This window comes from Hippopotamus amphibius, unplaced genomic scaffold (genome assembly GCF_030028045.1).
Source record: "Hippopotamus amphibius kiboko isolate mHipAmp2 unplaced genomic scaffold, mHipAmp2.hap2 H_1, whole genome shotgun sequence".
In the NCBI taxonomy this organism is placed as follows: domain Eukaryota; kingdom Metazoa; phylum Chordata; class Mammalia; order Artiodactyla; family Hippopotamidae; genus Hippopotamus; species Hippopotamus amphibius.
Window position 1 is genome coordinate 1,475,839 of NW_026648280.1, and position 61,565 is coordinate 1,537,403.

Sequence of the window (61,565 nt, forward strand, 5' to 3'; positions counted from 1 at the left end):
TCCAAAACACTGACAACATCAAATGCTGATGAGGACATGGAGCAACAGGAACTCTCACCTACTGTTGGTTGGAATGCAAATGATACAGCCACTTTGGAAGACAGTTTCTTACAAAACTAAAAATACTCTAACTATATGACCCAGCAAATCATCCTCCTTGTCTTGAACCTAAATGAACTGGAAATGTATACAAAGGCAAAACCTATACACAGTGCATAATGCAGGTTTATTCATAAGTGCCAAAACTTGGAAGCAATCAAGATATCCCTCAGTCTGTGAATGGATAAGCAAACTGTATTACATCCATACAATGGAATGTTATTCAGTGATAAGTTATACAGAAATCTTCAAGCACAACTCAAACATCCACTAACAGGTAAATGGATAAAAACAAATGTGGTATATGTCTATAATGGAATAATACTCAACAATATAAACAACTGATACATGCAACAATATACCTTAATCTCAAAATAGTTACGGTTAGTGAGAAATGCCAGAGTCCCCATTCCCCAGAAAGTATATACCAGATGATTCTGTTTATATGAAATTCTAGAAAATGCTTGCTATTACTTTTGAATTGTGGGAAAGGGTGGTAGAAAGGTCTGGGAGGAGAGGATTATAAAAGGACACAAGAAATCTTTTGGTTGTGTTGGTATCTCTCTCCATTATCTTGATTGTATGGTCTCATCAGTACATACACATGGTGAAACATGACACGTTTTACACTTTACATACATGCAGGTTATTTCACATCACAATACCTTAATAAAGATGTTAAGAACTAAATGTTTCCCATAAAAATTCATATTTACCATCCCTCTTGGAAAGTCACATCTGCCAACTGTTCTGGTTCTACCATATTCCTCTCTCCCCACAATTTAGAGGGATGAGCCCTGCCTCAATATCAGCAAAAACTGGACAGCAATGGAATCCATGGCCAGATCAGTCACTAGGAATGCTGGCCAAGTCAGAGAAGCCCGATCCCTGGATCTCTCTTTTGTCAATGCTGGGGTTCCTGCCTATGCAGTGATGGCCATAATATCAACAGCCCAGGGAGGTACAGGAATCCACAAATCTTTAGATTATTTACTGTGACAGTGCGTTGGCCACAGGAGACTCAGATGTCTGAAGATCCTGAGAATTTCTGTACACTTTCATGCCATACAGCCAAAATTGCACGGATATTTATAGATGCCTCTGTTAGAACAGACACATCCTCTCACAAGCCAGAGTCATCCCCACTCCATGATCTCAGTGATTCTGTACCAACTATGATTCCCACCTTGCCCTTTAGCCTTCCAGTCAATGATACTTGCCCATATGATTCTGGACATCAAGGACTGGCTCCTATACAGGTCCAGGAGACAGAAATCCCTCAAAAGTGCTGGGGAATATGGGACATTCCCTAGGAACAAAGGACCCAACTCATGTAGCTTCCAGAAGCACTGGAGTTTTTCCACACAAACGATGCCCACCTCAGAATGAACTATGGGCTCACAGGAAATCCTGACTTCTAGGTCACAGGATTAGGTACACAAAGCTCTTCAGTCTTTCCTAGCAAGCCTTGGGCAACCATGCAAACTAGGCCAAACTAGACTGAGAGCTGTTCTCTGCCACCCTGATGTCCTTTCTGAAGCACTTAAAGTTGGTGGCCAACAAAAGGTGTTCCTCCCTTCATGTTAGCAAAACCCAATTTTTTCTCAATCCATTAGACACAGTGAACTGACCTCCCAGAGTAAAGACTGCCACAGCAGGCCTTCATCACTGCATGAACCAGAGTAGCATGGGGCAGGGAGTTCCAAAGCTGTGTGACTTGGAAGCAGGATAAATAAGTCACAGCTATCATATTACAGTCAACATTGTCCAGGAAGAAGGCGAATCTTGTCTGGAAATCCCCAGTAGACTGCAGTTCAGATCCTTTCGACCAGAGCTAGGTCATGGTCACTCAGAACCCAGTCATGGGGAGGAAACAAGGACCTTCAATGCACTCAGAACATTCACAATCCTGAGGGAACAGGAGAGACGGCACAGGGGTCCACTTCCTGAGCATACTGGAGTAACTGACAGACACTGTGGGAACTTAACAGCAATGAGATGGCTTCCACCACAGGCACCAGCAGTGACAAAACTCCGTCAAGAGCCCTGGACAGCTGAGGAAGTGCAATGCACCTCATGAGAGCGTCTCACCTACCTGATACTTATCCAGACTCTCCACGGGATGGAGGGATGGATGTACGACTGTACAAGGTTGACCTCTGGCTCCCTCATAAAGGGCACTCACAGATATTTTCTCTGCTGTGAGTCCTATCATTGTGAACAAGAACACGGCACATTTTCTGCATTCGTAAGGCCTTTCTATAGTGTGAACCTTCTGGGTGCTAAACGAGTTCAACAGATGCAGCTAAAGGACCACCAAAGCTCTTGTATTCATGAGGCCCTTCTCCAGTGTGAACTTTCTGGTGCCGAACAAGATGGGAGCTTCTGCTGTAGGCTTTCCCACATTCACTGCACACGTAAGGCTTTTCTCCAGTGTGAACCGTCTGGTGTAGAATGAGGCTGGAGTTGTGGCTAAAGCATTTCCCACATTCGCTGCACTCATAAGGCTTCACTCCAGTGTGAATTCTCTGGTGCACAACGAGGTTAGAGCTTTGGCTAAAGAATTTTCCACATTCACCGCATTCATACGGCCTTTCTCCAGTGTGGATTTTCCAGTGCTGCACAAGTCTGTCTTTACGGCTAAAGGCCTTTCCACATTCGCTGCACTCATACGGCCGTTCTCCGGTGTGGATTTTCTGGTGCTGCACAAGCGTGTCTTTACGGCTGAAGGCCTTTCCACACTCGCTGCACTCATATGGCCTTGCTCCAGTGTGAATTACCTGGTGCTGAACAAGTGTGTCTTTGCAGCCAAAAGCCTTCCCACATTTGCCACAAACATGTGACCTTGCTTCTGTGTGGACTCTCCTATGTTTAATGAGGATGGAGTTATGGCTAAAGAACTTTCCACATTCAATGCACTCATAAGGCCTTGCCCCAGTGTGAATTCTCCAGTGCTCAATAAGGTGAGAGCTTTGGCTAAAGAATTTTCCACATTCACTACACTCATAAGGCCTTTCTCCGGTGTGAATTCTCTGGTGCTGCACAAGGTGGGCGCTTCTGCTGTAAGCTTTTCCACATTCACTGCACACATAAGACCTTTCTCCAGTGTGAATTATCTGGTGCTGAACAAGTGTGTTTTTGTGGCTAAAGGCTTTTCCACATTCACTGCACTCATAAGGCCTTTCTCCGGTGTGAATTCTCTGGTGTTGCACAAGGTGGGCGCTTCTGCTGTAGGCTTTTCCACATTCACTGCACACATAAGACCTTTCTCCAGTGTGAATTATCTGGTGCTGAACAAGTGTGTTTTTGTGGCTAAAGGCTTTTCCACACTCACGGCACTCATAAGGCCTTTCTCCAGTGTGAACCCTCTGGTGCTGAACAAGGTGGGAGCTTCTGCTGTAGGCTTTTCCACATTCACTGCAAGTATATTGTCTTTTTCCAGTGTGAAATTTCTGGTGGGTTTTTAAGTGAGACACGTGAATGAAGGCCTTTCCACACTCCTTACACACATGTGACGTTTCTCCACTAGGAATTTTTCTGTGATGAATAAGAGCTGACTTCTCCTTCGACAGATTTCCACATGGCAGGCACCTAAAAGCTCCCACTTCAGCCTGAGTTATCTGGTTGTCGAGGAGACTGAAGGTGTTCAGGAAGGGTTTCCCATCATCACTGCAATTGAGAAGCATCAGTTCATCACGTTCTCCCTGGTGTAGCCCGACACTGGAGCTGTGTGGAAAAGACTCCATGGACTCAGCCCTTCTGCATGGAGTCATTCCATTGTGAGTGCTTTGGTGCTGGAAGAGGCCAGAGCTGGCCGACAAGTCCATCCCTTCCTCCCTGCAAGTGAAAGGTCTCCCTGACATGTGGATGGCATGTTCACTCTTCACAAGTGAGGGCCCATAGTCATCCCCTCTGACAGGATTCTTCACGCTATATTGCTTCTGGTGCTGATAAAAGTTCTCACTGAGCAGGAATCCTCGCCCACAGGGGTCACCTGTGTACAGTTTCTGTGCAGGGCATGATCCCTGGTGTTCACCCAGGTGCAAAATATCTTTCAAGAGTGGGTCACATATCTCACAAGGGTGGGCTTTCTGGATAAATGGACATGACTCAGGAGTCCTGACCTCCGACACTCCTTCTACAAATACGCTCTGCTCAGAATGGTCCTCCTCACTGTCTGCTTCACACCAACAACCTGAAAGCAAAGAAATACTAGTGAAGGACACGTTGACTTTGGTGGGAAGCAGCAACTCCATCACATATGTACACATGACACACCAATGAATGAGTCCACTGGCTTTTGGCAGGACAAGGGAGCCAGGACCAGGGTGAGGAAGGGCCCACTGTCAGTGCTAAGGTCACAGTATGGAGGAACTCTAACCATGGATACAGACACAATGATGGTGGATGGTACCGGAAGCAGAGGTGAGGTCTCCAACTCACTCTTCTATGAAAGGGTTTCAGCAGGGCCTCCCTTGGATGCTGGTGTCAGGTGAGCTCTGTGCAGAAGGCTGGGTCCAGGCCCAGGAAATTCTGATTGCGACTAAGTAGCTGGTTCTTAAGGACTACATACGGATATATGCACATACAGCTCATGACACGTTAAAGTAGCCAATGTTGCAGAGCACTGCGGACGGAGCAGAGGAGGATGAGTGAGAGACATGGAGGCAAGGGGTAGGGAAACAGCCAAGGGATGGAAGACAGAAGAGAAATGTCAAGTGACAAGAATGGGGAAGGAAAGGGAGAAGTGAGATATTGCTACGGACCCTGGCAAGAAAGCACTGGTGAACACAAAGCAGGTGGATGGCTCTCTCTCAGCTCCCATGAGGCAGGGCCAGTCCCTGTTTGGCCTCTCTCACTGTGGCTGGAGTCAGGGCTCCCCATGAGGTACTCAGGGCTTTCTGCCCCTCTCCACCTGGGCAACTACATGGGATCAGGAAGATGGAAGTTGTAAAAACAAAAAACATAGGACAAACTAACACAACATTCTGGATCAACTACACTTCAAAAAGAAGAAACAAGAACAAAACAGAACATAGAGCAGATGAGTGGCCAAGATAGACCCAACCCACAGAGAATAGAAAATGTTAAAAAAGGACAACCCCCACCTGGAAAAAAAAAAACCCCAAAGGACAATTTAGCAGAACATCCCCATGGCCTCCACAAGCAGTGACCATGTTAGTACCTAGAATTCCTAGCATTATCAGGCCACAGGAAATGTTAGCCAGAGGACGGGGGCAGAACACGGACCCAGAGGCATCACTGATCTGGAAGTGCCCAAGCCAGGCAGAATCTGTGAAGCCAACTCAAAGGGCCCTGAACTCCTAACCCCATCCTGAAAGGCTTTGGGAGCAGGTGTCGGGACTCTCAGTGAGGGAGGGGACATCACACATGGCCCAGCCCTGGCACCTACAGCACCTACTCTGGGAACACAAGAAGGGAAGGAGGAGAGTCGCTGATCCGGCTGCACACAAAAAGCAAACCCCAAGGACACTGGAGCGGGCGTGAGGGCCTGTGGAAGGCAGCTTCTCCAGTGGCCCCCGGAATGCATACCTCCTGGTACTGTCCTTGTGTAAACTGCTTCCCTTGATCGTAGGCTGGACTAACTGACCCATTTCTTGAGAACAGAACAGGGCAAAAATGATGGGACCATTTCCTCCAGGTCAGGTTAGAAAAAGACCAGCTATCGTCCTGGACATTCTCTCTTCTCACTTGCTCAGAGAGAAGGCACTTTCCACATTATGAGGGGCACTACCGTAAGGCCACCGTGACAAGGAACCGAGAGGGAGGCCTCTGACCAAAAGCCAGTGAGGAAGTAATGCTCACAGTTCAACAAGCCGTAAGAAACCACATCTTGCAAACACAAAACATGAGTGAGTTTGTAAATGGATTCTTCCTGAGAATGGCCTTCAGATGAGAACACAGCTTTGGCTGACAGCCTGACTGAAACCTCATGAAAGACCCTAAGGCAAAAGAAACCAGGTAAGCTGTGATGAGGTTCCTAATGAACTGAAATGCATTTTTACTATTTTAAGTCACTAACTTTTGGAGTAATTTGCCAGGAACCAATAGATAACTGAAACAGGGACTTACCCAGGGAGGCCACATGTGCAAAGTTCTCCAGCATCACATCGCGGTACAGATGTCTCTGAGCTTCCTCAAGGAGCTCCCACTCCTCCCGGGAGAAGTACACGAACACATCCTCGAAGGTCACACAGCCCTGCCACGATGGGGACAGCTGAGCCCACAGACAACAGGACTCCCCAGTCTACCCACTCACCTACCCACCCCCTGGTCCCTCTCCTCCCCAGCCTCCCAACTCAGAGGCAATACTAGGCCTTGACACCACTATTGCCTGCTCTCCCCCATCCCTCTGACTACTGTGTGCAGCCCAGAGCAGAACCAGGCAGGTGGGCAGATACACATCATGTAAACTATGGGTCTTGCATGAAGGACACCAAACACTCTCCTGCTGGCATCCTCCAGACCATCCCTCCCAGACACAACTTTAAGGCCATCAGTCCACACTCTTCCCAACGTATACATCACTTTGAACCACACCTTCCTCATATCTAGGACCACCCTCCCATTAACGCTGATAACCTTCTGATCCACACCGTATGCACCTGCAAGGCGGTCCCCAATCCTGAAGCCACTCTGCACACAGTATCCAGGAAGTACTCATATGTCGTTATGACAGGTACCACTGCCACCCAGGTACCTAAGCAAGACACTGAGTCCTCTGTGCCCAGTTTCCACTCTCTGTGCCACTGTCAACAGGTAGGTGGACTACTGCAGTAGGCTTCTCCCTCATGCCCACACTCCACTCTCAGCCAGATGGCAGCCAGAGGGAGCCTGTTAAGATCTGATTCAGAGCATCTCTCTTCTGCTCCAAATCTTCAATGTCTTCCGCCACCCTTAGAATAGAAGCCCAGCTCCTCAGCCTGACACTCTTTTTCTTTTTTTTAAATATTTATTGGTTTATTTTATTTAGGGTGTGCCGGGTCTCCGTTGTGACTTGCCAACTCAGTTGAAGCATGCATGCAGGATCTAGCTCTCCAACCAGGAATCAAACCCGGGCCCCCTGCTTAGGGAGCGCAGAGTCCTCTAACAACTTGACCACCAGGGAAGTCCCTCAGCCAGCCATTCTTGCCTGACTCCTGGCCCTTTACCCAACAGACATAATTAAGACCTGCAGTCCCTTGAGGACTCCCAACTCAGTCTTAGCTGCAAGCATTTGCACAAGCTGTTCCTGGGTCTAATACACCCTTCCAGTCCTCATCCTATTGGCTGCCAGAGCAGGAACCTCTTCATATAACTCTTGGCTTAGATTCAGGATTCTGGGCTAGAAAGCAGCCCTCCTTTAAGGCCCTCAGACTCCAGTTCAGACGTTGGGGGTGGGGTGGGGAGGACAGGTGATGAGTCCCAGAAGCTTACTATGTCTCATCAGAAAATCTCCATCGATCCTACTTTACAAACATATACAAAATCCACACACCTCTCTAACCTCCACTGCCACCACGCTGGTCCACCCAGCATCAACACTCACCTGGACGACTGCGGTAGACTCCATCCTGGTCTCCCTGCCCACCCTCAGGCTTCCCCAATCTTTCCACTCTGCTACCAGAGGAAGCCTGTTAACACCTGTGTCAGATCACCTCCCTTCTCTGTTACAAACCTTCCACGGCTCCCGCCGCCATCACAACAGAGGCCCAGCTCCTCAGGCTGCCACTCCAGGCCGGACCCCTGACAGCCCGCTCTCTGCTCTCCCCAAACATAACAGAGACCTGCGGTTTCCAGAACACTCCTAATCCAGTCTCACCTGCACCTGTTTGTACCAGCTGGCTCCTGTGCCTTGGAAACCATTTCCCGCCTCATCCCCATCCTCGCCACACATCCTCCGTCAAGGACCGCCCTTCAGCGCCTCCATGCTCAAGACGGGGGAGCGATGAAGGCCACGTGCGGAAAGCCTACAGCACACCATCCCCTACACCGGAGGCGGTGAGGCCTCAGGGACCCTCCACTCACCTGAGACCGGTCCATAGGCGCCGCGGCCGCCATGGGATCCTGTGAGCTTCCAGAACCGGGTCGAGAAGCTGGCGACTGGAGCGGGCTCGCGGGAGCAGCCGAACCCCCACACCCCTACTGGGCGCGGTGGCCTCGGGACGACTGTCGCTCCCCGAGCCAGTCTCCCCGCCCCCCGCCCCGTAAAAAGGCGCACAGGCTCAGGGTGCCGCCTCCGGAAGCGGACGAAGACGGAGGGCGGGTGCCAAGGCCTCGGAAGGATCGCAGCCCCGGCCGACACCTCCGCGCAAGGCGGCCCGTCCCACGGCGAGGACCATGGGTCGTGTAAACGACGCGGCGAGAGGTCCGAGCCTTTTGACCGTCCTTCCCTGTTCGGTTCCGAAGAGCCGCACGGAGAGCACAGCCCAGCCACGACGCCCGGCCTCCACAGCCACTCCAGACAGTCGCGGCGCAAGCAAAACACGTCACGACCGCGACACCGGAAGTCCCGCCTGCGCCGGCAGCGGCGACAGGAATCGCCTATCTTCCGTGCTGTCATTGGCGCAGCGCGGATGCGTCGGGCATAGACTCCTGGGTAAAGGAGTTCGTGCCCTCCATCCAACCAGGGAAGGGACCCCTTTCTGGTTCTCCCAGAGAGCCACGCTGAGGCAGGCGGAGGGAGAAAGGTCGGGGAGAAATTGCGTCGGCGAGTGGCCAGTGCCCTCTTAAAGGCGAAGCGCCCGGATTTCGGTGGTCACCTGGGACAAGGCCGCGTCTTCCGCGGTCTCCAGCAGGTGGAGCATTGTTTCACGCTGGACGAGCCGCTTCACCTCTCAGCTTTTGGAGATGGAGATTGATTGATTGATTGATTGATTGATTGATTGATAAATTTATTTATTTATTTATTGCCTGAGTTGGGTCTTCTTTGCGCGCAGGTTTCTGTAGTTGTGACAAGCAGGGGCTGCTCTTAGTTGTCGTGCATGGGCTTCTCATTGCAATGGCTTCTCTTGTTCCAGAGCTCAGGCTCTAGGTGCCTGGGCTTCAATAGTTGTGGCAGGTGTGCTCAGTAGTTGTGGCTCAAAGGCTCTAAAGCGCAGGCTCAGTATTTGTGGCCTAGGGGCTTAGTTGCTCTGCGGCATGTGGTCCCAGATCAGGACTTGAACCTGTGTCCCCTGCATTGGCAGGTGGATTCTTGACCACTGTGTAACCAGGGAAGTTCCTGGAAACGGAGGTTTAAATTGAAAGATGAATATCCCTCTCTCATTCAGTCTTCGTGTAAAAACACTAAATGTTCCTCCTCTTTGTTGATACCCAAATTAGGTCAGCATCACTTGTGAACTTACTAAAAATGCAAATTATCGGATCCAACCTCCACCTTCTCACACAGAAGCTCCGGGGCGGGAGCTGTCATTAAAAGTCATGACCACCTACCCCCATAGTATGACAACTAAAATGGGAAAATAATACAACCTATCTCAGGGGAGAATGAGATGAAGGCCTGGTGTTAAATACACACAAGCTGTTATTATTCATCATCTCCACAAGGTTCTCACATATACAGCTACAGGATGATGTCAAAGGCTCCTCTTTGCAGAGGAGCCAAGATTGTTTAAAAAACTGATTTAAAAAACACTGATCATGTTTTTTAAATATAAAATACCATCACTCTCTGACTCAGCAAGTAGCATTATAGGCAATGGTTAAAATTTTGCATAAAGCATACCTGTATACCTTTAGTTCCATTCTTTTTTTTATATATAAATGTATTTCTTTCTTTCTTTCTTCCTTTCTTTCTTTCTTTCTTTCTTTCTTTCTTTCTTTCTTTCTTTCTTTCTTTTCTTTCTTTCACTGTGTTGTGTCCTTTTTTGCTGTGCACGGCCTTTCTTTAGTTGCGGTGAGTGGGGGCTACTCTTCATTGTGGTGTGCAGGCTCCTCATTGCTGTGGCTTCTCTTGTTGCGGAGCTCAGGCTCTAGGCACGTGGACTTCCTTAGTTGCAGCACATGGGCTCAATAGTTGTGACTCACAGACTTAGTTGCTCCGTGGCATGTGGGATCTTCCTGGAGCAGGGATCGTACCTGCATTCCCTGCATTGGCAGGTGGATTCTTAACCACTGCGCCACCTAGGAAGCCCCTGCATCCTTTTTGTAAACATTAGCTGCATGCAGTTTTCATAGATTACAGGTAGCTCTCTTGTCAAAGTGACAAATTTTGACAGGACATATGACTCAAAATGTAGAACTATGAAGACTAATTATCCTTAGGCTTAAGTGGACCATGGAGTTAATATAGTTTCCTCTCATGGTTCATTTCATAAGATGATGTCATAATTCATATCTAATTCACAGGAACAGAGACTCAAACTCCTGCCTTCCCGCTGAACTCTGAGGGCAGGGCAACCCAGGTACAAATGTGTGATCAGGACATGGTCCAGCCTGGTATCTAGTGGCTCAGGGTCACCATGGCTTGTGTCCTCCTCATGAAGACATCATCTTCCAATCACCTGGACCTGCAGCTCCCAAAGGAGCAATAATTCCTGGGGAGGTGTGCAAACTGGAACCAGTGAGGCCCAAAGAGGCAACCCCAGGAAGGAGCATAAATGACAAGATAAACTGAAGGAATACTTTTCACAATCACTCCTGACTATTTCCATTGGCCAAAATTCATTTGCATGGTCCCAAATTAAGTAAGGGAAGCTGGAACATGCCTGTCCTCTTGGGTGTCTAGAAGGAGAAAACAGTATTGGTGAACACTTAGCTAGTTTCTAGCACAATCCATTGATTTGATCAGCAGGTGCCCATTTTATTATTCATCCTCTACATTCCACACTTTATTTATTTTTATTTTGTGTGTGTGTTTGTTGTTTTTACATTCTACATTCTTACACCCTTATTGATGTGATAACCAAAACTATCCATTCACTGACTGCATTGCAAAGTTAGGATTTTAGGTGATGTCTTCTGCAACATATATCTTATATATATATAAAATCTCCACTCACACTTAAAATTATATGTCAGGGACACAATGGGAAAACATAATGAAATTGTTGAAGAAATAACCACCATAAGGTTTCTATGTGCAACAAATTCATCTTCAAAGAGAGTGAGTAAAATGAGACTATTTGAGACCAAATGTGAAGAATTTAATGAAAAATAACCAACACAAATATTTTAAAAATTATGTTTAAGGTTGGAAGAAAGTGATCTCAGGTAAGTAGTATGCAATGATAAAAGGAATGAGAATCTGAGAGGGGTGCATTTGTGGATTAATACAACCACTCATTATCTGTATAAAACATATTTCCTTTTTGGAGACAAAATGATGGAATTACCTTGCATATCAATAGCACATAAGCTGAGATGAGCAAATTAACGTTTAAATCTCTTATATTTTACAGAAAAAGATCAAAGATGTTAATAACATTACACTCTGTGTTAGATAATTACATTGTCATTTTCAGCTTAAACTCTAATAAGGAGAATCAGAATATATACTCTGCAAATCTGAAGGAGGGAAAATTGAAATGAAAAGAAATATTCAGGACTTTCCTGGTGGCACAGTGGTTAAGAATCTGCCTGCCAGTGCAGAGGAACATGGGTTCAATCTCTGGTCTGGGAAGATCCTACAAGCTGCTGAGCAACTAAGCCTGTGCACAACAACTATTGAGCCTGTGGTCTAGAGCCTGCAAACCACAATTACTGAGCCTGTGTGCCACAACTTCTAAAGCCCGTGGGCCTAGAGCCCATGCTCAGCAACAAGAGAAGACACTTTAGTGAGAAGCCCGCGCACCACAATGATGAGTAGCCACCTCTTGCTGCAACTAGACAAAGCCTGCATGCAGCAATGAGACCCAACACAGCCAATAAAGATAAAGAAATAAATGCATTTAAAAAAAAAAAAAGAAATATTCAATAGAAACGTTTTTAAAAAAGAAGTGAATAGATCAATTGAGGCAAAGAAAACATGTTTTTAAACACAATTATATCAGCTATCACATAAAATGAGTATGAAGTAAATGTGTACATTAGCAGTCAGTAATTTTTGGTATTAAAAATATCCAACAATAGAATGGATACAAAATACACTAAAATATAAAATTACAGAATATATATGAAACAGGTTTTGGAAAATATAGTTGTTATAATTATTTTAAAATTAACACATGAAAACATGTGAAATGTGTATTTATATCAGAAAAAAAGTTAATTTTAAGGGAAAAAGCATCACCAAGAAGATAAGATACTTAAACTGTATATTTAATTCAAAACACTATCTCGAATTACATGAAGCAACAATTTGAGTAATAAGGATAAAGATATAAATTCATGAATGTATGAAGCATTTTAATAGCAGCCATTCAATAATTAGTAGAAACATCCAATATAAAATTGTTAAAATTCTAGTGGATTCACATACCAAGACTGATAAATCTGGCCTGACAGAGACATGTGCATACAAATACAGCATGTTTATATTTAGTACAAGCTGAACATTTACAGAATTGTCAATAAACTGACCATAAAAAAATAACTTCACTTTGTATAGAATAAGACAAGAATGTAATTAAGACATCCACCAACAAAGGAGATGCATGGGAAATATAAAAAATGTGTTTGGAAATTAAGTTATAAAATAATGAAAAAAATAAAATACTGAATAACCCATGCATCATGAACATATAGAAATCAAAAATGTAAACTTATTTTTGTCAAGTAGTAACATACCCATATATTCTTTAGACATGTGTTTAATAAAATTCTATAGGGACATCAATAGCTTTGAATACAAATATCAGAAAATAAAGAAAGCATAATAATTAACAAGAGATAGGGAATTCCCCAGCCGTCCAGTGGTTAGGACTCCCCGCTTCTACTGCAGGGGACATGGGTTTAAGCCCTGGTTGGAGAACTGAGATTCCTGCAAGCCACCTGGCGTGGCAACAACAACAACAACAACAACTGCAGTAGGGAAAGAAAACAACAGTAATGATTCCATTCATATAAATTTCAAAATCAGACCAAAAAATCTATTATTAGTGATACACAAACACAAACATAAGGTGTCAAAGTTTGAGTTAAAAAAGAGTAAAGCAAAATTCTAGATAAAGTATTCCTCTGAAGTAGAAGATGTGATTTACAATCTGTGAGGTTCATAAATGAATTCTAATCTTGCTACGCTCTTTTTATCCTGTGGGGTGTGCATTGGTATTTATTTATTTTATTTATCTTTATTTTTCCTATATGTGTAATTTCAGTAAGATAAAGAGGACAAATCTTATGTTCAGGACTTAAATATGTGCATGTCAACACCCATAAAAACCCCACCCATACAAAGACACAGAACATTCCAACAGCCCTGCACAAAGTGACCATTATTCTGTCCTTTGTTACCATGTATTGGGTTCATCTGTGTTTTACCTTTTCTATGGAACTCTACAGAATGTGTACTGCTTTGTCTCTGACTTACATCACTGTCACTCTATGCCTTTTTCTGAGATTCACATGCATTTTTGCATGAAGCAGTTTTAACTACTGTGTTTTCTTCCATATCACAATTTAAGCATGTTCACATTGATGGGTGAATGGGTTGTTTCAAGCTCTTACTTCTTATCAATGAAGTTGTTAAAAACCTTCACGTATATATTGGAGAAAAAAATGCCCTCATTTCTAATCGATATATGCTTGGAACTGGATTTGTATGGTCCTGAGTATATACATACGTTGACATTTAATACAAATCTTGACACAAAAAAGTTGAAGCTGAAACTAATGAAAGCATTGTATGAGAATCAATTGGCTCTGTAGAATTTACAATCGAACCCGTTAGATATATTATTCTCATTTGTAAATTGTGTGCTGCACATCCATTACATCAGTAAAATTTGTAATCAACTTATGTAATCTATATGCAACTTTTTTCTCAAGACCAGATGTTAAACATTTATCATCACATTCCTATGTGTACAGATCTGATTATCTGCACTTGGGAATGCCCATGTGAATGTGTGTGTATGTGAGGAGTGAGCTCTTGTGGGTCTCTCTCTGGATGGCTATACCTCTACGTGTATGACCATTTGCACATTTGCATCTGTCAACGTGGCTGTGCAAAGGTGTGTACCTTTGGATCTGTACGTGTGCCCCTCTCTCCATGTACCTGTCTGTACTGTCCCTGTGTTCTCCTGTATAGTCTTTCTGTGTGTTCAGGAGTTTCTTTCTCTGGATGTCTCCATATTCTTTCTGCATGCTTGTGCCCCTGTGTCTGCATGTACATGTTTGTGCCAGTGGGTGCATCTGCCTATTGCCCACGCATGGCCCTATGAGCACTGTTCTTGGTATGTGTGGGACTTGTGTGCACACGTGTCTGTGTGTCTTTCTGTGTCTGTGTCTATCCGTTTTCCTGGGTGTAAGTGTGTGTCTTTAGTTAATATAAATACATCCTCTCTATTCTGTCTGTGTCCTGGTGGGTATCTGTGTGTGTATCTGCATAGGATTTTGTGTCCCACGTATGTATCTGAGTGTGCACATCTGCTGATTCATTTTTGTGGAGCCCTATGTGTGACAGTGCTGTGGAGTCCACTCCTGGCCTACTTATGTCCCCACGGCGTGTCTGGGTGTGCCCTGCATGTGCCTCCTTCTGGGTGCCTATGCTGCACCCACGTCCCTTGCTCTGCATTAGCCCAGTCACCCTAAGGGAATCTCTGAGTGCCACTCAGGCTCTGCAAGCAACTGGGTACTCCTGGACCAGGGTCCCAGCTGGTATATCTGGGCCCTCAGCTTGTCCCAAGTGAGGATTCACCTCCTCTGGGAGGCCTCTCTGACCAGCCCCTCATGTGGGCCTCCACCGTCCCCAGGCCCTGGCCTCAGAGCTCCCTACACTGAACTTTCAATTTCTCAAGTGCCCCAAGATCATTCCCACACTCCCTCCATCATGGCACAGGAGGTTCCCTCTGCCTAGAGGGAGCTACCTGTATTATAGGTTTAAATTGTATACAGGTTTAAATAATGTGGGAGGGGTTGTGACTGGAAGGGGGAAAGCAGAGCTCTGAGGGATCCTGGAGGCCAGGAAGCTGGTCTGACAGTCACCTCTGAACTCCGGGATTCTCCTGTTGAATACCGTTGACCTAAAACAGACTGCCAGAGATTTTTCCAGCAAAGATGGGTTTACTCAGGATAAACCAAGAATTGTAATTCAGAGTTTGCAACCACAGTGAACCACCGGGCCAGGCCTGCACAGCAAGGGAAGGAGAACATTTTTATAGAGGGAAAAGGAAACTGGGAGGGATATAGTAAACCAAGAGTCAAGGGCTTTTCCTTGGCTGAGTCCTTACCAGGAAAGAAGAGGAATCTTACTTCTTGTTGGGCTCTGCTGTAGATTGCAGGGCATGAGCACTGCACCTGCTGGCCGCTATTTCACGAAGGTTTCTATGTATTCATTTTTCACAATATAAACAAGTTCACAGAACACCAACCTCAGTCAGGGCCACGCCATGACCATGATGAAATGAGACAAAGTCAAAACCACCCTATCATCATATCTGAGCACAGACACCCCGAGTCCTGTGCAAACAACCAGACAGCCCCCTCTCCTGCGTAACGTGAGTGACAGTTTCATCTTCTACTAGCTGCTGCTTTAGTGCTGCTTCCTTCCCCTGCCTTGTGAATACCAGATTTCAAGATATCTGATCATAAATCCAACCCCACTTCCTGAGAGCATCCAGTTCAGACCAAAGCTCCATTTCCTTAAACCCTTCTCCAAATCACTGAACGCGAGCCCAGAGCCTAGAAAAGATCCTAATGGCTTTGTACGGAGGGCCCCACATTTCCCACGGTGTGGTACCCCACACTGCAGTGCACCAATAACCCTCATTGCTCCACCACAGGTGTCAGACGTGTTCCTAGTGCTGGACGCACTAGTACCACATATCTGCAGGCCCGAATGACCCCCTAAACTCCAGACTGCACATCCAACTAGATCCACTTTTCCTCTTAGATGTCTGATATGCACCTCGGAAACCCAGCTCCTCATCTCGCCCTGCCCTGCTCTCACTGCCCACCCCCTCTCCCCTCTACAGCCGCAGTGACCGTCGTCAACTGGTTCCTGCACCAGACGATGCTCTTGTCTGTCTGTCTTGACACCTGCTGTTACCTTTGCTGGAAATGTTCTTCTCCAACTCCGACCCTGCCTGGGGGTCCTGCATCCTTCAGGGGTCTCCACATCAACCTCTTCCTCCTTTCTACTTTGCTTCCTAAGCTTTAGTTCAATGTCCATCTTCCCATTTTACACACAAGACCACTGAATCCCAAGGGTAAGTGACATGACCAAGGCCATGTGGCTGGGGATGGGCACGGTGCAGACCGGCTGCAACCCCAATCAATGCCAACTCCAAGCTCTTAGACCCTAGGTCACCCTCTGCTCCTACATGTGCCCTCACCCCCCCCCAATACTTTGATTCTTCTTTCTCTTGTAGTTCTGCTGTCCCCAGACACATTTCTGTCAAAGCAACAATTCCTTTATTGCACCTGCTTCAGTTACTGTGTTCTCCACGTGAGAAGAGCTCCCAGGAAAAGGCTCACATCTCAGTCACCCATGTGTCTCAGCTCCTCATTGTGTGCCTTGTGAATGAAGGACAGTGTCTCATCACTCTTGCCCAAACAGCAGCAAGATCGCAGCTGGCCCTTCTACTGAACACAGAAGTGAAGACCAGATGTTGAGAAATGGGAGAGGCATCTTCATCCTCTGAATGGTATGTCACAACTGCTCTGCAAGAGACACAGGCCCGGGTCTCTGAGTGTGCTGCGTCACACTGAAAAGCTTCCAGGTGTGGAAAGAAACAATTTCTAGGAGAGGGTTTCTTTGACTCTCATGGACTCAGAAGTTCAACTTCAGGTATAGCTGTAGCCAACGCTGAGACAACTAACTCCTCCTGAGAGAGGACAGAGGAGGGAGGGGCCCTTCAGAGGCAACTCTCTTTCCCAAGTAATAGAAAACTAACCATGATGTCAATAAAAAATTGTATCAACTAGTGACTCAAGAAGAAGTGCATGCATGATAACAAAATGTGGTAAGTGCTACAGAATGGCTTTCAGCTTACAGTGGTGATGCAAAACTATCAAAATTATACTTGTGATTTTTTTTTTTTTTTTGGCCGCGCCACGTGGCTTGCACGACCTTAGATCCCCTACCAAGGATACAATCTGGGCCTTCGGCAGTGAAAGCACCAAACCCTAACCACTGGACTGCCAGGGAATTCCTGAAAACATAAGTGTTAATCCCTGGTGTTCTTCCATTTAATATATGTTTCAAAATTTATGTAAGCATCTTATAGATGACTGTCATTTGAATTAATTCCAGTACTTGGTTATTATCAAATTATTATAAACCTTTGTGTATATATATTTTGGTGTAAGAAAACACTCATTTCTAATTAATATCTGATTTGCTTGGTTATAAAATATAAATGTTTTAAAATAATAAGAAATCCTTACCTCAGACCTTATAGAAACATTAACTCAAAATAGGTTTCAGACCATAATGTAAGAACTAAAATCACAGAATGCTTTTTTTAAAAAATAAATTTATTTATTTATTTATTGGCTGTGTTGGGTCTTCATTGCTGCACGCAGGCTTTCTTTAGTTGTGGAGAGCATGGGCTCTAGGAGCATGGGCTTCAGTAGTTGTGGCACATGGCATTAATAGTTGTGGCTCGCAGTCTCTAGAGTGCAGGCTCAGTGGTTGTGGCACCTACAAGTGCTAGTGAAGATACAGAACAACTGGAACTCCCATATGCTGTTGTTGAGACTGCAAATTGGTACAGTCATCATGGAAAACAATTTGGTAGCTTCCTTTATAGGCAAATATACATATACCACAGCACACAGCAGTTCTCCTCCAGATGTTTACACAAGTTGAAATGTTTCCATCCAAATATCTGTTGCAAATATTCAGGGCAGTTTTATTCACAATAGCCAAAAACTTGGAAAAGTTGTCCATAAACTGGATAATGAATGAATGAATTGTAGCATATCCAGAAAACAAAATACTACTCAGCTATGAAAGGAAGAAACAAGGAACAGCATGAATGAATATCAAAATCATTATGCCAGGTGGAGAGAAAAAGACCATATATTGGATAATTCCATTCATCTGACATTGTAAAAAAAAAGGCAACAATGTAGGGAAAGAAAATACATACACGATTCCTAAAGCTGGGGTTTGGGAGTGGAGTAAGACTTCATGATGGAATATTTCGGGGTGATAGAAATATTTCACATCTTCATGGTGGTAGTGGTCACAAAATTTCATATGTATTTGTCAAAACATCAAAATATAAAGGCTTTCCCACATTCTTTGCACTCATAGGGTTTTTCTCCAGTGTGAGCCCTTTTATGTAAGATAAAAGTAGAGCAGTGGGTGAAGGCCTTTCCACATTCACTGCACACATAAGGCTTCTCGCTAGTGTGAATCTGCTGGTGCCTTGTGAGGTGTGACCTGAGGTTGAAGGCCTTCTCGCACTCCGTGCACTTGTAGGACCCAGGTGTGGATCATGTGGTGCTGGAGGAAGTGTGTGCTCTTGTTAAAAGTTTTCCCACACTCTGTGCGTTCACATGGCTTCTCTCCAGAGTGAATTTGCTCATGTCGAACAAGGAAGCAACTCTTGTTAAAAGCTTTCCCACATTCCTCACACTTATAGAGGTGTTTCCCTTCACGTATCAAGAGTCCTTTCACTGGTCCATGTGAGTCACATTCATAGAGACTATCTCCTGGAAAGACTTGCTGCTGTACAATTGTAACCGAAAGTGGGATCCAGCTGCTTGCCACTCAAAAGCCAATAAAGAGGCAAAGTTGGTGGAGAGGAAAGTTTGCTTTATTTTGGATGCTGGCAAATGGGGGGGAGGGGGCAGACACCTGTCCAAAGCCCAACTTCCATTTCCCCCACCCCTGACAATCAGGGGGCAAGGGCTTTTATAGACAGAGGAATGGTCTACATGCAGAAACAGTACAGTCAGCTCTGACAGTCATCTTGAAGTTGGTCATGGGTGGTCTGACCAGAGTTACCTTGGTTGTTTTAAGTACAGTTAATCTTCAGTTCTATAGTCAGTTTGTTCCCATTTCTTTGAGGCCAATTATCAGAATTGTGGCAGCTTATGTCATGGCTACAGTCTGGTCATCACGTAGTTAACTTCTTCTACCTAGTGGGGGTTTCAGTATCTATAAGACAGCTCACAGCATATGGCTTAGAATATTAGTTCCTTGAGAAAGAACTAAAAGTCCTTGACTCTGCTTAATGACTAAACTATTATTATTTGGTCTCCTTTGACTGTTTTCCTTTGTTTCTGCATTTTCTCATGTCTCTGATTAAACTTATTCTTTGGCCAAAGTCTTCCCACAGACAAACGGCAGGCAGAGGACATTGGGGGGATGAGGAAGGACTATAGCATCTTGCTCCATTTCATAATCCTTGACTGTAGACCATCATCTTTCCTAAACCATCATATTGTGTTCAGTGCTCATTTCTCCCTCTGGGGGGGGTCTATCCCTGGTCTCAAGTGTCCTTCCTGCAATTCCAATGGTCCATCTTGGTCCCTGGTTGGGCTCGCTGAGATAGCCATACCTGGGATGAGACTTCTCAGACGAGGCCAGGTGAGAAGGGGTAGGCACTGAATCTCAGGTTTTTTGTAGTCACCTGAAGGGAATACAATACTCAAAAGGCTTCTACAAACTATACTATAAGGCTACAGTGATCAAGACAGTATAGTACTGCCACAAAAATAGAAAGGAAGATCAATGGAACAGAATAGAGAACTCAGAGGTAAACCCAAGCACATATGGACAGCTTATCTTTGACAAAGGAGGCAAGAATACACAATGGAAAAAAGACAGCATCTTCAATAAGTGGTGCTGGGAAAATTGGACAGCAACATGTAAAAGAATGAAATTCTTCTAACACCATATACAAAAATAAACTCAAAATGGATTAAAGACCTAAATGTAAAGCCAGACACAATAAAACTCCTAGAGGAAAACATAGGCAGGACACTCTATGATGTACATCAAAGCAAGATCTTTTAGGACCCACCTCCTAGAATCATGGAAATAAAATCAAGAATAAACAAATGGGGCCTAATGAAACTTAAAAGCTTTTGCACAGTGAAAAAACCATAAACAAGACAAGAAGGCTCTCAGAATGGGAGAAAATACTTGCCAATGAAGCAACGGACAAAGGATTAATCTTCAAAATATACAAGCAGCTCATGCAGCTTAATACCAAAAAAGCATATAACCCAATCCACAAATGGGTGGAAGACCTAAATAGACATTTCTCCAAAGAAGACATGCAGATGGCCAACAAACACATGAAAAGATGCTCAACATCACTAATCATTACAGAAATGCAACTCAAAGCCACAATGAGGAATCACCTCACACTGATCAGAATGGCCATCATCAAAAAATCTAGAAACAACAAATGTTGGAGAGGGTGTGGAGAAAAGGGAACTCTCCTGCACTGTTGCTGGGAATGTAAGCTGGTACAGCCACTATGGGAAACAGTTTGGAGGTTCCTTAAAAAACTACAAATAGAACTACCATATGATCCAGTAATCCCACTACTGGGCATATATCCAGAGAAAACCGTAATCCAAAAAGAAACATGTACCATAATGTTCACTGTAGCACTATTTACAATAGTCAGGACATGGAAGCAACCTAAATGCCCATCAACAGATGAATGGATAAAGAAGATGTGGCATATATATACAATGGAATATTACTCAGCCATCAAAAGGAGTGAAATAGAACTATATGTAATGAGGTGGATAGACCTAGAGACTGTCATACTGAGGCAGGTTAATAACAAAAGCAGGAAGGGACAAGGCAAACATAAGAGAATGCAAGCCTCAGGGAATAAGTAACTTATGGCCTCTTTCACAAAAGATCCTGCCATGGGCAGCCCAGACATCTGAGTCAAGGAGATAAGGGAAAATCTAACGTCTGCACTCTGGCTTCTGTACCTTGCTCCTGCCTAGATAAGCATAGCTATAGGCTCCCCAAAAGCACAGGAACTGGTTTATGAAAGGAGAAACTTTCCTTTGGTTTGGGGGCTCAGTCTTTGGATGTGAATCCACTGGGCCTGTACCGGTACAATAAACATTGCTTCCTGTATTGCAAGCCTCAGTGTCCTGCCTACCTCTACCAATTCCTCCAATATTTCAGAGTGAAGTAAGCCACAAAGAGAAAAACAAATACCGTATGCTAACTCATATATATGGAATCTGAAGAAATGGTACTGATGAACCCAGTGACAGGGCAAGAGTGGAGATACAGATGTAGAGAATGGACTTGAGGACACGGGGCTGGGGTGGGGGGTGAAGGGGAAGCTGGGACGAAGTGAGAGAGTAGCATAGACATATTTACACTACCAACTGTAAAAGAGATAGCTAGTGGGAAGTTGCTGTATAACAAAAGGAGATCAACTTGATGATGGGTGATGCATTAGAGGACCAGGACAGGGAGGGTGGGAGGGAGTCGGGAGGAAGGGGATATGGGGATATATGTATAAATATAGCGGATTCACTTTGGTGTACCTCAAAAACTGGTATAAGAGTGTAAAGCAAATAAATTCTAATAAAGAGCTTAAAAAAAAGGCTTCTAAGTGATGGCAACATAGAAGAAAATAAGTCATACCAGAGAAAGGCCTTATGGGTGAAGCAAATGTCAGAGAGCCTCAATTAGAAGGTCCCACCTCATTCATCACCAGAAAATCCACATTGAAGACAACATGAGTGCTATGAATGTGGGGAATTCTTTAGGTGCAACTGATGAGGAAATTGAAACTTCCATACTTATAATTGCTTACTCTCTTCTATCTTGCAAAGGCCTGCTTGCCACTCTCAGTTAAACAGTAAAATGTATTACTAAGAGTGATCAGATAGGGGAAGAATGTCTCACTCTCAGGCACCCACCCCAAGCCTTTGTTTGAGACCCTTTGCACATAGACTTCTTAAGCGACCATTAACTTCAACCTGCAGTCAATATGAGAATGCAAATTGTGACCTTAGTACTGATAGGAATGGAATGTCCGGCTCCTACAAGTTCCTGTTAGGACCCCCTACCTTGTGTGTAACCCATGGCAACTCCCATGGTCTGTAACTGCCCGTGACCTATAGTAATTTGTAGCCAATCAGTTTGTACCAATTATAGCTGTATGTTTTAACCTATAAAAGGAGAAGACTCTTCTGAAACGAGCCCCCAGAATTTTGGAGCGTTAGCTCGTCTGGGTCCGCCGGTTCAATAAACCTGAGTTCTCCAACTCTCTGAGTGTTGTGCTTGGTTTCTCGTGGGATCGGTTTTTTCTTCAACACAACCACATTAAACAGAGAATTCACAGTGGAAAAGACCTTATGAATGGGTCTGTGCTACTATATAATACAGGGAACTATATTAAATATCTTGCAGTAACCTAAAATGGAAAAGAATCTGAAAAAGAATTTTGTATATATAAACTGAATCACTTTGCTATATAACTAAAACATTGTAAATCAACTATACTTCAATTTTTTAAAAAATGAAAGATCTCATGAGTGCAGAGGTTATGGTAAATTAGGTACTACTCCAAATTCCTAACACTGGAGAAGCAAGGCCTTGTAAGTGCAGTATATGTAAACCTTCACGTGAAACTCTAACCCGGTTACACATCCTCGATTTCACAACGGAGAGACGCCTAAGTGCAGCGATTATGGGCACATGTACATAGAAAACTTTCACCTCAATCAGCGCCAAAAAGTTGCAAATGGGGAAAGGTTTCAGCAAAGTGTCTGCTCTAACGTATCCCCAAGAACTACTCTATTATAGTATTTTTTTTTTACATTTTTGATTGTGATAAAATACACGTAAGAAAGTTTATCCTCTTCCCTTTAAATTTACGGTTTAATGTGTTTAAAAGTTCACATATTTGAACAACTAACTTCCAGAATTAGTTTCATCTTGCAAAAATGAAACTCTATACCCCCTACACAGCCTCACAAAACTTCAGTGTTAACGTAGTTGAAAAGTAACAAGATAGCTGATAACTATGAGTGCAGGTAGACTGTCATCATGATATGGTGTTACCATTGGGGTGTGTAGACCTGGGAACTTGTTCTGTTTCATAGAGTCTGAAAAAACAGGACCCTAACCGTTCTGGGCTTTTCTAAGACTGCTCCCCCAATCTGGGTGCGTCCACTTTAAGAGTAAGCAAAGCCCCGCCCCATCTTTAGAGCTTGGGAACTCCGTTTCCCAGAGCCCCAGTGGGAGCCTTGTAAGGCTTGAGTTGCTAGGCGTGGCGGCAGCGGAAACTACGTTACCCAGAAGCCTCTACGGTTAGAGGCGGCGGAGGCTGAGCCAATGAAAGCTTAGGAGAGGTACGCATTCGTGCTTACCCATAGCCTGGGGGCGGGACTTCCGGCGTATTGTAGGCTTTGAGGTGCTGTCCGGCTGTTCAGCCATTTAGGGCTTCAGCATCGCCTGGTGGCATCGATGTGACCAAGCGGAAAAGCGGGAGGAGAGGCGTTGGCCCGTTTCTCAGAGGCGTCTGTGAGGCCCCCTGAGCCCGTCCCGCCCCGCCCGCCGCCTCTCCCGGCTCCGTTCTTCTCACAGCCGGTGACCGAGGCCGCGCGGATGAGGCCGGCTCAGGTGGGTGCTGCGTCTCCCGGGCCCCCACCCGGCGCGACTCCCGCCTCCGAGTCCCCCATCCGGACGGAGGGGCGCCCGCTCAGTTCCCAGCCGGTCAGCCCCAGAGTCCAGAACAGAGGGCGGCCTTGTGAGGGGTCCCCTTGCAGCCAGTGGGCTGGGGTGTGGGAGAGGGTTTCCTCGGGGGCCCCGGTGCACGGCTGGCAGGTGCTACCGAGTCGGCAGCCTTGGGGAAACCTGGGGTCTCTTGTGTCGTGGACAGAGGGGAACGAGGTGTCTCACCTGAAACGGCAACCAGAGCGGGTGGAATCCGTGGAAGGTTGTGCAGGGAATGAGGAAGAGAGAATGTGCGATATTGTGATTTATAAGCAATATAGATTTGTTCATTCAGATGGCCAAAATGTATTTCTCTTGTGTATTTGTTTTCAGTACACAGTTCCAGTCTCACAATTCCCAAGACCCTTGGAATTTTCTAAGTTTTGAGAGTGATGGTGTCTTTTGTTATGTGAATGAGGTGTTCTGTGAAAGCAACTAAGAGTGGGAGCTGGATACCAGGAGAACCCACCTTAGGATTAAAGGGTTGGCTCTTTCAGCCCCACCTCGCCCCCTTTCAAGGAACGGTGAGGGGCTGGAGGTTGAATCTGGCTCCCTTAGCCAATTATTGAATCAATCATGCCTGTATAATAAAGCCAATATAAAAACCCAAAAAGTCAGGGTTCAGGTAATGTGCGGGTTGGGAAGTCACTGAGGCACTGGGAGGGTGATGCAGTCAGAGAGCGTGGAAGCTCCTGTGCATCTCTTCCATTTGGCTGTTCTTGAGTTGTGCCCTTTTATAATCAACCAGTAATCTAGTAAGTAAAGTGTTCTTTTCAGTTCTCTGACCTGTCTTAGCAGTTTATTTAATTGGGAAGATCTCATTTATAACCTGTGAATCAGAAGCACATGTCACATGTAAGGGCCTGGGCTTGTGACTGAGATGTAAATTCCTAGGGGCAGTTTTATAGGGCTGAACTCTTAACCTGTGGAATCTGATGCTGCTTCCAGGTAGATATTGTCAGAATTAAGTTTTTTGAGCGCCCTGCTGCTGTCTGAGGATTGCTTGGTGCTGTGTGGGAAGCCCCTTCCCCACGCCCCGCCCCACCTCCGTTGGAATTGGGTCCAGGAACCTAATTTAGAGGCATATCCAGATTTGAAGTTTAAAGTTGTTAAAAAAAAATGGATGGGATAGGGAGGCAAGGAGACTGGTGAGGAGGACATGGCCACAGAATTCAGGAGAATTGTGAAAAGAGTTTGGATAAATTATAAAAATAGAATTGGCAGATTTTCTTGTTGTATCAAATATGACTTTAAGCAAAAGTAGAGAATAAAAGATCTTCCCATTTTTTTTTCTCCCCTGAACATTTAAGGAATGGAGATGAGGAAGTCAGTGCAGTGAACGAGATTCAGGGAAAAGATCATAAGCTGTATGTGGACATGGTTATTGAGATGTCTCAGGATGGAGATGTCATAAGATGGAGACATCTCCTGGGTAGATGAATGTGAAGGTCTGGAGGACCAGGACAGTTGCTGGTCTGGAGCTTTCTAAGGGGTGGAGGGTGTGGGCTGGACCAAGTTGTAGCCTGCTGGTCAGATCGAAGAAAGGCTAAAGGTTGTTATTTCAGATGGTCTCTGTGGTGAGGTGTTGGGGGACTGAGACTGGAGTGCAGAACACAGATGGGTGTGCATCCCTGATGTTCCTTTAGAGAGGAGTAATCTGGCTGTAGGATCAATTCTGGTCTGTGTTTGTAGAAAGGTAGATCCAGATGAGGTGAGGAGCTGACCTGGAATGGAGGTTGAGTTGTGAGTTGGTGTTGATTCTCCCCACTGCAGGCTTAGCAGGCCCTCAAGAGCACTCCCTATAGAACAAGGCAAAGATTACCTGGGCTAGTGGAGCAGCTATTCCCAGACCAGGGTACTGCATCACCTCCTCAGAGCAAGAGGAACAATCCACTGTCTAGTTGAGGGCTTGCTGCATCTCCCTTCAGAGGACGATGTTACAGGCAGGTTCGAAAGGACTAGTAGCTGACCTGCCTGCTCAGTGCCTCCCTGCAACTCATTAACTTAAAAATACATGAAACAGTTAGTAATCGAAACACTAATGAGCCATCCTCCCTCTAAATATGTGCATGTAGGTAGGCAATTAGAAACAAACATGTTGAATTAGTTAAATTTGTCCAAACACTTAATAATTGGTCTGTGTGTTAATATACCTTTAAGTATTCCCTTATGACTTAAAATTTTATATACCCCATTCAGACTAGTCAATCCTAGGCTATTCCCCTATTCTCCACATTTTTACTGGGAAAACCCCAATAAAGGCTCTGGTCTAGGTCTCCCCTTGTGCCCTCTTCTGCTTCCTGATCAAATCTGATGCTTCTTAACGTGGCCCTGTGTGGCATAGTGTTTACTGTACACTTGGGAAATAGAAATCATAAAAATCTTTTTCAGCAATACTGGCCTCTCCGTATGCTCACTTACTCATTTACATCCATAAATTCAAATCTGCTGGGTCCAGTGGTTCACACACTTACCTTTTCAGGATCTTCAGTTCACCCACGTTAGAATGTGGAGAATAAGGGGACTAGTTTAGGATTGACTAGTCTGAATAATTCAGGTGGGTTTTCCAGCTTTGGAGCTCTCCCTTGCTGGCCGGTATCTGGCCCTGGGTTGATTTAGGGCAGGGGACATACTAACCTGGTGTATGAGAGTTAGATTAGGAGGTGGTTCAGACCATCGCCTCTGAATGATAGGGGAGATTTAAGCACATTTGGCTGTTAGTTTGGCCCTGGAATTGATGGATGGCGACTAGACGTACAGAATGGAAGGAAATATAGCACATGAAGTCACTCATGGAGTGAATTAACCCAATTTTTACAGAGCCTTGTGGTCTTTGAGGATGTGGCCATATATTTCTCCCAGGAGGAGTGGGGACTCCTTGATAAGGCTCAGAGACTCCTGTACCGTCATGTGATGCTGCAGAACATTGCACTTTTGTCCTCCTTAGGTAAGGCCCTCCCACCCACTCTGGCATCCTGGGCTGGGCTGTGTTCTTCCCCATTTTCCCAGGGGCACCTCTGGCCTTCCCACAGTGAGACCATGGGCACTGCTTCCTTTCCTGGTTTCCTGGCATGTTTGTCATTGGTGCCGGGGCTGGGCTCTGTGAACTGTATTCCTCTTCTAGCAGCCCATCCCCGCTGTTCTGAGGTCTTTTAAGACAGGGCTCAGGAGTCAGAAATCTTGATGTTTGTCTGAAAGATCCCACCAGTCTTGCACGTCCCTGGTTGGGTGACTCTCTCTAGAGGCATGGAACATGTGTCCCAGGCCTTCCCCTGCTTTTTGCTGACAGACTTTGGAGCCCACCTATGCCAGGAAGTTCAGGCATTGACCTGGTCACTACTTGTGGGGACCGCTGGGTTGTTTCTTTAAAGACCCTCCTTTGATATCCTTGTAATTTTGTTTTGTTTTATTTTGTTCTATTTTATTTTCCTACAAAGTTTTATTGTGGTTGAAGTACAGATAATTTACAATGTTGTGTTAATCACAGCAAAGTGATTCAGCTACACATATATATATACACACACATTCTTTATTCTTTACATTCTTTTCCATTATTTTTTTTAAGCTCTTTATTGGAATATAATTGTTTTTCACTCTTGTACCAGCTTATGAGGTTCACCAAAGTCAGTCAGCTGTATTTATACACATATCCTCATATCCCCTCCCTCCTGTGACTCCCCCCCACCCTCCCCGTCCCGGCCCTCTAAGGCATCACCCATCATCGAGTTGATCTCCCTTTGTTATACAGCAACTTCCCACTAGCTATCTATTTTACAGTTGGTAGTATATATATGTCTATGCTACTCTCTCACTTCGTCCCAACTTCCTCTTCGCCCCCCGCCCCCTCTACCCTGTGTCTTCCAGTCCATTCTCTGCATCTGCATCCTTATTCTTGCCCTGTCACTGGGTTCATCAGTACCATTTTTTTTTTTTTTAAGATTCCGTATATATGAGCTAGCATACAATATTTGTTTTTCTCTTTCTGGCTTACTTCACTCTGTATGACAGACTCCAGGTCTGTCCACCTCATTACATATAGCTCGATCTCATTCCTTTTTATAGCTGAGTAATATTTCATTGTATATATATGCCACATCTTCTTTATGCATTCATTTGTTGATGGGCATTTAGGTAGCTTCCATGTCCTGGCTGTTATAAATAGTGCTGCAATGAACATTATGGTACATGTTTCTTTTTGGATTATGGTTTTCTCTGGGTATATGCCCAGTAGGGGGATTACTGGATCATATGGTAGTTCTACTTTTAGTTTTGTAAGGAACCTCCAAACTGTTTTCCATAGTGGCTGTACCAACTTACATTCCCAGCAACAGTGCAGGAGAGTTCCCTTTTCTCCACATCCTCTCCAACATTTGTTGTTTCTAGATTTTTTGATGATGGCCATTCTGATCAGTGTGAGGTGATACCTCATTGTGGCTTTGAGTTGCATTTCTGTAATGATTAGTGATGTTGAGCATCTTTTCATGTGTTTGTTGGCCATCTGTTCCATTATTGTTTATCACAGCGTTTTTTTTTTTTTTTTTGGCTGCGTTTGGTTTTTGTGGCTGCACACTGGCTTTCTCTAGTTGCAGCAAGAGTGGGCTACTCTTTGTTGCAGTGCATGGGCTTCTCACTGCAGTAGCTTCTCTTGTGGCAGAGAATGGGCTCTAGGTGCCCGGGCTTCAGTAGTTGCAGCGTGCAAGCTCAGAGATTGTGGCATGCAGGCCCTAGGGTGCGTGGGCTTCAGTGGTTGGGCGTGTAGGCTTAGTAGTTGTGGTTCTCAGGCTCTAGAGTGCAGGCTCGGTAGTTGCAGAGCACAGGCTTAGTTGCTCTGCAGCATGTGGGATCTTCCTGGACCAGGGATAGAACCTGTATCTCCTGCATTGGCAGGCGGATTCTTTTTCTTTTTCTTTTTTAAATAAATTTATTTATTTATTTATTGGCTGCATTGGGTCTTCATTGCTGTGCATGAGCTTTCTCTAGTTGCGGCGAGTGGGGGGTACTCTTCCTTGTGGTGCATGGGCTTCTCATTGTGGTGGCTTCTCTTGTTGCAGAGCACAGGCTCTAGGTGCATGGGCTTCAGTAGTTGCAGCATGCAGGCTCAGTAATTGTGGCTCACGGACTCGAGCGCAGGCTCAGTAGTCGTGGAGCACAGGCTAATTGCTCTGCAGCATGTGGAATCTTCCTGGCCCAGGGATTGAACTCATGTCCCCTTCATTGGCAGACAGATTCTTAACCAGTGTGTTACCAGGGAAGTCCTGTCACAGGATATTGAATATAATTCTCTGTGCTACATAGTAGGACCTTGTTGTTTATGCATTCTATATATAAAAGCTTATGTCTGCTAACCCCAACCTCCCACTCCAACCCTCCCCCATCCCTCTGCCTGTTGGCAACCACCAGTCTGTTGTCTATGAATGAGAATCTGTTACTGTTTCATAGATGTGTTCATTTGTGTTGTATTTTGGATTCCACATATGAATGATATCATATGGTATTTGTCTTCCTCTTTCTGACTTACTTCACTTAGTATGATAACGTCTAGTTCCATCCATTTTGCTGTGAATGGTGTTATTTCATTCCTTTTTTATGGCTGTGTAATATTCCATTGTATGTAAGTACCATATCTTTATGCATTCATCTTTTGATGGACATTTAGGTTGTTTCTATGTCTTGGCTATTGTAAATAGTGCTGCTATTAACATAGGGGTACATGTATCTTTTTGAGTTATAGTTTTGTCTGGATATATGCCCAGGAGTGGGATTGCTGGATCCTATGGTAATTCTAGTTTTAGTTTTCTGAGGAGCCTCTACACTGTTTTCCACAGTGGCTGCACCAACTTACTTTCTCACCAACAGTGTAGAGGAGTTCCATTTTCTCCATACCCTCTCCAGCATTTGTTATCTGTAGACTTTTTGACTGTTGTGAGGTGGTATCTCATTGAGTTTTGATTTGCATTTCTCTACTAATTAGCATTGTTCAGCATCTTTTAATGTGCCTGTTGGCCATCTGTATTTTTCCTTTGGAGAAATATCTGTTTAGGTCTTCTGCCCGTTTTTGGATTGGGTTGTTTGTTTTTATTATTGAGTTGTATGAGCTGTTTGTATATTTTGGATATTAAGCTCTTATCATTCACATTGCTTGGAAATATTTTCTCCCATAGGTTGTCTTTTCATTTTATTTATGGTGTTCTTTGCTGTGCAAAAGCGTGCAAGTTTGATTAGGTCCCATTTATTTATTTTTGTTTTTATTTCTTTTGCCATGGGCGATTGACTTAAGAAAACACTGGTATGACTTATGTCAGAGAATGTTTTGCCTATGGTCTCCTCAAGGAGTTATATGTGTCATGTCTTATGTTTAAGTCTTTAAGCAATTTTGAGTTTATTTTTGTGCATGGTGAGAGGGTGTGTTCTAAATTCATCGACATGTGTATCGGCATCTCTCTTATTCCAGGTTGTCAGCACAGTGCCCATGATGAGGAGGCCCTTTCAGAGCAAGATGATGCAGTTAGAGAGTCACAGGTCAAGACTCCAAAGCCAGGTCCATCCATCCAGAAGTCTCATTCTTGTGAGATGTGTGGCCCACTCTTGAAAGACATTTTGCACCTGGCTGAGCACAATGGGACACACCCTGAGCCAGAAGTGTCTGTGTGTGTGGTGAGGCTTTCCCAGCACCAAAAGGAGCTGAGTCGAAAGAAACTCCCCGGATGGAATGAAGGGAGGACTTCATTTGTGAAGAACTACAGCATTCATGTGACAGAGAAGACCTTGACATGCAGGGAGGGAGGGAAGGACTTTCTGGCCAGTTCAGGCCTTCTCCAGCACAAGGCCCCTCATGTAGGAGGGAAGCCACACAGTGACACAGAGGGCAGGGCAACCTTTGTAAGTGGACAGAGTGATTACAAGTGCAGTGAAAATGGGAAAACCTTTAGCCACGAACGCATACTTGTTGAACAGCAGAAAAACCATTGCACTGAAAGCGGGAAGACCTTCAGAAGGTTCCACCTGGTTCAACACCAACCAATACATACTGAAACTAGGCTATATGGGCACCTTAGATGTGGAAGATTCTTTACACAAAGGTCTGGCTACATTGAACAGCAGAGAGTTCACACTAAGCCAACGCCTTATGAGTGTAGCCATTGTGGGAAGTGCGTTAAAGACAGCTCCAGACTCACTATTCATCAGAGAGTTCACACTGGAGAAAAGCCTTATAAATGCAGTGAATGTGGGAAATTCTTCAGGTACAGCTTCACATTCAAAAGACATCAGAGAGTTCACATTGGAGAAAGGCCATATGAGTGCAGCGTGTGCGGGAAATTTTTTGTAGACAGCGCCACGCTCATTATTCATCAGAGAGTTCACACTAGGGGAAGGCGTTTTGAATGCAGCAAATGTGGAAAATTCTTTAGGTACCACTTCACACTTGAGAGGCATCAGAAAGCTCACACTGGAGAAAGGCCTTATGAGTGCAGTGTATGTGGGAAACTCTTTAGGCACAACTCAAATCACATTAGGCATCGGAGAAATCACACAGGTGAAAGGCCTTATGAGTGCAATGTATGTGGTAGACTCTTCAGCCAAAATTCTCACCTCATTCGGCACCAAAATGTTCACACCAGAGAAAAAACTTATGAATGTAGCAAATGTGGGAAATTCTTTATGGACAGCTCCACCCTCATTATTCATCAGAGAGTCCACACTGGGGAAAAACCTTATGAGTGCAGTAAATGTGGGAAGGTCTTCAGATATAACTCCAGCCTCATTAAACATCGCAGAGTTCACACTGGGGAAAGGCCTTATGAATGCATCAACTGTGGGAGAGGCTTTAGCCAAAACTCCCACCTCATTAGGCACCAAGAAGTACACACTAAAGAGTATTGCAAACAGGGAAAGACTTCAGAGAAGAGTGTGGTCTGATTTAGTACTGGAAAGCACTGCTATGGAAGTGTTTAAAAGTTTTTTAATTGTGGTTAAATACACATAACATAGAATTTACTATCTTAGCCATATTTAAATGTAAGTTCATCAGTAATAATACATTCACATTTTGTGCAAACAAACATTCAGAAGTCTTTTTATCACATAAAACTGAAACTAAACCCATTAGACTCCTTATCCCCCCTCTCTTATCGCCTAACAACAACTATTCTAATTTCTGTCTATGAATTTGTCCGCTCTGGGTACCTTATGTAAGAGCCATAAAGTTTTTCTCCTTTTGTGTCTGGCTTATTTCACTGAAGATAATGTCCTCAGGGTTCATCTACATCCTAGCATGTGTCAGAATTTCCTTCCTTTTTGAGTAATACTCCAACTTATGTATAATACTGATGATGTATCCCATCATCAGTGGGCTCTTGGGTTACTTTCATTGTTTGGCTACTGCACATAATGCTGTCATAAGCATGATTGCACAAATATTTATTTGAGGCCCTACTTTTAGTACTTATTAGGTATATTCCCAGACGAGAATTGTTGGATAATGTGGTAATTCAATATTTAAATTTTTTGAGGAACTGAGGGGCTGTTTTCCATAGTAGTTGTACCATTTTACACCAGTACAGCTTAAAGTTTCCAATTTCTCTGTGCTTTCAGCAACACTTTTTATTTTTTCTTGTTTTCTTTTTTCAGAATACTATCCTAAGGGATATAAGGTGATTATTTCATTGTGGTTTTGATTTGCATTTAATGTTGTTGAACATTTTTTCATCTGCTTGTTGGCTGTTTATATTTGTCCTTTGGGAAAATGTCTCTTCCAATCCTTAACCCATTTTTTAATGGGGTTATTATTGTTGTTATTTAGATGTTGAAGTTCTTTATATGTTCTGTGTAGTGACTCCTTATCTGATAAATAATTTGCAAATATTTTCTTCCATTTTAAGGATTGTCGTTTCACTCTCCATTTAGTTCTTTTTTGCACAGAAATTTTAAATTTCAGTATAGTCCAATTTATTTCTGTTATTATTGCTTATCTTTGGTATCATGTCCAAGAAATTATTGCCAGTGTCATGAAGCATTTTTCCTGTTTTCTTCTAAGAGTATTACACTTTTAAGTCTTAATATTTGGGTCTTTCATTCGAGTTCATTTATATATATCATGTTAGGTAAAGGTTCAACTTCATTCTTTTGCATGTGGTTGTCTAGTTTTTCGACGCTATCTGCTGAAAAAACTCATTTCTCTTTGAATGGTCTCTGCACCCTTTTAAAACTTCTGAGCATGTGTTTGAGGGTTTGTTTCTGTGCTCTTTATTCCATTATCCTCTATGTATGTCTGTGTCAATACCACAGCATTTTGATATATACATTTAAATTTTTGAAATAGTGGTTTGACTCAGTTTTGAAGCCCTGGCAAGAGGACTGTCGGTTCCCCTTCTAGAACAGCTGATGAAGCCCACACCCCCAATCACTTCCCTTATTAGTCTCCCATACCCTGGACTACCATAAACCAAGGTGTCAGACATTTAGTGATAGCTCCTATGTTCCAGAACCCATACAGTTATTCAGAATAGCCAGTCAACAGAGAGCTCATGAAACCTAGCTAATCCCATTACTCTTGCCACACATAAGCTGCCCATCACAGCTCCAGCTTGCTGTTATCGTGGCCCTGGGCTCTGTGTTACCCTGTCTAACATCTTTATCTCATTCTGAGCTGTAAGTAACAAGCAGTCTTTCATGTATCCCAGTATCATCGTGTGGTAGGTTCCACCATCAAGAACCTTTCAGTCTTACAGAGCAGCTCCACACGCAGAAGGGTATTATGAGCACAGCAAATGTTGGAAAGTCTTCAGCGATTAGTCTGTCTCCACTCAGCACTAAGAAGTTCACACTAGAGAAAGACATTACATGCGCAGCCACTGAGCTCTTTCCTTTTTAATATAATAACAGATCAAAGCTCTGGACATTAACACCTGTGAGAAAGATATCCCCCGGAAACTGCATCTCATACATCCAGGCATCCTTACTAGGGAGATTTGTAGTTAGGGCCAGGTACATGGGAAGTTTTGGTGAACTCTCACACTTTCAGACCTACCTGGGGCTGTAACTAGAGTTCTCTCACAACACAAAAAACGTTTGTAACTATGAGGGCAACGTGAAGTAGACTTACTGTGATCATTTTGCAATATATACAAATTCTGAACCATTATGTTGTGCATGTGAAACTAATACATACTATCTGTTAATTATATCTCAATTTTAGGAACTCCCTGGCTGTCCAATAGATAGGGCTCCACGCTTCCACTGCAGGGGGCACGGGTTCCATGCAGCCAAAAGGAAAAAAGAATTATATCTCAATTTTGTTAAAAAGCAGGGAGAACAGATTGCTGTGCTCTCTTGCTTTATCTAGAGTATTCGCCAGCTACTTGTGCCCTTTGGTGAGACCTCATACCCCACCCCCTTGATTTGTTTGGGTGTGAACATCACCCAGCTTGGACAGAGGACTGGATCTGGCTTTAGCTGGCAGTTTTCAGAGGTTTCCCTTGTTCAGGGTTGTTATTGTCTCCTGATATTCTTGGCAGATTTTTCCAGCCTGCATTTTACCCAGCCTAGGAACTCTTGGCTCACCTTGCTGGTTTTTGCAGTAATGGTCTTACTGGTTTTTTGTTTTATTTTGTTTTTTGAGTATAGTTGATTTACAAAGTTGTGTTAATTACTGCTGTAGAGCAAAGTGATTCACATATATATATATTTAAACACTCTTTTCCATTATGGTTTATCATAAGATATTGAATATAGTTCTCTGTGCTATGCAGTAGGATGTTTTTCCATTCTGTATATAAAAGATTACATCTGCTAACCCCAACCTCCCATTCCATCTTATTGTTTAAGCTACATTTACTCTTGGGATTCCGTTTACTGTATGCTGTGGGAGAGAATAGAATTGGGCTTTGCCAGAATGAAATATACAGAGTTCTGGGGCTCTCAAGTCTGTGTACTCCAAAGGAAATAGCAGGAGGACAAACAATTCTCAGTGTAGATTTGGCCTAATTGTATTATTGCCTGAGGCCTCCTAGGAAAGTCTGAAAGACCCCTGCACCTTGATCTCATGCCCTGGATCTGAAGATTATTTGTGGATCCACAGTCACATGGGGCAGGTGGTTTGCAAACAACAGTATTTGGTAGTACCACGAATTTGGGCCCTTGAATTTAGTTGCTCTCCCATGTCTTCTGATATTTTTGACAGGTTGCAATATATACTGACAGCTGTCTCCTGAGACCCACCTAGGAGTTGTGTGTCCTGAGGGAAAAAATCATGTAGGTATATGTGCATGGACCTAAGGCTTAACAAGGCCCAGGGCTGGGAACATATTCTGTACAGAAACAGTGATTGGATTAATTGCAGCTGAGGGAGACTGCAGCAAAGTAGAGTGTATAAGCCCCTTTTAAAGGGGTAGCTGTACATGTTCCAGTAACTGGCCAAGTGAGAAGAGAATGTACAGATCTCCGACCTACAGTCCAGTCCACAGTAATCTGGGTGCATCCCCTTTAAGAAGCCTGAAACCCCACCCCCGCCTCAGAGCCTTAGGATACTCCAACTCTCACTTTGGGGCGGGGCCTTTGCTGGAGGTTGGGGCACCGCCCCCTGCCTGGGGCTCTATGAACTGTATTTCCAGGAAGGCACAGCGCCGCGCCACGGGGCACTGGACCAATGAAGGCTCAGTGGGGAGGCACTTCCGTTCTAGAGGGACAGCGTCTGGGCGGGCTTTGCGCTGTGGACCGAGGGCGACATTTTGTAAACTCGAATGTGTTAACTTCTGGGGAGCTTCAGAATACTGGGCCTTTTGGAAGGAAAGGAGCCGGAAAGCTGCTGTGCCCGCTGCTCTGAGGAGGGTCTGAGGCTTGGCGTGGGCGCCATCCGGCCTGACGCTTCCTCGGGCCGGGACAGGGGCAGCCGTGCCCGGGTCCCTGTTCGCCCACAGACGCCTTTGGCAGCGGCGGAACTGAAGCGTCCAGTTCGGGTAAATCCTGCGCCCTCTGGGCCCTCCCCCAACTCTTCTCATTCTGCAGAAGTGATTTTACTCTTTGAGTAATATTTATTTTACCAGGAAATCATCTTCCTCTGGTGGTATTGCAAGAGAAAATGATTAAGATAGCTTCTTAAAATTTTTATTTTAAGGGGAACGAAATGAATCATAAGGACAAAAAGTTGTAATGTTTCGAATCCCTAGCGAGATGTTAAGAACTCAAGAAGATATTTCCATCTTTCTATAATGAGGATAGAATAGAGGTCAAGTCCTAGCTTATTTCTTTTCTCCTAAGTTTAAAGAGTCATAAATGAGGTCCAGTTATCCCGAACTGCTGGAGGCCAAGCACTATTACTCCAACACTCCCTTTATCAGAGATTCCTTTTCAATGTGAAGTAAGTAAATGGTGGATCTGTTCTCTACCATAGGAGAAAAAAATGTAGGAAATTACAGAAATCTCTTTGACCGTTTATGGAAAAAAAACATGGCTATGTCAGAAAATATGGATAAATATAAAAAGTACACATTCCTGAGTTCTATTATGTAGTGTTACAATAATTTCAAATCAGAATTTAATCTTTGGATTATGTAAGCTGGAATTTTGTATAAAACAATAATCTTTAATATAATCAAAGTAAAATTTGTAAAGAAAGTATAAGAACTCCTGGCCACCTGTTAGGGCCAACTGCAAGCTATGGGAAGAGAAGAATCTATTATTGCCAAGAGACAAACAAAATAGGGTATCAAATGGAAGTGTCAGAAATAGACCTGTACATGAAATGAGACTAAATTTTAATATTTGTGGCTCAGTGCTATAATAGTGCTATGTGACCTGTGACAACCATTTCCTTGCCAACACGATCCCTTATTCTTCTGGCTCATTGGGCTCCAGTCACACTAGCCATGTGGATGCTACTCAAACACACCAGGCATGACTTGTTTTTCCCATTTCAGGAAAGCTTTTTCTTAAAGATATCCACAAGACTTTATGGCACAGCTCCATAACATTTTCTGCCTTGTTTTACATGCTTTATTTTTTCCCGTGAGCATGTGTCTTTGCCTGAAATATTAAATGGTTCACTCATTAATCTTCTTTTTTGTCTATGTTGCTGGTGGGAATTAATGTTACATGGCCCTGCTCTTCCCACAGGTTCCACATTCAGCAGAACCACTTATGGACCCTGCACTGGTGAGTGTCAGGTGTCCTGCAGCTCTTTTGGTGCCACTCTTCCTGACCTTAATGTCTCAATACCCTAGAGGAACCCTAAGCTCAGGTTTCTAAGTCCAGTCCAGAGCTTATATGGAGAGATTCCCATTTTTGGCAGCCAGTAGACTGAGATGTGAAAGGTTGTCTTAGGTACGGGGATGAGTATGTACAAATGCTTGGAGGTGAGGTTGAGTTGGGCGTGTTCTGTGACTTGTAGGTGTCTGTTAATGTCTAGTGAGAACAGAGAGCAAGTGGGAAGAGTCAGGCCTAGAGTCATAGCCTGAGAAGTTGGGTTTCTGTTCTGAGAGTGATAGCAGACATGGAATTTTTGGAACGGGGGAAACGTGATCTTACTTTCGTCTTAAGAGGCTATCCCTGGCTGCAGTGTGCAGAACAGACTGGGGAAGAGGAAGACAAGGAGCACATCAAAGAGGCTATTATAGTCATCCTGATGACTATTAGTTGTGGCTGGACCAGAGCAGTGGATGTGAAGGTAGGAGAAATACTTGTGGATTCTGGGTTTGTTTTTAAAGTAGGGGCTGACCAGATTTTCTAATGTGGAGGGGATCACAGATGCCTGCAAAGTTTTTTCCCTTTGCATCTGGAAGGGTGGAAGTGCCATCAACTGAGATGGGGAGGTCAGTGGTAGGAGTCCTTTTCACTGAGACTATTAGGAGTTGGGTTTTGGCCATTTTGATTCTCAGATGTTCCAGTGACTCCCAAGTATAGGAGGGAAGTGGGGCTTCCCTGGTGGTGCAGTGGTTAAGAATCTGCCTGCCAATGCAGGGGACATGGGTTCGAGCCCTGATGCAGGAAGATCCCACATGCTGTGAAGCAATTAAGCCCGTGTGCCACAACTACTGAGCCTGCACTCTAGAGCCCTTGAGCCACAACTACTGAAGCCCACGCCCATAGAGCCTGTGCTCTGAAACAAGAGAAGCCACCTCAATAAGAAGCCCATGCACTGCAATGAAGAGTGGCCCCCGCTCTCCACAACTACAGAAAGCCTGTGCACAGCAACGAAGACCCAATGCAGCCAATAAATTAAAAATCTTAAAAAAAAAAAGAGAGAAGTGGATGGCTGAACATGCAGATCTAGAGTGCTTGGGAGGCTTCAGGATGCCATCAGGGGACAAAGGAGGGGAGACGGGGCTGTCACAAAGACAGACAAGAGGAATGGTCATCAGCAGGCAGGTGGGGGAAGGGAAAGTTCATCAGGTGGCCCAGGTTTTCATGGGGGAGTGGCCATGAAATTGATGCAGAGTGAAGGCAGAAATGGAGGTGACATGACAGCAAAGTCAGGCTGGTGCTTATTTCTCCTCCTGTGCACTCACCAGGCTTTTGTGGTGGAACTTGGGGAGTTTCTGACAGAATGTCAGATGAGTTTGCCAAAGGCGTGTCAGTAGGGGTGGATTTTGAATGGGTGTTATATAAACAAAGATTGTAACTGTTGAAGAGACATAGTGTGGAATACAGAAGAGGAACCTGACAAGGGGTATTTAGATCTGCATGTTGTGACTGAAGTTAAAGGAAGGAACAAGGCCTGGTGGGGAAGCCTTTAGAACAGCTGCCAGTGGAGAGCTGGGGTACAGTGGCATCGTGTTGCATTGGGAAGCACTTTCTGATGCCATGTGCAGAGGGTATGTGAGTAGACAGGAGACATGCCAAATTTGTGGGCCTAGTGGTGGCGGTGGGAATCAGATGTATGAGGAGTTAACCAGTGAGTTATATGCATGTGGGGAAGGTGTGTGAAGTAACTCCCGAGGCCCTGGTACTAAGAGCGTAAGAGAGGAGGATGGGACTAAGTTTGTGTCTGGGAAACGAGATCCTGGAGACGCTCAGGCTGCTGTCTTGCAGGAGAGGGAGGGGGCCCTGCATATCAGGCCCACAGCTTAAATGGCATCTGTCCACCTGCCTGTTGTTGATGAGAGTGGACCTAGTGATCAATGAAGCATGAAGAGTTCTTGGGTATCATCCCCCTCTGAGTTAGGGCACTGTGGAGGATGATGAACCCACAGTGAGTATGGGCTGGGGTTAGGGGTACTTATGGGATCCTGGGGAGAGAGGCTGCTTATGGACACATCTGTCCCCATCATCACAGGGCTCTGTGACCTTTGAGGATCTGGCTGTGTATTTTTCCCAGGAGGAATAGAGGCTTCTTGATGAGGCCCAGAGACTCTTATACCGTGATGTCATGCTGGAGATGTTTGCACTTGTTGCCTCATTGGGTAAGGCCCTCACACCTTTCCCAGCATCCTGGGTAGGTGTCTGCCTTTCCCTTTTTTCCAAGGGCAGCTCTGTTCTTTTCACAGCTAGACAGTGGGCACGTCTCTTACTGCTTCCCTGTCATCTGTGCTATTGGTATCAAGGCTGAGTGTGTAGCCCCAATACCAGCTGCACTAAAGTTTTTCCAGTGAAGGTTTTCTGGGTCATAAGACTTGGAATTGGTTCAGTGGGTTCCATTAGTCTCAGAGACTCCCTGCGAAGTTGACTCTGTGGACCCCTGCACCTCTGTGCTGCAGGTTCTTCCCCCTTCCAGCTGACATTTCCTGGGCTCTTGACTATACCAGGAATTGTGGGATCTAACATGAATGCTATTTGTGGGGTCCACCTGGCTATTTCTGGGAGACCCGCCTCAAATTTGGGATTGATTGTCCGCCTGGGCTAGTACAGACCACTCACCTATCCTGTCTTTCCCTTAGGACTTGCATTTTCTAGGTCCCATGTTGTTGTCCAGCTGGAGCTGGGAGGAGAACCCTGGGTACATGGTAGAGTGACCATGACTCCGGGCACAGCATGAGGGGCTCAAAGTGGGCCTGGCTCTGGTGACTGGCGTCAGGAGGAGCACGTGATATCATGAATGGATTCAGATTATAACAGGAACATGTCCTGTGCCCAACAATACTGTTTTGGGGCCAAGGGCGTTGACTGTGTATCTCATTTCTGTCTTTTCTGCACATTCTTGACACTGTGCTCCTTCTGTCATATCTATTCTAACTTCAAACCCAGGATCATCCCTCACCTCTTTCTTCTACTCCTCATTGGTCCTCCCCATCCTCACTCTGATGTGCTTTCCAATACTGGCATACACTTAACATGTCATGAGGTCTGCACCTATCCTTAAGATAGGTTTGAACACCTGCTACTCAGTGACAGTCGGCCTGGGCCTCGACACACCTTTCCACACAGCGCCGAGACCAGCTCGGCGACTCGAGGTGAGTGCCGGGTGCCGCAAGCTTAAAGAAAACACAGACACAGATTTAAGAGAAAGATGGGACGGGGGTGGGGAGGGGGACTCAAGACCTCTAGGATCAAGAGCGTCGCTGATTGATCCCACGTTGCTTTTATTGAGTTCTTGGCATAGGCTAAGGGTCTAACACTCCCAGTTTAGACCCACAAACAAGTGTATTTTGAAGTAAACAAAGGCCTCACATGAGGGGGCAATGATCTTTGTTTGCCTCCTGGGTCCGATTTGAGCAGGGTGTGGATTTGAGCTGGGCGTGGAGAGCAAAGCAGCCCTGGGGGTAGGAGACCGCTCTCAAAAGGATTAAGGGTCTGTGCCCCACCCCTGTTGGCCTCTCTGCGACTGTGCCTGTCTTAGGTTGTTCCTCCCCTGAGGAATCTTACCCGTCTCTGGCTCACCAGCCATCCTCAGGGCCAAACAGGGTGATATGAGGTGTGCAAGTGAGAAAGGGGCTGCGCCCCCAGAGAGGGTCAATATTCTGTTTCCACGGTAGCCTATGCCCCCACGGCCTCCACGCCCAGCACCCTTAGTTCCTCCACTGCTCAAGCAGGACATTCTGCATCCAGTCGCTCGGCCCACATACTTTAATTACTTTTAGTAACATTTTCAAGGTTTCAGAAAGACTTCTGAATGTTTTCCCACAACACAGCACACACGTGTCACCAGCAGCCTGGGCCCTGGTGAAAACTGCTCCTGGAGGAGTGAGTTGTGGACCACAGCTCCTCCGTGTGCTCCACCCCATCCTTGTGTCTTGTCTGGTGAGCCGTCCCTGTTCTGTGACGTGGAGAGGCCCAGTCCTGCACAGCAGCCCTTTCTTAACCTGCCCCCAGCTCCCTTGTCCTGATAGCAGTCCCATGGATTTATTTCTTGGAATGTCAGACAGATATTTGTGATGGGGCTGCCTCCTTCTACCAAAATCTACATGAAGGTCACCTGTATTTCTCTGCTTTCAGGTTGTTGGTGTGAAGCAGAGGACAAGGAAACACCTTCTGAGCAGAATGTTTCTGTAGAAGTGCCACAAATAAATACTTCAAAGGCAGGTCTGTTCACCCAGAAAGCCCATCCTTGGGAGAGGTGTAGACTGGACTTAGAAGGTTCTTTGGGTCTAGCTGAGGACCTTGGAACAAACCCTGGCCAGGCACTGTGTGGGTCAGGTGTGAAATTTCACCAGCACAGTGGAGAGAAACTGTTTAGAAGAGACGTGGGGAAGGCCTTTGTGAGGAGCCACACAGTCCATGCATCTAAGTCTCTCACAGGCCAGGAGGCTGGGAAGGATTTCCCTGGTAGCTCTGGCCTTCTCCAGCACTGGGTCACTCTACAAAAGGATACTGAGTGCATGGAGCCCACTCGTGATGGACAGAGGCTCTATAAGTGCCACGATTGTGGGTAAGCCTTCTGCCGCAAACACTCACTTGCTCAGCACCAGAGAGTCCACGCTGGAGAATGGCCTTATGACTGCAGTGAATGTGGGAAATCTTCAGTTATAAATGCAAAGTCCAACTTTATTACACAGTGGCAAGTCCATAGGGGCACAAGGCCTTATGAGTGCAGTGAATGTGGGAAAGATTTTAGCAACCATTCGACACTTGTTCTGTAGCAATGAGTCCACATTGGAGAAAGGCATTATGAGTGTAGTGAATGTGGCAAGTTGCTTAGCCAAAGCTTTCAACCTTATTGTGCACCAGTAAATTCATACTGTAGCGAAGACTTTTGAATGCATTGAATGTAGAAACATTTTAGCCAAAGCTGTACTCATTAAGCACCAGAGTTCACACTGAAGAAAAGCCAAATGAGTGCACTAAATGTGGAGAATTCTTTAGCCAAAGCACCCAACTTACACTGAAATGTTCACACCAGAGAAAGGCCTCATAAGTGCAATGAATATGGAAAAGTTTTCTGTCAAAGGTCTTCTCTGACTGATCAGCAGAAACTTCACAGCTCTGGTAGACCCTATGAGTGCGGCAAATGTAGGAAAGGTTTCACCTGAATGTCTAACCTTGTTCGACACCAGAAAGTTCTTACTGGAGAAAGGCCTTCAAATGAGAGGAGAGCAGTGAATGAGCTGTCTCCCTAGTTAATATGTCATCCTGAGTAGGCTCTGTGAGGGAGTCCTTCACTGGAAGTTGATGCCATCTGTCTGCACAGCCCTAGTGTGGAGATTGCCTGTGAGTACCAGGTTCACAGGAAGCTTTTAATTGAAGGAGCTACGTTCTACTTTCTGACCTCCCAGGGCCCTTGCCACACTTAATGTCACTGAGTTTCTTCTCTCTACCAAGTGGCAAATCCCAGTACTGGACATCAGTTACCACACTGTGATCAGGGTAGATAGAACTTGTGCTCTTCTGTCCCCTAGAGGGAAGCATGAATAGTCTGAGCACTTGGGTGTTATCCTTCTCTTCTGTCAAATACCTAGGACAGGACTTAACCAGCTTTGACCATAGGGATCCAGTCCAGGTTCTCCTGGTGGCCTACAGAGTTTTACCTTCATTGTCTCATATCATGCTCAGGATGGATTTTTGTAGGTCCAGGTCACCCTTTTTGGAAATTATCTCCCTCAGTTTCTCTTCTCTATGCCATAATAAAGACTATTACTTAAGCCCCCTTTCCTCTTGGGTTTGTTCACTGTCAGACTGGTGTTGAGAACCAAGTTGGAATGTCAGGATGAGGAGCAACAGGTTTTGTGAGTGTTGCCAAGTTATACCTCAGTGGGGATAGTATCATGGCAGAGAACAGTTTTCATTCCAGTTTTGGTCTGATTTTGCATTGTTCCCCAAGGCCTCCTGGGGTGGCCTGTAGGGCTCTGTGGGACTAATGTTGAGACCTGGATGTTAGAATTTTTGATGGGTTCAAGGGTCACCCTAAGATGAGGACAGTTGTGAGAACCAGCAGTGATTTTGAAGCAGCATGAGTTCTCTTTTACACATGGGCTGTCACATCATGCCCCAGTACTGTTCAAGAGAAGAAGTTCTCTAGGTCCAGCTGGAAGAGAGCCATGTGTAGTAATGTCCACAACTCCGTAACCTGGTGTTGCTGAGTGTTAGGTTACAGACATCAGGTGGTAACCATATTTGGTACAGAAATACTCAGGGAATTAATAGGAAGTGAGAGACTAACAAGAAGGGATGAACCTATTCTAAAACTGCATCCACAAATGTTCTTGTGACTGGCTGTTTTAGGATAAGGTTTTTGCAGAAATTCTCAGGAGCTACAGAGCTGTTTCTCTCCTCCTGAGGTCCCAGCCTCTTTCAGACTGAATAACAAAGGTTTTAGGATTCCCATAGCATCTGCAAATTGTTTATCTCAAGGCCATTGCTGCACAGTGAAAACAATGGGGAATGAGAGTGGAAAATGTGTAGTCCGGCATGTGATTTTTAAGACACAGGCTGAGTTCCTGGATAACTCAAGTGCAAACACCCGTCATTGCTCACCAGTCTTCATTGCTACTGCAACAGAATCCCCGCCATGGACCTGGAGAGGTGCTGGGGTTAATGTGTGGTTGCCAGAGTTCTACTGAAAAGAGATTCAGATTTTTATGTGAAGCCACTTTCTATTAAAATTTGAGGGACTTCCCTGGTGGTCCAGCGTTTAAGACGCTGTGCTCCCAATGCAGGGGGCCCAGGTTCCATCCCTGGGCAGGGAACTAAGATCCCACATATGGCAACTACTGAGCCCACAGGCTGCAACAAAGAGCCTGCGTGCTGCAACAAAGACCCAGCACAGCCACAGTAAATAAATAAACAAATAATAAATTTAAAAAAAAATTGAGCTGTATAGTTGGTATGCATTGAAATGAACATACCTAAAAAGTACACCTTGGTAAGTTTTAATACATGTAAACACACAGAACCATCATCATAATTAAACATCCATCATTGCCATATCCACCTTCAGACATCTCTCCTAGGACTCCCAGGCAACTAGTATTGACTTACTTTTTTCCCCATTCAATTAGTGTTTTCTAGACTGTTAATATCATTGGCATTTTAATGTTTACTTTTATATTTGTCTTTCTCTTTCGTGATGCATAATTATTTTGAGAGTCATCTAAGTTGCAAGTGTGAATAGTTCATTTTCTTCCTGAAAAATAATAGAGGGGGTTTTGTGGTTTGTTTCCAGTTTGGCTACCACAGATAAGCTTACTGTGAACATGTACATAAAATTCTTCATATGAATGGATGGTTTCATATTCTAAAATGAATGCCTGTACCCTTTTGCTTTCCTGGCAACGGTACAGAAGAATTCCAGTTCCCCTATAGTCCTCACCAGTACTTGATTGGTATCTTCAATATTTAAAATATTGCTTGTTTTAAAAGTGTGTAGAGGTATCTCACTATGGTCTGATTGCATTCCCCTAACGATTCATAATGTTGAACATTTTTGTGTTCATTTGCCAGGTGTATGTCTTCTTTGATTAAATGCCTGTTCTTTTATTTATAACTAAGAATACAGAAGAGAGGGAGGCAGCATCTTCCTTGAGGTTTTCTTTCCAAAGAGTTTGCGCAAACATCTTAAAAAAACAAAAACAAAAAACACTCCTTGGTTCTGATGGAAGAAAGAGTTCGCCTATTGAGGAGCGGAGAAGCCCTAGTGGGCTAGAGGCCGAGGCCGAGGCCGAACCCATCATCGCCGGGGCAAAATTAACGTCGCCTGTGTCGGAGCCCACCCGCAGCCCCCGGCCCTCCTCCCCGACCCTGGGGCCGCAGGGGCAGAGGCGGTGAGGCTCACCCTCCTGGTTCTCCCGCGGGCGGCGCCTGGCCATCCGGCCTCAGGCTCGGAACCCGGGAAAATCCCACATAGGTGCTTCCGCAGACCGGGCCCCACGCGAGCCCTCGGCCGAACCCCTCACGCCCTCCTCAGGCCTCTCCACCCAGCCTGGTTCCCACCTCCGGACCCGGGAGACCCCCTCCCGCTCCCCGCGGCAGCCGGAGGGGCCCCGGCGGAGGCTGGTCGCTCCCTCCGCCCCACACCCGGGCCGGGAGCGCGGCTCCGGCCTCCGCCCCTTGAGTCTGCAGGTACAACCTCCAAAGAGAGCACGAGGTGCACCCTCCCGGCAGGACCCACGACCCGGACGATCCTGCCAGCCCTGCCGACCTCCCGGAACTCGGCCTCCTGCACTGCTGCTGAAGCCCTTCATCTGCAGACGTTCCCCGAGCTCCGTAGGGAAGAAGAGATACAAGAGGGCCGTCATCTGCAAACCAAGCAGGCCCAGGGGAACCCGGCCTGACAGCATCTTGATCTTGGACTTCCGGCCTCCAGAACTATGAGAATATGTATCTGTTGTTTAGGCCACCCCATCTGTGGTATTTTATGATGACAGCCCTAGCAAACTAATACAATTACCAATTCACTTATGCATGAGTATTTGCATATTTTTGCCTAGTTATTGACTTGCATCAATAAAGCTGGTGTTGCTGTGAAGATTAGAGTACAAGCATTTCTGTGGACACATTTTTATTCCTCTTGGAGGTATACCTACACATTAGATGGCTGTGTTACATAAGTGCATCTGTAATTTTACAGAAATTACCAGTTTTCTAAAGTGGGTTTTATCATTTTGCATTCCAACAGTAATGTATGGGAGTTCTGTTTCACAACTTCACCGACTTGGCATTGCTGTGTCTTACTGTGGTCTTCATTTGTATTTCCCTAGTGATTAATGTTGAACATAGTTTCCTATACTTATTATTCATATATCTTCTTTGGTGAAATATGTATTCAAAATTTTTAATTAAAAATTGTTTTTTCTTGTTGTAAATGTTATGTTAAAATTCTGGACATCAGTTATTAATCAGATGTACTTTCCAAATCAGATGTACTTTGGCTTGTACTTTAAACTTTTTTTTTTTTTGGCTGTGCCCTGTGGCTTGCGGGCTCTTAATTCCCCAACTAGACCAGGGATTGAACCCAGGCCACCACAGTGAAAACACCAAGTCTTTACCACTGGACCACCAGGGCATTCCCTAAACTTTCTTAAATGTCTTTTAAGTAGCAAAGATTTTTAATTTTGAGTAAGTCTCAATTTATCATTTTATTCAGGTTTTGATTTTTATGTCTGGTAAAAAAAAAAAATCTTTGTCTAACCCATATTCAAAGAGTGCTCATCGGACTTCCTAGGTGGCACAGTGGTAAAGAATCTGCCTGCCAATGCAGGGACATGGGTTCGAGCCCTGCTCTGGAAAGATTCCACATGCCACAGAGCAACTAAGCCTGTGCGCCACAACTATTGAGCCTGTGCTCTAGAGCCCATGAGCCACAACTATTGAAACCCATGCACCTAGGGCCCATGCTGCACAACAAGAGAAGCCACTACAATGAGGAGCCTGCGCACACAATGAAGAATAGCTCCCACTTGCAGCAACTAGAGAACGCCTGTGTGCAGCAACAAAGACCCAATGCAGCCAATAAATAAAACAAAAAACAAAAAAACCCAGTGTTCATCATTCATATCTTCTATGATATGTCTGTTTTATATTTCAGTCATTCAAGGTTATGATCCATTTCAAATCAATTAGTAAATGACTTGAGGTATTTCGAGGGTTTTTGCTACTTTATTTTTCATATGGATGTCATCATCTTAGATCATTTTGTTGGAAAACATTATCCTTTCAGTCTTGAAATATGTTGGTAATTTTATTGAAAATAAATTGACAGTACTGGTGTGGGTCTATTTCTGAACTCTATCTTCTGTGTCTATCCATTCAACAATATTGTGCTTTTGTTAGTAAAGCTCTATAGTAATTCTTAAAATCAGATTAAAATCTTTCAAATTTGTGGTTCTTTCCAAAGTTTGTTTTGGCTATTTTAGGTATTTTGAATTTTCATATGATTTTAGAATCATTTTGTCAGTTTCTACCAAAATCACTGGGAATTTGATAGTTGTGTCAACCTACAGAATTACAGGAGAATAAATTAAAATATTAAGTCCTTAGATTCAGAAACATGGTATGTCTCAGTAATATTTTGTAAATTTGCTTAATAGTTTTTTAATGTATTGTTAAATATATTCCTAAACATTTCATGTTTTGATACTATAGTAAGGGGTATAGTTTTCCAATTTCCAAACAGTTATTGTATACTGACTTTTTATCCTGGCACTTGACTAATCTATTAGCTCTCTTAGCTTTTTAAATATATAATTAATGATTTTCTAAATAGATAAGCATGTCATCTGTGAATAATGACCATTTTAGTTCTTCCTTTACAATTTATACATCGCTTACTTCCTTTAATTTACTTATGTCACTGGCACAGACTTTCAGTGCAATGTTACACAGAAGCTGTGAGAGTGGACATTCCTGCTTATTCCTAATATTAGGGGGAAAGCACTCAGTTTTTCCCCATTAAGTGTAATGTTATTACCATTAGGTTTCTAATGCTGTCGTATATTAAGGAAATTGATTCTGATATCAGTTCTCTGACACTAACTACCCAGAGTTTGTGCCAGTCTCCACATCTTTAAAGGTTCAGTCCTCCACAAGAAAGCCCTCACTTCAGACATGCGCTTCAAGTTGCACAGCCCAACAGCACTTCTGACCAGCTGGCTATAATTTCAGGTGTTCCTATGATGCCCTCAGTTTCGACAATTTGCTAGAATGACTTACAAAACTCACTAAAAGTGCTATACCTACAATTCCAGTTTTGTTATAAGAAGTACAGCTCAGGAAGAGGCAACAGAAAGAATGCAATGGGCAAGGTATGGGAGGGTCCCAGGTGTGAAGCTTCTGTGACCTCTCCTGGGGAGACAAGGCATATCACTCCTGCACATCAATGTGTTCACCAACCAGGAACCCCCAACAAGCCTTGGTGTCCAGTGTTTCAATTGGAATCTCATTACATAGACACAACTGATCAGATCATGTCCACATGCCTGAACATCTAGTGCCCCTGCTCTCCCCACAGGTCTGTGTGGCTCAGTTTTAAACTTATAATCTTATGACTTGTCTTTCTGGTAATCAATCCCCATTCTGAAACTTTCTAGGGGCTTACCAAGAGTCACTTCATTAGCAAAAGAAAGAATCCTATCACTCTGGGAATTTCAAGATTTTTCAAGCTCTGTGCCAGGAATCTGGGACAAAGTAGATATATTCAGTATACCATACCTTCTAGTTAATATGGATTAAATTAATATTTTTTCAATTGTTAAGCCAATCTTATATTCATGATAAATCTCTCTAGATTTTAATTATTGTCAGGAATGTAAAGTTGGCTTAACAAATGAACACACACACACAATTTAATTTCCTAAAATTCTGTGAAGGATTTTTTTGCATCTATGCTCATACATTGGTCTATAACTTTTGAAATGATATTAAAATAAGTTTATTTAAAGAATTGGTCAAGTAATTGATCAAGTCAGCTTAGTGAAGTTCACTCTGGAAAATTCTGTCCAAAAATTAATCAGGATTTGTGTAACTTGGATTAAGTTTTTTTTAAATACATCTTTATTGGAGTATATTGCTTTACAATGTTGTGCCAGTTTCTGCTGTACAACAAAGTGACTCAGCTATATGTATACATATATCCCTATATCTCCTTCGTCTTGAGCCTCCATCCCACCTGGCCTATAATTTTAATTTTATTACCTAGTTTTGTTCTGAGGGTCAATACTGGCTTCTAAAAATTAGTTGGGAAATGTCCTATATGTTATTACTTATTTTTTGGAAGAGTTTGATGGAACTTTAATTATTCATTAAATATTTGGTAGGATTTGTTAGTGAAGCCATCTTGGCCTTAAGTTTTTAGTGAGAGGACCTCTTACATATATATATGGCTTATCATTACTAGTAATCTGGAAATGCTAATTGTCTTTAATGAAAAAGGATTTTCCAGATTATATATTTCTTCTTGAGGGAACCTGGTTAGTTGATATCTTTCAATGAATTTTTGTCCTCCACGTTTCCATTTATTGGGAAAGAGTTGTTTAAAATAATCACACAGAAACTTCCCTGGTGGTCCAGGGGGTTAAGACTCCATACTTCCAATGCAGGGTGCATGCGTTCCATCCCTGGTCGGGGAACTAAGATACAGTATGCTGCGTGGCACAGCCAAAAAAATAAAATAAAATCATCACACATTACCCATTACGTTTCAAAGATATCTAGCACTATACCTTCTTTTCTTGCTCATATTTGTAAACATGTGATTTCTTTTTTTTTCTCTGATGTGGTTGGAGGTGTTATCAATTCTACTAATTTATTCAAAGTATCTGTTTTAGATTTCCTTGAAAAAAATTAACAAAGTATATGAAACTGATTCTTAACATACTGGACATCAAGCAAATAATCATGACCTATGAAAGAGGGCAAACAAATGATGTGAGCCACATGGCCATCCCAGTGTACTATGAAAAGAAATTTCCAGGCCCTAATACAAAAATGCTGAGTCCTAGCAGACCCCAAAAGTCACCCTGAGTTGAAACAGCTTAGAATCTGGGCCTGCTAAGGTGTCTGGAGTCCAACAGAGCACAGTACAGGACAGAGAAAACTTTACAAGCATACAGAAGGTCATCCTGAAGTATTCAGCTCAGTACTAATCTGTATATGCAGGTAGGAAAGGACTAGAGGCTGGGTAAAGAAATACTCAAAAGGATTCAATGAAACAATTTTGAAGGCTAATGTGGAGAATGGAATAGCACCTGTTCCAACCAGTTTAAGTGGGAAACTTTATGAAGCATGAGGTAGAGAATACAGAATTATTGTGTCTCAGTAGGGGGAGAGAAATTAGCCTTAAAATGAATGCTAAAATGTTTGGAATCAAGATCCCAAAAGATCATATTGTTTCCAAGGAACTTAAACATGTAAAAATACCAAGAATATCTACTGAAATGCATGTATTTCCAGTACCCAAAAAGGTAAAATTGAGTGTCCAATCAAAATTACACAATGTTGACAGTATCCAACAAGGTAAATTTTAGAGTAAAGAATATTAGTATAAAGAGAACCCTTTTCTTAATGATAAAGCGGTCTACTCATTCAGTAGACATAACAGTAGGAAATGTTTATTCTCCTAATAAAAAGACTTCCAAATACACAAAGCAAAACCTAATGGAACTAAACAGAGAATCAAGCAAATCCACTTTTATATTCAGGGATGTCAACAACCTTATTCAAATAATTGATAGAACACGACCCCCCCCCCCCCATCAGTAAGGATACAGAAAACTTAGACATTATCAACCATCTTAACCGAGTTGACATTTGTAGAATTCTCCACCAAACGAGAACACAATATACATTCATTTTAAGCTAACATGAAACACAAGATAACCCATATTCTGGGCCATAAATAAAATATCAATAAAGGTAAATAATTCAAGTCATAAAGTATACACTCTGACTGCAATGAAATAAATTAAAAATCAATTACTGAAAAGATAAGGAAAATCCAAATTAACACACTTCTAAAAAGAACCATGTGTCAAAGAAGAAATTTAAAAGGAAACTGGAAAAGGTTTTACATGTAATTAAAATGAAAATACAACATATCAAGTTTTGTGGGAGGCAACTAAAGCAGTTGTTACGGGGTGACTTTTAGTGTTCAGCACCTATATTAGGAAAAGCCCCAAAGGTTTCAAATGAAGGATCTCAGCTTCTATGTTAAAAAGTAGGAGAAGAGAAATGAAATACAATAAAAGCAAAAGGTGAGGGTAAAGTCAAAATGGGAAGGGGAAAAAAAAAACAGGAAAAAATAGAAAAATCAGTGAAATCAAGTGCTTTAATTAGATCAATAAAGCTGATAAAATGCTGACCAAGAAAAAAAGAGAAATACAGACATCACCAGTGTCAGGAATAAGAGAGGTTGTATCACTGCAAATTCTACAGGTACTAAAATAATAAGAGAATAGCTTGAAAAACTTGACTACTTAAATAAATGAAACTCCTTGAGAAAGATACAAACCACCAAAGCTCACTGTAGGGGGAAAAAAAAGATAAATTCTATAAACCTGTGTTCACTGTGGAAATTAAAATTATAGTTAGAAACCTTCCCACAAAACAGACTCCAGGCTCAAATACTTCACTGGTGAATTCTATCAAACAATTAAGAAATAAATAAAATAATGTCAATTCTTCACAAACTCTTCCAGAAAACTGAAGAGCAGGAGATACTTAACTAACTTATTCTGTAAAGCCAGCATTATGCGGATACCAACCAAACCCAAGTGTTAAAAAAGTTAGAGACTAAGATCCCTCATGAGCATAGATGCAAAAATCTTTAAAAGAAAAAAAAAAAAAACGCATATAAAATTCAACAATGCATAAAAAAGTAAGTGGTACATCATGACCAAATGGGGTTTAGCTCAGAAATGCAAGGTTGGTTTAACTTTTGAAATCAGTCAATATAATTGCTCATTAAAAGACTAAAAAGGTCAAAAAAGAAAACAAAACTATGATTGTGGTCACCAGTATCCAAGAAATGCCCCCACAGATCCCTACCTGTTTGTATTCTCACTGTTGTGAAGTGAGTCCCCTTCCACCTTGTACCAGGATTAGGCTGCGTTACCCACAGAATAAGTCAGAAATGACGGCACGTCACTTCCAGGTTAATGTTATAAGATACTGTGGCTTCATTCTCATGAGTTCTCTGCTGGGTCACTTGCTTTGGAACTATTTCTCTAAAGTGGAATACTTTAAGCAAAAGTATGGATGAAAAAGAATGAACTACTGATACACAAAACATTGACAAATCACAAAAAAATTATGCAGAGTTTAAAAAGCCAGATACATACTAGTATATTTTAAGTTATTCTATACATACACACACTTTAAAATTCTAGGAAATGCAAACAAATCTATAGTGACAGAAAGCAAGATAAGTGGTTGCCTGGGAACGGGTGAGGGGGAGAAATATTATAAAAGGAACCAGGAAACTTGGTTTCAATGGTGCAAACATGTATCAAAACTTATCAAATTATACACTATAAACATGTGCAATTAATTCCAGAGAATGTTTAGATTGCTCAGACTGCAACCATAGCCATTAGATTATGAGACACAGATATAAGAGTCCTGAGAATTTCCATAAACCCTCATATCAAAGTCACAGTGATGGAAACATTTGTGGATACACCTTTAGAAGAGTTACATTCCTTAGTTTATAGTCTCCCAACTTCCTATTAATCAGTGTCTCTGTATCAATTATGATTCCTACCTGGTCCTTTTTAGGGAAAGTGACATCTGCCTACCAAATAACAGATTTCAGGGATGCTGGTAGGTCCCAGGGAATCAAATTCTCCTCAAAAGTGCTGGGGAATATGTTCCCTCAGAACAAGAAACCCAATTCACGTTGCTTGCAGACACATCACTGGTTGTCATGACAAACACCCACTGCTCAAGAAGACCTTGGTCACACTAATCATCTCGGCGTACAGGACACACGATTAGGCCTGCAAAGATTGGTATTCTTTCCTAGGAGGCCTTGAGTAGCAATGCAAATTAGGCTGAAAGTAGAATAAGAGCTGTTCTTTCCTCACCATTCTGCAAATACCACTGAGACACAACAGCTGGAGCTCTCATACAAGCTGTTCATTCTTTCAGGCTGGCAGAGCCCAATGTGCTCTCAATTCAACCCACAAAGTGAAGAGAATCCCTGGGACTGAAGGTAGTTAAAAACTAAGGCATTTGTTACAAAACCAGAATACGAGGCAGACAATTCCCAAGTTAGATGACTTGGGGGCTGGACAAATCCATCACGAGTGCCACATGAGACCAATAAAGTCTGAAAAATGGAAATCTCTGCAAGCAGCCAGCAGAACAAAGCTTGCATTCTTCTGACCCAAACTGGGTCACATCCATGCTTAAACCAGAAAGGGGCAGGAAGGAGTGAGGGTCTTCAACGGGCTCAGGCTACTGACAATTCCCTCTAGGGAAGGGAAGAAGAACAGAGATCTCACCCATCAAAGCATGTTGGGGGTAATTTATGCACAATGTGGGACCCTGCTGTTGCACGGATGCATGGCTTCTTTCAGAGACACTGACAGTGATATGCTTCTGGCAAGTGTGCAGAGGCCTTTCACAGTAGACAAAGGCATGTTATGAAGTGCAATATTGCTCCAGAAAGCTTCCCATATAGCTGGCATACAGAAGAATCTCCTCAGAGTGGGAGTTCAAATGTACAAGGCTCATCTTTTTGCTGATGGCTATTCACATAGGTGACTCTTGGAGCTTCTCTCTGGTGTCACCCACTATGGCATATTCCCTGCTATCCTAAAGCCTTTCTCCAGCATGAACTTTCCAATGTCTGATGAGGGAAGCTCTCTGCCTGAAGGCCTTCCCACACTCACTGCACTTATATGGCCTTTCTCCAGTGTGGATTCTATGGTGTTGAACAAGTACATGTTTGTGGCTAAATGCTTTTCCACACTCACTGCACACATATGGCTTTTCACCATTGTGAACTCTCTGGTGTGCAATAAGGTCAGAACTTTGGCTAAAGAACTTCCCACATGCAATGCACTCGTAAGGCCTTGCTCCAGTGTGAACACTCCAGTGCTTAATGAGTCTGTATTTGTGGCCAAAGTATTTCCCACATTCGCTGCACTCATAAGGCCTTTCTCCAGTGTGGATACTCTCATGCTGAACAAGTGTGGATTTGTGACTGTAGGCTTTCCCACATTCACTGCATTTGTAAGGCCTTGCTCCAGTATGGACTCTCTGGTGTACAATAAGGTTAGAGCTATGATTAAAAACTTTCCCACAAATGTCACACTCGTAAGGCATTTCTCCAGTGTGGATTCTCTGGTGCTGCGCGAGTATGGGTTTGCGGCTGAAGGTTTTCCCACATTCGCTGCACTCATAAGGTCTTTCTCCAGTGTGGACTCTCTGATGCTGAACAAGTGAGTCTTTGCGGCTGAAGGCTTTCCCACATTCATTGCACCTGTAATTCCTTTGTCCACCATGAAAGGCCTCTGCACACTTGGTGTTACTTTGTGGCTTCCACTTACTAAGAGGGGCATGGTGCTGGAACATGCTTGAACTAGTTGGGAAGTCCTTACAACCCTCCCCCATGGTAAAGGGCATGTCCAATGATTGGATGGGGCAGTTGTTCACGAGAAAGGCCCTACCCTCATCTCTTCTGCAGGGTTTCTTTCCACTGTGCTGCTTCTGGTGGTGAAGGTTTGCACTGAACCAGAGTTGTTTCCCACACCCCACACACATGTATGGTTTTTGCCCAGGGTGTGTTTCCTCGTGCTCAGCCAAGTGCAAAACATCTTTCAAGATCAGGCCACATGTCTCACAGGGGTGGGCCTTCTGGGAAGATGAAATCGTCTTAGGAATCGTGACCCGCAACACTCCTTTTACAGAAACGTTCTGCTCAAAACGTATCTCCTCCTTCTCCATTCCATGCCAACAACCTGAAAGCACACAAATGTTGGTGAAGGACACACTGACACTGGTGGGAAGGAGCAATCTCATTACAAACGTGTGTCTAAGGTTTGCTGTCAGGACAAGAGGCCAGCACTCAAGTTGAATAAAAGGCTGCTACGCAGTAGTTGGCATCTAAAGGTCATAAGATGGAAGTGGCCTTGGTGGGGAGAGGACACAAATGTGAGGAACAGCCCAGGAAGAGCAGGGTGTCCAGTGAAGTCATCCACTAATGGATTTTAACAAGGCCTTGGCTGCTGGGGAGACGTGCAGAAGGGTGTGTTCCCTGAATAGCTACAACCAAATGGAATAAGTGGTATTTAAAAACTAATTTGTGTACGTCTCATGACATGTGAAGCATATAAGCCAATGCTGGAAAGCAGTGCAGAGGAAGCAGTGGAGAGGAGGAGCTGGGATGTGGGCAGAGGTAACGGACAGTCAAAAGTCAGAGCATAAAAGATAAATGTGTAACTGGGAAAGCAAAGATAGGAATGAAGTGCAACCAGTGGCCTTGGCACTTAAACAACTGTGGGCATGGCAAGGCTGGGGAATTATTAGAACCCAGCCCGCCATCACACCTTTCCTCAGCTCCCACTCACCAGGGCCACCCCCACTCTGAGCCTCTCTGGTCATGGCTGGAGTCAACTCGGCCCAGTCAGATATCCAGGGCTCACTATCCAGCTCCAGTGGGGCAACCCCATGCAATATGGAAGACGCATATCCTAAGGAAAAGACAGGTAAATGACCAGCACTGGTCTGGGTGACCCACCCCTCAGAGAGAAAACAAAATATTATAAAAATAACTCTGAAGTAGTGTCTTGCAGGAATAGCCCAAGGTCCGAAAAGTAGTGACCATACTGGTCCTTGCAATTCCTGACACAGGCAGCCTGCTAGAAATGTCAGCTAGAGGAAGGGGGTAGAACCAGGGGCACAGGGAGGCCATGGATCTGGACAGAGGCATCCAGTGAGGGAGAGGACAAACTGGAGATGATCCACTGGGTAACGACAGGATGCCTCACACCTGCATCCATCCATGTACACCTTCAGGGCAGCAGGTACTGGGACTGCTCAGAAGTCAGAGGTGCTAGTGCACGCAGCTCACAACTGGCATCCATAGCACCTACTCCAGGGAACTGGGGAAGGAGGTAATGTCTATGGCTTTGATACAGGAAACAGGGAAGGGGGAGAGCCCAGTCCAGAGCACTGCAGGGGATGTGAGGGCCTTACCCAGTGAGGCCATAAGTGCAAAGTTCTCCAGCATCACTTCACGGTACAGGAGCCTCTGAGCCTCATCAAGGAGCCCCCACTCCTCCTGGGAGAAGTACACGAACACGTCCTCAAAGTTCAGTTTCCCCTGCCACAATGGGGAGAGCCGAGTATGTGAGCGATCTCTCCCAAGGGCCCCCATCTTGCCCCCACCTAGGTCCTCAACTCAGAGGAAATACCAGGGCCAGGTGCCACATATGTCTGCTCTCTCCTCAAGGTCCCTTTGATCACTGTGTCCACCCACATCAGGGTGGGCAGAAAGGCACTATCCAAGCTCTGGGGCTGGCATGTGGGGCTGCACCCCCACACACCTCCTTCCAGCAGTTCTCCTGGAGTGGCTAAGATCATGCTTATCAGACAACCAGAGTTGGGCTCATCTTTCTCCCATAAGTTCCCAACACCAGAGCCCAAGGGCCATCAGTTCATACCCCTTTCTACATGCACACCACTCTTTTGGATCAATCTCGATCTCACAGCTCTGCACCCCCACCCAGTTATTGGCCTCCACCATCATCTGCCTAGCTCATTAACTGTACTGCCATTGTGATGTGTAGGTTCTCCCTCATAAACCTATGTACACGCCATCTTCCACTCTTTGGATGTCTCCATCCTGAACCCCTCCATAGAGGTTCAGCCGTGTCCAACAGCTCACTTGACACCTCCACAGAACTTCAGCCGTGTCCAACAGCTCACCTGACACCTCCACTCAGTGTTCTCTCAAACATCTCAGACTCTTCACATGGCCACAAATTAACTCCTGATACCCATGCAGAGTTACTTCTACCACCAACTTGTCCATCTCAGCCAATGGAGCTTCTACTCTTGTGACTGATAAGGCCTAACACCTTGGGGCTGTCTCTTCTGCACATCAAAAAACCTGACCCAATCACTTCTTCCATCTACATCGCCAGCCCCTCTGGCCCATCCATTATTACCACTCACCTGGAATACTGAAGCAGCCTCCACCCTGGTCTCCTTATCTCTAATTCCTTCAACCCTCACCATACACAGTCTGTTCTCCACTTGGCATCCAGATGGAGGCTGTTAAAAGCTGGATCAGATTACCTCTCGCCTCTGCTCCACACCCCCCACGACTACACCACCCTCAGAACAGAGGGGTAGCTTGTCAGCTGGCCATTTCACGCCTGACTCCTGCCCACCTGCTCTTGATGGCTACCAGACGTGGTGGGGACCTGTAGTTTCTCAAAAACTCCCATCTCAATCTCTTCAAGTATTTGCACATGCTGGTTCCTGTGCCTGGAACAAACTTGCACACCTTATTACAATGGTCACCAGAAATGGGAACCCTGGTGTATGACGCCTAGTCTGGACTCAGAATCCTGGGCTTGGGGTTTCTCCAGGGTCCTCAGACTCAAGAGCTGGGAGAGTACAAGTGTTTTATGACATCCCAATCCTAGAGACCTCATGGGTGCGGGTGAAATCAACGAGAACCTGGACATCCTCCCCCTCACCTGTACAAAGCCCAAAATTACTTCTGAGATCAGGGGAACCTGCAGGGAGAGGGAGACTGTGAGAGACAAACAACCACGAAAGAGCCCCAAGGGCTCAGGCCTATCTCCTACTCCTGCCCTACCACAGACCTGGGGCTGTCTACCGCTGTGCCTCAGCCCTCAGGGCCACCTAACAGCTGTGTTGCCTTGGACTATGTCTCAACCTTTCTGAGCCCCACTGTCCACACCCTCATCTCAAGTCTGTTCACACCTGGGCAGTCTACGGAATACTTTTTAAACTATCAGATGGTGTTCAGAACTTTCCGTGACACCCATCACCCTCAGAATGTAGGCACAGCTGCTCAGACTCTGATGTTTTCAGACACCAAAGGTCCCCGGTTTCCCGAATGCTCCGGCTGTGTCGCACCTCCAAGCCTCTGCACAAGCTGGCCTCTCCGCCTGTAACGTCTTTCCACATTCCACCATGCTGGTTGTCAGAAATGGGACCGACCAAGAGCGCCCCCACTGTCTGGACACATGGGCCTGAGCTGCGGGGACCTGAGACGTCCCTCATTCGAGGCTTTAGGATTTAGAGATGGAGGCCGGGGGAGGACCCAGGGGCGCAGCACCCACCTGCGCCGGGTCCGTCAGCACCGGGGCCGCCATCGGCACCTGAGGACTGGGGAGGGCGAGAGGGAGGGGAGTAGCTGGAGAGCGACAGGTGCGAGGCCCCGGGCTGCGGCGGCGGGGTCACCCGAGTGGTGCCACTGCCGACCCTCAGGTCCGCCTCTGTTTAGGGAAGACAACGGCTCTCGCGTCTTCCGTGCAGTTTCACCTCGGCTGTGACGCCCCGCTCCACAAAATGATTTCGTTGACTAATCCGAAAGCAAAGAAAATGTCCGCCCAAGAAGAGAACAGGAAGTCCCGCCCTAGCGTCTTCCGTACGAAGGGAAATGCCCCTTTCCTGGGCCTTCATTGGCCCAGGGCTGCCAAGGCTCCTGGGTAATGTAGTTCCCAAGGCACCAACGATGGAGTGGGGCCCCTCCAGGTCAAAGGCGGGGCAACCTAGCAAAGGAAGCCTAGAAATGGCTTCTTTTAGTTTGAGGATTAGGCGGAGCGGCGCTTTCTCTTAAAGGAGCCGCATCCACATTTCCAGTTAGTGTAGTCTGTAGCACATCACAAAAATGTTCAAAACATATTATTTGGGGCTTCTTAACGTAAAGAATGCTCACCAGAAAAATCAAGTGGACACACTATATGCTAATATCACTCAGTCCCCTATTTGTTATCAAGTAAATACACACACGTAGTGTGAAGCGCTAGGGTTAGCTGTGTGGACCTCAGCATTTAGAGTCAGGAACAAGGACAGAGACTCCAGATACGGCCACCACGACGAAGTGCAGGAGGGATTTGGGGCAACGCTGAACAGATGGACAATGCTGGTGTCTGGTTACTTCAGAAAACATTTCTCCTGCCTTTATAATCAGTGATTGTGTCTAACCCTTTTTTGAGTAACACTTTTTTATAAGAAATCTTCCCAAGCCCAAGCTCCTTCTGATCGCCCCCACGACAGGCCAATAAATCGGGAGACAACTTGTTGGAGCAATGGATAACAACATTAATCAGAAAGCTAGCAAACCTAGAAGATGGCACTGCTGTCTTGAAAAAACCCATCTTCCCTCAGTCCAGATTCTGGCTCCTTTTATGTAGATGAGGAGGAGGGGGAGAGGCCCACCACAGTGCCTTTCAGTGGCTGAGCAGGACCCACAAATGGTGGCGCACTGACAGTTGCTCTCTTGGGGGAGGGGCCCACTGCAGCACCGACCAATGGCTGAGCAGGGCTGCTATAGCTAGAGCTTGCCCTGCCCCATTACAGAAATATTTCTCACTGTGTATACACAGATGTATTCAATTCCTTTTAGATATCTTACAAATATCTGAAAAGTGACGGGAGAATTTTTCACTTACTAAGCTATGGCAAAGTCATTCTGGCTTATATATAATTTAACTTGAACTTTAGGCTAATTAAAATAGCCTGTTTGTGACTTATCAAATATGCACTGTACATTTGCTTTAATTACTGAAGAAAAGGGCACATTGACCAGAAGTAAAGAAATGTCCATTTTAAAGATAAAGATTGGGACTTCCTAGGTGGTGCAGTGGTTAAGAATCTGCCTGCCAATGCAAGGGACATGGGTTTGAGCCCTGCTCTGGGAAGATTCCACATGCCGTGGAGCAACTAAGCCTGTGTGCCACAACTATTGAGCCCATGTGCCGCAACTATTGAAGCCCAGGCGCCTAGAGCCCATGCTCTGAAACAAGAGAAGCCACTATGATGAGGAGCCCTTGCACCAGAATGAGGAGTAGCCCCTGCTCTCAGCAACTAGAGAAAACCCATGAGCAGCAACGAAGACCCAAAGCAGCCAATAAATAAATAAATGTATAAAAAAATAAAAAAATGAAGATAAAGATTAAACACTTCCCTTCCTGGGATGCCAAAGCCAGTACTCCTTTGATGATAAGACTCTCTTCTCATGCCTTAGAGGACTGGGACGGGGAGGGTGAGGGGGACTCGAGGGAGGGTGGGGGGGGAGTTGAGGGAGGGAGGGAATACGGGGATATGTGTATAAAAACAGATGATTGAACCTGGTGTACCCCTGAAAGGAAAAAAAAAAAAAAAAAAAGACTCTCTTCTCAGGTGCCGAGGCCATACTGGGTTGTTGTGTATGTGCTGGTCTGTTTTTTCGTTTTTGTTTTTTTTTTTTTAACCTTGAAGGAGTGTATCCCTGATTTGTTTGATGTTCTTTGTTATAACAAGATATAAAACTGTGCTGAATACCATGCTTCTTTAGAGCAGCTCCTCACAGTAATTTGAGAAGCTGTCTCCTGGGCTATAATCCTCAGTTCTGACCAAATAAAACTCTTTTCTATTCTTATTATAGATTGTTTATTGTTTATTTCCCATCAACAAAGTTGATTTACCAAATGTCATCTGGCAATTCGGAGGATAACAAGAATAGTTTCTGTGCAGAAGAAATAACTACTAAACTAAATTTCTATACACAGTAAAAATGTCTTTTAAGAAAGTGTGACAGTTCTTTCCTGGTGGCGCAGTGGTTAAGAATCCACCTGCCAACACAGGAGACACGGGTTCAATCTCTGGTCTGGGAAGATCCCACATGCCTTGGAGCAACTAAGCCCGGGTGCCACAACTACTGAGCCTGCACTCTAGAGCCCGCGCTCCACAACAAAAGAAGCCACAGCAATGAGTAGCCCCCACTTGCCACAACTAAAGAAAACCTGCATGCAGCAATGAAGACCCAACAACAGCAACTAAATAAATACATTAAAAAAAAAAGTGTGATGGGATTTCCTGGTGGCACAGTGGTTAAGAATCCACCTGCCAATGTAGGGGACACGGGTTCGATCCTTGGGCTGGGAAGATCCCACTTGCTGCAGAGAAACTAAGTCCATGCACCACAACTACTGAGCCCACATGCCACAACTACTGAGGCCCACGTGCCTAGAGCCCATCCTCCGCAACAAGAGAAGCCACCACAATGAGAAGCTCAATGAAAACAGCCCCTGCTCGCCACAATTAGAGAAAGCCTGAGTGCAGCAACAAAGACGCAACACAGCCAAGAAATAAACTGTAAAAAAGAAAAAACAAAGGGATAAAGGGAGAAATCTGGTGGGAAGAGTGTTGGCTTATGGGTTTGAGGCTTATTGTCCTGCCAATGTTGAGCCCTTAAGAAGGGAAAGGGCACAGGTGAGTTTGGGGTGAAGAAGGAAGGTGAACCTTGGGATCCTCGACTATTTCATTACTTACATCCAGAACTCAAGAGTCTTTTCTTCACCACTGTTGTTTTTGATACTGGGTGTCCCACTGGCAAAAGAAACTTGGTAATGTATAACTGGTTAATTCCAATGAAATCGCTTTATTGTGGCCCTCAAGATCCTCTTTAAATTCCTTCGAGAGAAGGAAAGATGAGCATCAGCTGTGCAGGAATATTGAAATACAGACCCATCTACAAAAAGGGTAGTCTCTAGATGACAGTCTGGCAGACTGCTTGACACTGATTTCTTCTCCACCACCATCTCTGCAGCTTTGTTACCAGACGGAAGCTCGAGTGCTGGATGCACAGTGAGGCCAAACAATACCAAAACGTTGCAGTTTAGAGCAGAAGAAGGTTTATTGCAGGGCCATACAA

At 44.5% G+C, this 61,565-nt stretch overlaps 3 protein-coding genes across 17 annotated transcripts; 1 reads left to right on the forward strand and 2 right to left on the reverse strand.

Moving 5' to 3' along the window:
• Positions 1–207: 207 nt before the first annotated feature.
• On the reverse strand, positions 208–8,564 carry LOC130843000 (zinc finger protein 304-like). The gene is made up of 3 exons (XM_057719663.1): positions 8,128–8,564; positions 6,193–6,319; positions 208–4,294 (listed from the first exon to the last, which is right to left on the reverse strand). Exons 1-3 carry the CDS (start codon positions 8,158–8,160, stop codon positions 2,382–2,384), a joined length of 2,073 nt encoding a protein of 690 aa, XP_057575646.1. The 5' UTR covers positions 8,161–8,564; the 3' UTR covers positions 208–2,381.
• Positions 8,565–23,559: 14,995 nt separating this feature from the next.
• Positions 23,560–47,175, forward strand: LOC130843006 (zinc finger protein 547-like). 15 transcript variants are annotated; one of them, XR_009050677.1, is made up of 8 exons: positions 23,560–23,773; positions 26,687–26,813; positions 30,318–35,820; positions 36,977–37,015; positions 37,402–40,248; positions 40,927–41,035; positions 41,231–41,317; positions 44,720–47,174. XR_009050677.1 is itself a non-coding variant. In XM_057719674.1 (4 exons), exons 1-4 carry the CDS (start codon positions 23,759–23,761, stop codon positions 44,993–44,995), a joined length of 543 nt encoding a protein of 180 aa, XP_057575657.1. In that variant the 5' UTR covers positions 23,560–23,758; the 3' UTR covers positions 44,996–47,175. The 15 variants fall into 15 exon arrangements, 1 of the variants encoding a protein (XP_057575657.1); XR_009050681.1 differs by lacking the exon at positions 40,927–41,035 and having other exon boundaries at positions 37,402–37,526; positions 39,135–40,248; XR_009050678.1 differs by lacking the exon at positions 40,927–41,035 and having other exon boundaries at positions 37,402–37,526; positions 37,820–40,248; positions 44,720–47,173.
• Positions 47,176–49,991: 2,816 nt separating this feature from the next.
• Positions 49,992–58,020, reverse strand: ZNF772 (zinc finger protein 772). The gene is made up of 4 exons (XM_057719707.1): positions 57,988–58,020; positions 57,376–57,414; positions 55,865–55,991; positions 49,992–54,627 (listed from the first exon to the last, which is right to left on the reverse strand). The coding sequence occupies exons 1-4, from the start codon at positions 58,018–58,020 to the stop codon at positions 53,480–53,482; spliced, it is 1,347 nt and encodes a 448-aa protein (XP_057575690.1). The 3' UTR covers positions 49,992–53,479.
• Positions 58,021–61,565: the final 3,545 nt, after the last annotated feature.

Excerpts from the sequence above, each read along its gene's own strand:
- ZNF772 (XM_057719707.1), bottom strand. The coding sequence starts at position 58,020 with ATGGCGGCCCCGGTGCTGACGGACCCGGCGCAG. Across the intron at positions 55,992-57,375 it reads TAATTTTGGGCTTTGTACAG|GGGAAACTGAACTTTGAGGA; the intron begins GTGAGGGGGAGG and ends CCATTGTGGCAG. Across the intron at positions 54,628-55,864 it reads TGCACTTATGGCCTCACTGG|GTTGTTGGCATGGAATGGAG; the intron begins GTAAGGCCCTCA and ends GTGTGCTTTCAG.
- LOC130843006 (XM_057719674.1), top strand. Across the intron at positions 26,814-37,401 it reads TGCACTTTTGTCCTCCTTAG|GCTATCCCTGGCTGCAGTGT; the intron begins GTAAGGCCCTCC and ends TCGTCTTAAGAG. Across the intron at positions 37,527-44,719 it reads CCAGAGCAGTGGATGTGAAG|AATACAGAAGAGAGGGAGGC; the intron begins GTAGGAGAAATA and ends TTTATAACTAAG.
- LOC130843000 (XM_057719663.1), bottom strand. The coding sequence starts at position 8,160 with ATGGCGGCCGCGGCGCCTATGGACCGGTCTCAG. Across the intron at positions 6,320-8,127 it reads CGCCTATGGACCGGTCTCAG|GGCTGTGTGACCTTCGAGGA; the intron begins GTGAGTGGAGGG and ends CCATCGTGGCAG. Across the intron at positions 4,295-6,192 it reads TGCACATGTGGCCTCCCTGG|GTTGTTGGTGTGAAGCAGAC; the intron begins GTAAGTCCCTGT and ends CTTTGCTTTCAG.